This window comes from Trifolium pratense, linkage group LG7 (assembly GCF_020283565.1).
Source record: "Trifolium pratense cultivar HEN17-A07 linkage group LG7, ARS_RC_1.1, whole genome shotgun sequence".
NCBI lineage: Eukaryota > Viridiplantae > Streptophyta > Magnoliopsida > Fabales > Fabaceae > Trifolium > Trifolium pratense.
This window is the reverse complement of record NC_060065.1, coordinates 28,506,191-28,568,902: the sequence shown is the minus strand read 5'-3', so window position 1 is coordinate 28,568,902 and position 62,712 is coordinate 28,506,191. Positions and strand designations below refer to the sequence as shown.

Genomic DNA, 62,712 nt, shown 5'->3' with positions numbered 1-62,712 from the left:
TATTTAACTTTGTACTAGGATACAATTCTTAAACTTTTTGAAACCCAAAAAATATTCAGCTTTTATTTTTTAAGAGACTGATTAATATTTGTTTATATTTAAACCATTGTATTTGTTGATATTTAAACCATCATATTTTAAGAGACCGATTAGGTTTATGTTGTGATTACAAAAGGGAAAACATATAAAATTCAAATAACAAATATATTTGCAACGAAAATTTTACTTCTCAGATCAACTTCTTGAAAAAAAAAAAGAAATTATAGGGAAAAAAGATATAAGATAATGCATTATCTTATATTCAAAAACTTAAATTTTTTTTTTTGTTTTATACGAATAACGGGCTACATGTGTCCCATATGGGCTAGCCCGTATTTTAAACTGAATATTATGATCGGGCTAAAAGCCATAAAAAAGAATCGGGCTAATATTTTAAGGTTCAAACTCTATATATATTCGGGTTTGGCAAGACAACCAAACAAGTTAGTCTATTTTAACAGCTCTACATTAAAAAACAAAAATTGTGTATTTTTTTAATAAGAAATTGTGTATTTTCTTTATTATAGTTGCAAAACAAATTATAGTCAATAATTATTAAAAAATATTGTGTATTTTCTTTACTACGTGTCTCTTAAATATGATTAGTCAATAAGGATGAAAATTTGACCCATCCACAGTGGGCACCCGGAAAAAATACTCGCAACGGGTAGAGTAAAACCCACATTTGGATACAGACATTGATATGAGTAATTACCCATAAAAATGAGCAGGTATGGGTGCGAGTATGTATATCAATTTATTTTATATCCCACCACATACCCACGTATCCACATAATATATATCTATTTATTTTATTTATATTATTATATAATAAAATATGTATATCAATTTTAAAAAATAAAACTCTATTAAACCTTATACATTTTTAATAAAAATGTTTATTTATAAGATAATGCAAACTCAATGTGAATATATCAACAAATATATGAATTTTAGCATGAGGTTGGTAATGATTTTGTTTATAATTTTCATTAGTCGACATTAAAATCTCTTAATTTTTTTTAATTCTCTTAAAATTATGTGATATTTTATAATTGATCGATGAGTTTTTCGTAAAAATGCGGGTAACGGGTATGATATGGATACTTAGGTACCATATGGTATGGGCACGGGCAGGGACAGATCCATAAATCTATAAAACGGGAGGCCGGAATAACTAAATAATAAATATTAAATAAATAATAATTATAATAATATTTAAATATACTCAATAAAAAATACATCACATTGTTTATCTAAATTGTACACGACATTGCTCTATATCATAAAATTCATCTACAACCGAATTTGTATTAAATTTTTTAGCAATTCTTCTCTCGGTGTAAGTAATCACATAATTAGTTTGAAATTCATTTTCTATCTTGTTTCTCAACCTATTTTTCACAATCTTCATATCAGAAAATAATCTCTCACTTGTAGCAAATAATCAGAACTAACTTAATTAAATTTGGACTTTAGTAATGTATAATATATATTATCAAAATATTTTAAAGTAAATTGTTACAATTACTATGTTGTGGGTACATGTTTTGCACCAAAAGGTAGTTACTAATCTTTAAACACATCTCTCAAATATCAATTTATGTGTATATATGTATCTAGAACAAGTGTATCAAAAAAAAAATACGACAAGAGGGGGGGGTCTCAGCCCCTACTTGCCCCCCCTTATGTCCGTCCCTGGACACGGGTACAAAAGTTGTTACCCAAACGGGTATGAGAATGGAGACATGTATTTTTTCAACGTGCGGGTATGAGAATATGTATCATAGTACTCTTACCATACCTTACCCATTATCATCTCTAATAGTCAAAATATTTATCATAAAATAATTATACAAAAATATTTTCAATAATACATCATAATTTTAGTCTAAGTTTTAATCTCCCAAAATTCTTATCATTGATATTATAAAAATTTAATTTTAAATTTAATCCACCCGTGCGAAGCACGGGTAAAACCCTAGTGTAGTACAAGGGCATTAGTTACATGAAAGAACCCGCTTTTAGGTATTGTTAGTTTTTTTTTTTTTTTATAATCTTAGGTATTGTTAGTTAGTTTAGTCCGCATAATAACATCACTCATACTTATTCAACTCAGGCATATTTTGGTTCAATGGTAAATTTTTTTGCAACCATCATTATTATGGTATATATGAAATGTTGTTCTTCTTTTTATGTATCAGCAGGGCCGGTTTTGGGGCAGGGCAAACAGAGTCCGAGTCCAGGGCCTCCAAATTTTGGATTTGGATTATCTCCTTCACTCTCCTCTCCATCTCTCTCAATCCTCTCTATCTGTCTCTTAATCTCACTCTCTCTCATTATTATTTTAAATTTTTTTATTGAAGAGAGAGATTGAAATTAAGAGACAAATAGAGAGGATTGAGAGAGATGGAGATGAGAGTGAAGGAGAGGATCCAATCACCCAAATTTTGGGGGCCTCAATATTTTTTTCCGGCCCATTGTGTAAAACACTAGTCAAGTAGAGTTGTTGCGAATTTGAAACAAGAAATGAATCTTGCTCTAGTTGTTGGCACGCCTGATTTAAAGTCTCAGTATCTCAAGGTTGTGAGTTCAACCCCCAATCTCTAGTACTTTTGTTTTATTTTATTTTAACCCATTTATAATCAACACTTCATAAGCTATTTCAAAATTGTTTCCTTTTTTTAAAATGGTGAGTATTTCTATAAATAAAATCACTACTTTAGTAAAACCAAAATCACTACTTATAAATAAAATGACTACTTTAGTAAAATCACTACCTAAAATCGGCCGAAAAATCTAGAATCGTCCCTGAACCTAAAAACCTCGGCCGAAAATCTAAAATCAACCCAAAATCCTGAAATCGGTTATAAACCCCAAAATCGGCCGAAAAACCTAAAATTGACCGAAAACCAAAAAATCTACTATAAACCCATTTTTCGGCCGATATTAGGATTTATAGCCAATTTTTGGGTTTTTCGGTCGATTTTAGGGTTTATAGTCAATTTTTGGGTTTTTGGCCGATTTTAGGTTTTTCGGACGATTTTTTGGGTTTAGGGTCGATTTTTGGTTTTTCGACTGATTTTTTGGATTTCGGCCGATTTTAGAGTTTATAGTCGATTTTTAGTTTTTCAGACGATTTTGTGTTTACGTTTGATTTTAGGGTTTTTGGCCGATTTTAGGTGTGTTTGGCCGATTTTTTCGATTTTTCGGCCCATTTTATGGTTTTTGGTCGATTTTCGGTTTCCGGGCGATTTTATGGTTTATAGTCGATTTTAGTTTTTTCTGCCAATTTTATGGTTTTTGGCTGATTTTAGGTTTTTCGGCCGATTTTATGGTTTATAGTCGATTTTAGGTTTATCAGTCGATTTTAGGTTTTTCGGCCGATTTTTTCGGTTTTTTGGCCGATTTAATGGTTGATAGTCGATTTTAGGTTTTTTAGCCGATTTTATGGTTTTGGCCAATTTTAGGTTTTCCGGCCGATCTTTTCGGTTTTTCGGCCAATTTTTTGGGTTTAGGCCGATTTTATTAAAATAAATAAAATTAAATGAAAGAAATTCAATTACATTACCCAAACAAAAAATTTTACAATTGATGAAATTTCAACACTTTATCCAATCACTGGAATTCGAAAATCAAGGGAATTCGATTGAATCAATTGAATTGCCTAGTATTTAAAATCTCTTGAATTTCTAGAATCCCTCGTTCAAATACACTCTTAAGTTCTAAAGAGGTAATTTTAATCCTCTATTTGATTAAAGAAACATTTTAAACTTCTATTTGATTTAATATATTAAAGGTTTGATTTTTATTTCACAAATTTCAAAACTAAAATTACCAAAATCTCATCTGAAATTAATATTGACTCATAGTTATTAGATTTATCAATCGAAGAATAAATATTAAACCTAAGAGCACTTAGATAAGAGCGCAAGGGAAGTGGTAGAGTTAGAAGCAAAATTTCATATTCAGCATATATAAATAGCCTAATAAAAAAATCTCAATTGTGCCCTAAACTAATTTCTAAAATTGTCAGTTTTGAACAAAAAATCTCGGTTTTTGCTCTATCTATTAACTAAAAATCTCAATTTTGTCTTACACCAACCCCTAAAAATACAAAAAATAAATAAATAAATAAATAAATAAATTTGCCAGAGCTCGAGCAACTGCCAAGGGTTGCTGGTCCTTGGCTCTGCCCATGGGCACGGGTCTCTTCTATCTTAACCATTATCCTAGGTTTGATTCTTGACTTGGACATACAACAATGTATAAACTCTTAGGGAGAATTTGTGACTCATTTAAGTTTCGTTTTTGTAGTTGCGCAGAAGATACCCGATTTATAAAAATAAAAATAAATATTAAACGAAATTGATTACATTAATTTAATAAATAAAAAAATGTATATCCTAAAACATATTTAACATCAAACTTAAATCAAAATTTAATAATTTTACTAAAATATACTTTTATCAATTTTAAAAGGCTTTGTCACTAAATTCGTCATAAACGTCCTATCATATTTTGTTTACAATGTAGTTAATTATGAAGAGTGAATTTAAAATCTTATACATTTTCCCAAACTCATCATCATTAAATTAGATTGACCCTGAATGCACTATAGCCAAAACATGCAAATTCACAAGACTTGTATTGTAAATACTATTTAATTTATTTATTTTTACAGGAATTTAAAACTCATCACCATTAGATCATATTATTGACCCTCATCGAATGTGCTATAGCCAAAACGTGCAAATTCACAAGATTTGTATTGTAAATACTATTTAATTTAATTTATTTTTACGAGAAATAACTATTTATTTAATGAATTAATAGCCAAGATCCGCACCACCCGGAACTCACTAGTCACATTGTACTACTTTGGCAGCAATAAATTTAGTACTTCTCGAAAAAAAAAAACATTAAACACAGTGCATTCACATTGTTTTTTTTTTTTTTTACTAAAAATAAAGGATATTCATTCATTCAAACTGATAGAGTACATTGATGTAATACAAATTCAAATTTGCTAAAAACAAAAAGGATGAATCATAGTGCATTCACATTGTTGTTTCCTAATAATAACGTCATCGAACGACACAATCACTACGACATCACGCAATACATCTTCACACTCAGCCATTGGGTGCCAACATCCAAGATCCATCTGAATTAGTATTTATTTACTTTTTATAGTAATTAAGATTAAGATGCATGAATTATTATTTTTTGAATAAAATTATGTAGAATAATTTTTTTGTTCTAGAAAGTAACAAGTTGGAGGAAGATACATGGAAAGAGAATAATAGGGACCACATGCTATGCAGTTGGTGACAGCTACAGTCGTGCGGTCATGTGTTTATGACCATTTAATTTTGATCGGACGGTCTATAATAAAGACATATTTTAATTCAAAGTTTAGTCTTTAAATTTCAGATCTAGATTTTATTAGATTGAAAAAGGCCAAATTAAGAGGGAGAGAAATAGGATATAGTAGTGAAAGTGTAATAGAAATATGGAGGAGGATCATGGAAAGGCAATGGAAGAGGTTATGAGAGGGTGTGAGTATGCTAATAATTTATGATCAATACTAATAATTTGACAACAATATTTATTGAACATCTTGTGAACAACATCCTCAATTCCTTTAACAATGTCCTCTTCCTCTTGGACAAACATAGCAAAATACAAAAGAATTTTTCCTCCATTGCTCCAATAATTAGATCTGTTGATTTGGAAAAAAGTTGCAAGGTGATGAGTACTTCTACCACCAGAGGATCATGTTACAAAAGAAGAAGGTATGTAATTAAATTAGGTCAAGACTATAGTGTATAATTGAGATAAGTCTGTTTTTTTTTATCATAATTAGATTAGATTAATAAGTCTAACTGTTAAATTAAATGAGATATATATATAATTTAACACATATATAGAACATACTAGTACAACATAGTGAAGCTTATTGATCAAATAATAAAAATATATTTATGCATTGTACATATTAAACAAAACCACGTTACTATATCATCTCGTATTGCACTATTTCTTTTTTAAGGATACATATATTTGTACAACTCATTTTCTTTTCTTTTTTAAATAGAGTCATCATATATATATATATATATATAGTATTCATTACTATGTCGACCACCATAATTTGGTTGGATATTCACGAAAAAACTAACTTGATCTATCTATTCATTATAATACCATCCGTAATTTTTGTTGGAGATTCTTATAATAAGAGACTAGAAACAGTCTTCGATAATTACTTTTTGAATGGATGGATTGATGATTAGAATTAAATTATGCATGCAGAAACACTACACAAACATGGGAGGAGGTGACAAAAATTCCAACAGATGATGATGGACATCGATGGAGAAAGTATGGCCAGAAAAATATCAACAATTCTCAATACTCAAGGTGAGTGTTAATTATTAGTATTTAAAATTATTTAAAATATGATTACTTCCATAATTTATTTTCAAATAATTGTAAAACAATCCTAAAAATTTCCCTTTTCCCATTCAATTTGATACATGCAGGAACTACTATGTCTATAGGTGTACTCACAAGTATGATCAAAGATGCCTAGCAACCAAACAAGTGCATAGAATTCAACAAAAACCTCCCTTATATAAGACCACATATTATGGCCACCACACTTGTGGAAAATACATGTCTAACCCTCACATCATACTTGATCCTAATATTCACACTAATTCCTCCATATTGCTTAGCTTTAACAACACATTCCCTAATCCAACAAAACAAGAATGTCCATTTTTATCAACATCACCATCTCTTTCCTCATCACCTAATTCATTGGAGTATAAGGATGATTTTCCCTCATCTTCCTTAGATGATAATTTGCTTTCTCCTAAATTCACTCTAGATAATTCAATTTCTACAAGGCATGTTAGTACTATATCATCAACACTTGATGAATTTGATCACAAGGATATGATGTATGGGTTCTCAAATGATTTTGTTGAGTTTGATATTGATGATTTCTTTCACCCTTTTAATGGGTTTTCATGATCAATATCCTATGTTTTATATATTTTAAGTATTCATAGAGTATGAATTTGTAATTTCCATTGTAAAGTGGCTATAAGTCATGTAATTTTAATTGATAATAATTTCCTCGGCCCAATTTTTTTAATTAAAAAGTTAAATTAGGTCAAGACTATAGTGTATAATTGAGATAAGTCTGTTTTTTTATCATAATTAGATTAGATTAATGAGTCTAACCGTTAAATTAAATGATATATATATATATTATAAAAATGCTCAAAGAACTTAGGTTGAATGCTTATGAAAATGCTCAAATTTATAAAGATAGGACTAAGAAATTGCATGATAGGCGCATACTTAGGAGAGAATTCAAAGGAGAGCTTGTGCTCCTCTTTAACTCTAGATTAAGATTATTTCTTGGAAAACTCCGTTCCCGATGGTCAGGACCATTCGAAGTCACTAGAGTTTTCCAAAGTGGCGCAATAGAAATAAAGAGCCAATCCAATGAAACCTTCACAGTCAATGAGCAACGTCTAAAACATTATTACCCAAACGACAGAGATTATTATTCTAGTTTAAAACTAGATGATCTCCCTCTCGAAAATCAAAAGTTAACCTAGTGCTTAATAATGAAGGAATTTCTTGGTTTGTTGTAGTCACATGTTTTGACATGTAGTGAAATACCTTAGTTAAAAAGGTAATGCCTGCAAAATTTGAAGGCATTACCTTTTTTACTAAGGTATTTCACTACATGCCAAAGCATGTGACTACAACAAACCAAGAGATTCCTTCATATATATATATATATATATATATATATATATATATATATTTTTATTTTTTTATAATCAATTAAATGAGATATATAATTTAACACATATAGAACATACAACATAGTGAAGCTTATTGATCAAATAATAAAAATATATTTATGCATTGTACATATTAAACCTATGTTGCATATGTGCGGGTACGGTACCGGTATCCGGTACTAGTACCGGTACGGGGTACGACATTTTTAAAAAAACTAAGGTACGGGTACGTTCGTATAATTCTTTTTAATATAGTTATATAGTTACAATAATAAAATTATATTCTTAAAGCAAATAATTAAACATAAAAAATAGCAAACTTTAAAAGTAGTTATATTGTGATTTACACGTTTAGGAAATTAGGAGTAGTAGTAAGACTATGCGGCTCTACTTTTAAAAATAAATAAAAAGGGAAGGAGACTTAATCGATTCTAATTTTAAACTAAAGTGAATATTTATTAAAAAAATAAACAAATAAAAAAAGAATGGGATTGAAAAGTGTTGAAAAAAAAATGAGAATAGTTTTTGATGAAATATGTACCACTTGTGTACCCTGAGAATACCACGCGCATACCCCGGAAGTACCACGCGTGTACCCGCATGAAAAAACAAAAAAAAAACTCGGTACTTTGAGGGTACGTACCATGGGAGTACCATACGCGTACCGGTACTCTGTCTAAAACGGAGTACCCGTGCAACAACGTTACTATATCATCTCGTATTGCACTATTTCTTTTTTAAGGATACATATATTTGTACAACTCTTTTTTTTTTTTTAAATAGAGTCATCATATATATATATATATATATATATAGAGTCAGGATCCGTTGACACCAACTAGTTTGACACCAAATGTTACACCTCTCAATAACGTTTTAACCGATATAAATTTTATAAAATCCACCGTTGGATTGAAAGTTTACATCATATAGATCATTTGTGTAAAATTTCAGACAAATCCAAAATCATTTGATATGCTATTGAGACACATAAAGATTAACGGCATTTAAAAAAATACAAAAACCGTTAATTTTGATGTATCTCAATAACATATCAAATGATTTTGGATTTATTTGAAATTTTACACAAATGATCTATATGATGTAAACTTTCAATCCAACGGTGGATTTTATAAAATTTATATCGGTTAAAACGTTATTGAGAGGTGTAACATTTGGTGTCAAACTAGTTGGTGTCAACGGATCCTGACTCATATATATATATATATATATATATATATATATATATATATATATATATATATATATATATATAGTATTCATTACTATGTCGACCACCATAATTTGGTTGGATATTCACGAAAAAACTAACTTGATCTATCTATTCATTATAATACCAACCGTAATTTTTGTTGGAGATTCTTATAATAAGAGACTAGAAACAGTCTTCGATAATTACTTTTTGAATGGATTGATGATTAGAATTAAATTATGCATGCAGAAACACTACACAAACATGGGAGGAGGTGACAAAAATTCCAACAGATGATGATGGACATCGATGGAGAAAGTATGGCCAGAAAAAGATCAACAATTCTCAATACTCAAGGTGAGTGTTAATTATTAGTATTTAAAATTATTTAAAATAGGGAAATGATAAATACAGCGAAAGAACTACTTCACGAATTGTCCCGAATTGTTGTGATTGGCTGGTCAAATACATAGATCAACCATGTTTTCCACAAAAATAGGAATTTAAACTATTCTCTCGTTAATAAACCAACACATCAGCATCGTGAAATTTTTGGGAAGAGTCATTCGCTATATATAGCACTGCTGTTTAAAATATGATTACTTCCATAATTTATTTTCAAATAATTGTAAAACAATCCTAAAAATTTCCCTTTTCCCATTCAATTTGATACATGCAGGAACTACTATGTCTATAGGTGTACTCACAAGTATGATCAAAGTTGCCTAGCAACCAAACAAGTGCATAGAATTCAACAAAAACCTCCCTTATATAAGACCACATATTATGGCCACCACACTTGTGGAAAATACATGTCTAACCCTCACATCATACTTGATCCTAATATTCACACTAATTCCTCCATATTGCTTAGCTTTAACAACACATTCCCTAATCCAACAAAACAAGAATGTCCATTTTTATCATCATCATCATCATCATTATTATCAACATCACCATCTCTTTCCTCATCACCTAATTCATTGGAGTATAAGGATGATGTTCCCTCATCTTCCTTAGATGATAATTTGCTTTCTCCTAATCCCACTTTAGATGATTCTATTTCTACAAGGCATGTTAGTACTATTACTATATCATCAACACTTGATGAATTTGATCACAAGGATATGATGTATGGGTTCTCAAATGATTTTGTTGAGTTTGATGATGATTTCTTTCACCCTTTTAATGGGTTTTCATGATCAATATCCTATGTTTTATATATTTTAAGTATTCATAGAGTATGAATTTGTAATTTCCATTGTAAAGTGGCCATAAGTCATGTAATTTTAATTGATAATAATTTCCTCGGCCCAATTTTTTTAATTAAAAAGTTAATTTCTAGTTTTTAATTATGAACTAGTGTTGATATATTACATCTTTTTTCTTAAATTGTGTTGGATTATTAATTGATTTTATGTTTTGAAATTTTATAAATCAAATCTAGCTTCTCAATTTTTATTTTTGAGTTAAGTTGCACTCTCATTACCTTGTCTCATTATGAATTGATCCAATATAAAAAAAGTATTGACATAAAAATGACAAAAATTATATTAAGTCTAAAAATGATAATAATAATAATAACTAGTATATACTTAGTTTCAATAACTCTTTTTTTAAGCAAAAACAATGTAATAGAATAAACATCCTAACTATATTAACACTCTATCTTGCAATCTATTATTTGCAGCACTTCAATAAATATTATTAAAATAATTTTTAAAAATGAACGAAAAAAGTTGTCTACTGGGTAAAAGTTCACTCCTTGATATGAAAATGTAGGGACTTTTTAATTCGAATATATAATGAAATGTTTTTGTTACCAACTGAACTATACTCGCATGAAACAACATTTCTATTTCTAAATTTCTTAGATTTTTCCCTAGCATTTGCCATAAATAAAATAAAATAACCCTATAGCATAGTCTATTGGCAAAACAGGAGGTGCGAATAATAGGACCCATACAGCATTTGAACCATAGCCGCCTCTGGGCAAAGCCCAATGTTAAAGAAATGTTTTTGTCACTTTTTTTTACTTAATGTTTTTGTCACTTGAAAAGCTTGTTAAGAATATAGATCCTTAGTTAATCAACTAGAGTTAGTTGATAGGTTATCAAGTTGGTTAGAAGATTATAAAGTTAGTTAGAGAGTTAGTTACTCCAAGTAGCTCTATAAATAAATCACTCTATTGTACATTTTACTCATTCTTTTATCAATCTATATTCATTCAATATGAATTTCTATGAGTATCTTCCTCATGAATACTCTTATGCACTCTATCTTGCCGACATTTATGATCTTTATCCCTTCGATTCCATGATTCTTAACATGGTATCAGAGCGATACCCGAGGGATGAAGACGAAGATTGCGCTTCCGCTTACGATTCTGAAAGTTGTGAAGAAGATGAATCCGTCGATGTTGAAATTCTCAACACTTCTACTCAAAATTTGGAGTCTTCAACTTCACAAAATTCAATTCTTTTTGGCAGCTTCGCAACTCCAATTATTCGGGTTTCTATTCCTTCAATGACACCAGATTTTGATGGATGCTCCATCAAGATTGGGGAGATACGTTGTTTTCTTGGTGATTCTTGCTGCGATGCCGATCTCTTGATCACCGTTTCGGAAGAAGACAAGCATTCGAAGGATTTCGAAACTGAGTTGGTACTTTCTGCGGTCAGCCAGAAATTGCAGAATCAATCCGGTGTACAAGCGTTCTCTTCTCCGATCAAGGTCGAGCGTCAACACGACGGAAACGTCCGATTCTTGCAAGATCACGATCCGAACGGCAAGAAAGGTGAACTACTTTCTGATTTGCTACTGCCTTCGTCGAAGAGCATCACTTTTTTTTTCCCCATCGTGGTTTATGCATCACTGTTTTTGATCCTGGTGGAACTATGGCAATGATTTACAGTTCTGTTACGCTATCTTTTCTATCAAAGTTCATTTCGATATATTTCACTGTTTGTGTTTTCGTCTTCGATCCCGGCGGCAATCACCATGATTTCTGTTCGCCGTTGATTTTGCAGTATAAGGGAATTTTAGATAGAGCTGACACAATATTATTGCTATTTGAGTTGATTCATGGTGAGATTGTTGTTCTTGGAATTAAGATCAAGATTCAACTGAGATTGACAGAGCATGGGAAGAAGATGACGGAGAATTATAGCTTCGAGAATCCAGAAGCATTATTCTCTTTTGAATCAATTTTTTGTGGTGCTTTACTCAACAATTATGGTGCCATAGGTTGTCAAACACTGCTACTGTGTTATTTCAAGTTTTGGATAAATGCATCATAGATCAGCAACAAGTTAATTAGTGCTTCCCCTACTGAATTTTACTAAATGAATATTGATCTCATAGAGGCTCAATTCAATGGATTTTGTGTTGATTTCCTAGAAGCTTATACTGCTGATGTTCTTGTCATTTTATGTTTGGGCTTTGTATTCCAAAATCCAAACTCATACCAAGAATTCTCTTACTATGAGTTTGAGGGAGGCTATTACAATATAGAAGTTTTTGTTCTGCAACATTGTTCAAGCTTGTTTGATGGTTAGTTGCTTATGGCTTCAGGTACATCAAATCCTCTTGGTATATGTTAGTTTGTGCTTCAAGTTACCTGTCCATTCTTGCTGATCAACTTGGGTTTCATTCCATTTAGTCAGTGAGTGAATACATATTTGTTGGAGAAATTGTTTTGGGATTTGGTTGCATAGAAAATTACACTATGGAATGTTGAAAGTATGCTGTAACTGTTGCTGGTTTGATTTGGCTGTGGATCTTAGCTTTATCCAATTTCTCAGTTTCATATTAGTGGTTTGTTGCCATGTTTGATGCCTATCTGCTTAAGGCACAATACTATTTGGTCTTCTGATATTCATTCTAGTCGATCCATTTCTCCTACATACTGATGATTGATTGTTGGTATTTGATACATACTACACCATACAAAGTTTTGAGCTAGTGTTATAGCATGGCCAAAGGACTGGTTTGAATATTCTTTGAATATGGTTGTATCAGGTTATTGGAGTTATAGGACTGCTCCTTTTGAGTTGCTTAGCATCTGTCAGCATTGATGGTAATGAAAGAGATTCTTACAAAAGCCTTATGTGGATTTTGCTAAAGGAGTAGCTTTTTGGACTTGAAGTTGCTTGACCTGGTTGGTTCATCATGATGTTTGCAGCAATGCAATTTTAGATTGCAATTTTCACACAAACTTTGAGAATAATTGTAATTCAAACTCAAATTGGTAAATTTTCCAATGTTGAGTTTGAGGGAGGCTGTTAAGAATATAGATCCTTAGTTAATCAACTAGAGTTAGTTGATAGGTTACCAAGTTGGTTAGAAGATTATAAAGTTAGTTAGAGAGTTAGTTACTCCAAGTAGCTCTATAAATAAATCACTCTATTGTACATTTTACTCATTCTTTTATCAATCTATATTCATTCAATATGAATTTCTATGAGTATCTTCCTCATGAATACTCTTATGCACTCTATCTTGCCGACATTTATGATCTTTATCCCTTCGATTCCATTATCAACTAACTCTAGTTGATTAACTAAGGATCTATATTCTTAACAAAGCTTATATATTAATTAATATTATAAAAATTATAAAAACTTGTCCAAAACTTCTGTTTGGCTTCTTTACATAAGCAGATAAATAAATGAATAAATCTGATAACTTTGATGGAACTTGTGTGTTCAACATATTCAAAAAAAAAATTCAACAAGAAATTAAAACCATTCAAAAAAAACTTTTAAGTTAGGTATTAAATACACATATGTACGTTTATATTCTCTATTGAAAGAAAAAAAAAAAGAATAATTTATTATATTATCTATTATGTGTAAGAGTGGAGTGTTTTTTTTATAAGCAAATGATGAAATTAATAAGGAGTACAATGAGTACTCAAATCCTTACCATTCACAATAAGAAGTTCCTTAAATGCTACTAAGACACATTAAGGGATTATTACACCAATTAAAGAAAGCAAAATTACAAATACGACCGGCTCTCCCTAAAAACCAATACCAAGAGATAACTTTAATACTTTCAAACAGACCTTGAAAATCTGCTACTTCACCTCTAAAAATGTTATTGTTCCTCATTCGCCAAATACTCCATGTTGTTGCTAACCAAATCAAATGACGAATTTTTATTCCCTTTTGGATTTTACCATAACTCCAAATTTAAGAAAATGAAGATAACCTTCATATTTATTAAGAGAGTATCCATACAAGAATTTCTGGTTATATATTAGTCAATTCCACAATTACAAACATTAATTACAAAAGAATTATTTACCAAGGAATATGCCATGTTAAGAATAATCAAGAATACTTTAGAGTATAGTTACAATAATATTAAATATTGACAGTCCTTAATAATAATTCATCATCTTAAGAGTCCAAAAGAAAATCAAATAATCAAATTTTAAAAAATTTGATTTATTACTGTCAAAAAGTCAATAAAAAAATCACAGTGCAAAAGAATAGTAGTACTAGTACTAGTTTTCAAAAGTATAGTATAATCTAAAGATTCAAACATTGATTACACAGGTAACAAGATGGATTAAATATATAATCTAAACATTGATTACACAAATTACCAAATCTTTTGAATTCCACAGTTTTACATTCTAAACTACTTGTTTCATTCAGACAATGAAACAATAACATTGATAAGAACAAAAGTGATAAAAGAAAAAGCATCATAATAACAATACAATAAAAATAAAAGCATCATAATCTATTTTCTGCTAAACAAGCTTCTGAGTTTCCCTCTTTCCAATCTCTCAAGCAACTTTTTAGCACCTGGAATCTCCATCTCAATAAGCTTTTTCAAATACCCTATTGCTCCATATGAAATCATCAACTTCTTGGATTTCTTAGATGAAGAAAGTGATGCAAGACAACAAACTGCATATTTCTTTGCAGTATTTTGTTGACTTGGATCAAGCAATTGAACCAAATTCGGCACACTTTTATCGTCTTTCTTAACTTCTCTTCGATTCTCAGACAAAATCATCAAGCTTGCAATTGCTTGTGCTGCAAGTTCTTTAGCAGTATTTGCTTTAGCCTCAAGCATGTTGATCAATAGAGGTATGCAACCAACTTCACCTAACATTTTCTTCATCTCAATTGTGCTGCAAATTTTGCATATAACCGACACTGCGCCTTGTTTCGCACCTAACGATCCTGACTTCAACACATGAACTAAGCAAGGAAGTATTCCGACAGAAACCAATGTTTCCTCGGGAACCGATCCGACGAGATTCCTCAATGCACCAACTGCAGATTCTTGAGGAAGTGGACCATCAAGATAAGATAAAAGACTCTGCACACCGCCTTCTGATATAACCGATTTTCTTAGACTCTCATTGCTTGCAGTGAGATTCTGCAAACATTCAGCAGCATACTCTTTAGTACCTAACAAAATTCCATTGCTGAGTAGATTGATCATAACCTTAACAACACCTTCTTCAGCCAAAACATTTCTCACTTCCGGAACAGCCGAGATATTCTTCAAAGTACAAGCTGCTGCAGATTGTGAAACAGAATCACCAAACTGACAAAGCTCGATTAACGGAGGAACCCCTCCATGTCCAACAATAGCACGAGTTGTTTCCTCCGACATCGTCAGCCTCTGAAGAGAAACAATAGCCTTTTCTTTACCAAAAGTACTACCTGATTCGACTAGTCTTATAAGAGGTGGCAAAACACCTTCAGAAACTAACCAGTTTTCGAAGCTACCACCTGATTCAACAAGAGAACATATGATACTAACTGTTTTCTCCCTAATCCTTGTTGATGTTGCTGTAAGCAATTGAACCAAAGCAGCAACATTGCTCCTACAAAAAACAGCCAAAACATTCTTCTCATCTTCTCTCATAATATCATGTAATCTATCCAAAGCTTTGTGTTTCGATTCCAAATGACCGATTTGAAGACGTGCAAGTAGTTCCTTTATATTGCCATGTGTTTCAATATCTTCTTCTGCTAAAAAACCAGAAACATTGAATTGCAAAGTAGCTTCACCAAGTACACCGGTTTTCGTTAACAAACTACAATCCTTTAAATTCAAATCAAGCTTTCCAATTAATGCATCAAGATCACTTTGCATTCTTAGTTTACCTTCATACTTTTCCTTCAAACATAACTCAGCTAATTCAATAGCTTCTCTTAGTGTCTTTGATACCGCTTGCAATTGTTCTTTGCAAAGAGCATTCTTTGAAAAACAAGGGTGGCTCGATAAATCGGATAACTTTGATGGAACTTGTTCCAATTTTGAAATGATCATTTTCCATCTAACAAGAAACCCTTTTACCTCTTTTGCTTTTGTAAGAGCAAGAGGAACAAGTTCTTGTGAGTTCAACAACCATTCTTCTGTTGAACATGTGTCAACTGTAATAGCAACTCTACCTTCTTCCACCATGGTAATCAACAAAGCTGTAGAATAGAAGAAAACTAAGCTCAAAGAAATGACCAAACCAAGATACCAATTTGTAGAAAAGGCAATGATATTGTTTGTATAGAAAATTGAAAAGGTTGTGGAGCAGTAGTTATCATAAAATCAGTAAATTATAAATTAAGACTCTATTTGAAAATTCTTATACATAAAAAGATAATAAAAGAGTGGGCCAATATATATAACTTTTCAGTAGTGTTTTAAAAACCAGACCGGCGGTTTAGCGGTTTAGCAGTTCAACTGGTTGAATTGAGAAATACTTTGTATGCCGGTTAGAGTTTACCTTCGGTCGATTCTTATTCTATTAAAACTAAATCGAATTAGGTTGAACTGCTTTGATTGGTTCAACCGGTTTACTTTTTTCCCAAAAGAAACTCACTCGATTGAACTGAAGTTCAATCAATCAAAAAGTCGTACCGATTCAATCTCAAGTCCGGTTTTTAAATCATTGTATTTTAGAATATCATGATCACACAAGAAGCTTGTTTACTCACACATCATGACTTGACCATAAAATGTGATGTACATGTACCTAAAATGAGGCTACCCTACAAGTATTTCTCTTACTTTAGAAAGTAATCATTTAATACCCTTTGGAAAATTCCAAAAACATAGTATTAAATTTTGACATGAAAGATAAAGTATAGTTTATGAGAATGGCTGTTGATGAAAATGAAGGAATTGGCGTGTAACTACTAACAATAAAAATACATTTCAATTAAGAAGCCGTCGGTGGATATTATTTTTATACAAACAAATCTTAATCATTAGGCTTAAAAAGCTCCACCCCTCACAATTGGTAAAAGATATAATAAGTGTTACTTTTTAGGGCATTTTAGTCATTGAAACAACTTTAGAAGGGTTGGTGGAAAGAATAACATAGTTAATGTAAAGTTTTGATATGATATCTATCTACTAAAGAGTTGCTAAAAAGTAGAGTTCTTAGATGTGTTTTTCCATCTTTGTCCTCATAAAAATAGGAGTAACAAATTAACAATATGAGAAAAAGATAAGCTTTACTTTGAAGAGAAGACACAACTCACTATCTACAACAAGTTGTATGCAATACAAGTATATATCCAATCAATAATCAATTATTACTATTAACATTATTTTGCTTAAATAAATAAATAAAAATGGTGCTGAAGTGAAAAATGGTTAAAAAAATTCATGAGAAATTGAGAAAAGAAAGAAAAAATAATAATTTAAATAGAATATACCTCAAACAAACTTTGACTTGCTGAATATTCAAAGAATTGATCCTATCAAATGCTATTACCAATTTGTCTTCCCTGTAAATCAAAAAAAGACATAGAAATTAGATTATTAGAAACTCCACAAACATATATAGCTTAAAAATAGAAGAAAAATTCACAAAAATAAATAAAATAAATAAAAACTAGAAAAAGAAAACAGAAAAGAGAAGAAAATGAAGAAAAAAACAGAATTTTCCTTTCCTGAAAAAAGAGATTAAATCAAAGCAAAGAAGCAAAAAAAAGAAAGAAAAAAAAATACTAACCTTTTAAGAATGAGTAACTAACAAAACAAGCTTATATAGCTTAATCTTGAAACTTTAAACTCAATCACAGTCACAGAATCACAGAACCAAAGATACACAATAGTCTATAGAGAGAGCACTTCACCAAACTTTGAAAAACTTTGCTTTGAAAACTCAGCTTATAACATTCACTTTTTGAAATGCAAATGCTTCCAAACTCATCAATCAAAAGATACAGCTGGAATTTACATTGAAATCGTAATCTTTAATTTATGAGAATCAGTAACTTCTTCTATATCATAATTGAGAATCGGAACTTAAAAAGCTCTTAAAAATAACATTTAATCACAACCCATAATTCAAAATTTGAACTTTTTCAGTTTCTCTAAGAAATGGAAGTGAATGTTTGATTTGGGTTAGATGGGTTAAATGTTGAGATGATTCGGTGATTGGACGGTTGAGATTGTTCTGTGACAGAAACGTTACCGTTGGGATTAGTTAAAATTTGAAAATGCTAAGGATTTTTTGTTTTTTTTTTATTTATCTTACGTTACCAAGATGCAGGAAAGTGACACGTGTAATGTGGGGTCGGGTAATACTTTTCAAAATGGTTGAAGTGATACACGTGTGAAGTAGACAGGTTAATGATGAAGATCTTAGAACTGTGTTCATTGTTTACATTCAGTTCACTGTTTTGAATTTGTTACATTTGACCTGGTTTTTGCGGTGTAATTACGAAGATGCCATCGATGTTTGTCTTGTAATTTGAGTTGAGGGAGCGTATGTGATTGTCTTTTTCTTTTAGAACAGCACAAGTGGGGTTGTAATTTTGTTTTGAGTGAATCAAGTGGGTTGTATTGTGTACTGTACTACTACTAATAGTAAATTAGTAAGTTGATTAATTATAGAATAGAGTAATTATAAATTGTAATAAAGTTGATTAATTTATGAAAATTTATTTCAATACAATTTTTTTTTTTTGGTCTATGAAGTGATAATCTATCGAAATTAAATCACATATAATTGTGAGATTCTGAGTTCGAACCCGTGTCATGACGTTCGGCCTAACAATTTTGATAAAAAAAGGCAAATGATCAAGAAAGGCAAGCAATTCTCTATAATTGGAGAGATAATAGAGTAGAGAGAACTAAAATTACCAATAGGACTTGGTGGTCGAGTGTCAAGGGTTATGTCGAAAGCTTGGTTTCGTATCAATGAAAGTAAGTTCCTATTGGATGATTTACTTATTTGAATGTGTTAATTCATGTATGTTGTGTGAATATTTTCTTCTGATTATTTTGATTCGATTGTATTGTTGAATTTCTATTGGCTATTGTTAATAGTTTCGAGTTTGACACTCTCTAAACTGAAGATGATTTTTTTATATCCTTAGATCTATAGGAAACAAAAAAAAAAAAAAAAAAGGATTGTCTTATTTCTTCAAACTCGTATTAATTTAATTTACTTCAAAATTTGTTATTGATAGTCTACTTTCAGGTTTGGAGGTGGGTTATCTATGCATAACTTAAGCAAAGCATAAAGACACCATTGCAAATTAATATGCATATATAATTGGATATTCTTCTTGTTCAGAAGATTATGGAGAAAATTAAAGTTTTGTCTTGGCGCTGGTATCTTTGGGACCCTTTCAGATGAATGTTGAGGTGATAGTAAGGAGATATCTGGGAAGCATTTGAGGCTATTGGCAAAATTGCTTATCTTAGTTTTTTCTCTTTTAATATATTGGATATATGTTGGACACTGATACTTTTGAAGTATATGAGTATCATTGACTGTTTTAATTAGAATGAGACTTTGTATTGTAATTAGACTATGCTATTTGCTGCTTTTGTTTTTATTTTTCTTAGATAAACTGTGTTTTGTTATGGTTCCTAGTTGAATTGAGATACAACGTACTTAGTGAAATTTTGCCTTCTTTTTCTTGCATTTTCTATTATTAAGGCCTAATAGGAAGTTTTAGTTTAAACCCACTTTTGTTAATTTGATGGTATTTGCTTGGGACCTAGGAATGTGATTTTCCTTAAGGTCTTAGGTTCGATTCATTCTATACACAGAGAAAATACAATTGAAAGATGGCTCAAATGCATATCAATGCTTCTATTTTTTTTTTTGTGTAAACCTGGTATCATTACGCGCAACTGCAGAGACTAATTCATCGAGCCTTGTGGGATCAAAATGGGTGGCAAACTCTCTCTAAGAGTTTTAACTCTCTCTAAGGGATCGAACCCAGAACCTTGGTTAAGCTAGAAGATTGTGTCATTTTTAGCTTTTTGGTAGTAGTGAATAAATGAAGGTTAAAAAAAGTATAATATTTTGTTTTATATCTATTGAGAATAAATGAGATGCGTTTGCCGGGAGTCGAACCCGGGTCTATTGCTTGGAAGGCAATTATCCTAACCGTTGGACTACAAACGCTTGATGCCTTGTTTTAGAATTTATTGGTAATGAAACAAGTTGCTCAATTTAGATGAATATACATATTTTGAATTAAATTAATTTAGACTTTTTATAAATAAAGTCAAACTATTCTCTATAACTTGAGAGATAATACAGTAGAGAGAACTAAAATTACCGATAAGACTTTGTGGTCGAGTGTTAAGGTTTATGTCGAAAGCTTGGTTTCATATCATTGAAAGTAAGTTCGTATTGGATGATTTACTTATTTTAATGTGTTAATTCATGTATGGTTGTGTGAATATTTTCTTCTGATGATTTGGATTTGATTGTATTGTTGAATTTCTATTGGCTATTGTTAATAGTTTTGAGTTTGACACTCTCTAAGCTGAATGTACTCTTTTTGCTTTTATATTTATTATAAGCTAGAAGCTGATGAAGTTTTTATATCCTTAGATTAGATCTATATATGAGAAAAGGGAAAGCAAAAACAGAATTTTCTTATTTCTTCAAACTCGTATTAATTTAATTTACTTCAAAATTTGTTATTGATAATAGTCTACTACATAAGTTGTGTGTTGAGGTAATAGCAGATTAGCAGGGTGTTTTCAAGGAAGCAAAATATTGAAAATGTAAGTATTGGGATGACAATTGTGTCTTTATTAGTTGCTACAAAGTATCAGAGATATATCTAAAGAGTTTCGGTGAAAATATTTCCAAAACGAAATAAATAAAAATATTGGATACTTTATGGGTAAATATCATGAAGTATCAGACACGTATCAGTATTGGATATGTGTTGGACACGGATAGTCTTGAAGTATCTGAGCTTCATAGACTGTTTTAAGTAGATTGAGAGTTTGTATTGTAATTAGACTATGCTATATGCTGCTTTGATTTTTTATTTTTCATTCTTTTCTGATATTGTATCTGCAGATATAGTACTAGTATATATGCTCCACGTAAACTATTGTGGTATGGTAACGGTGATGATTGTTTGCCTCATTTGAATGAGTTGATGCTTCATTTAGGATAATTTGTTCTGCAAATTTCAATATCAAGCTTCATATATTTGTGAAATTCATGAAATCCACATTGCTTGGGAAACGGATTTCTTGCTGTTACAGCAGAACGTTGTAACAGCTAAGAGCCGTCCGATTAGAATTGTGTGGCTGTAATCATTTCCGGTAATTTGTACTCCCTCCGGACATAAATATAAGAAGAAAAAACTATTTACGCGGTGTTTAAGAAATTTAGTTAAGTGTAGTTAATTTTCTTGATTTAATGCAAAACATAGTTAAGTTTACTATATTACCCATTTTGAAAAGTGTAAAAGTGAAATAAATGTCTAAAATAAAATAGAATTAAATAAGAATATATTAGGAACAGTAGTATTAATCAATTTAAAAGTAGTTAACTTTTACGGATTTGAGATTCCCTGCAGTTAAAAACCACAAAGTTTGACGCTGTTTTCAAACTCGGCTGTCCATTATTAATCGGACGGTTCAGATCAATAAAGTTAAAAAGTGATTCAAAATGATCTGAACCACACATTTGAGATCAGACGGCTGTAATTTAAAACTGCTTGAAAACAGTGGCTAACTTTACAGCATGAAATCTGATCCCAACTTTTACTTATAATAGTGACCAAAATTTGAAGTGTTTTTTGCTTATATTTATGTCAGGAAGGAGTACATGAGTTAATCTGATCTGTTCGATCTGTTAATGAACAGCTGAGATGCGCTGTAGCAAATCCTGGTCTCATTGCTTGGTTGCCATTACCCTGCAGAGTTATAACATCGACAAGAAAAAAAATTGTTGTAAACCACTGACACCTATTATAACAAATTATTTTCTTAAAAAACATGAATTATTTTAAGGAGAAAACTTAGCTCAAGTACCATACATTTTTTTGGTCCTATTCTCCACTTAAAATTTGACACATCAACAATTTTTTTCATATCAGCTTTTAACAAATTATTCTTCACTTAAATAAGATGTTGTGTCAAATATCAAGTGGGGAGCATAACCAAAAGAATGTATGATACTTGACAAGTAAAATCTAATTGTACGCTTGGTTTGAGAGGGGAGAAGAAAACGTCACAAATTCATTTCATAATTTTCAAAGACTTGAATTTAGGCAAGCAAGATACTGAGATTTTCAAATCAAGTGACCAAGTGAGTGTGAAGGTCATGATCTATGTTGCCTAGGTACGGGTACGGTACCAGTATCCGGTACCGGTACGCGGTACGACATTTTTAGAAAATTTAAAGTATGAGTACATTAATATAAAATATTAGAAAAATTATTTTTAAGTGAATTATTATCATCATGCTTTGAAGATTTAATTTTTTGTCTACCGTCTCAACTATTTTCATAAAAAATAAGAGATAATTAAAATATAATAAAAAATTATAATATTTTAAGAGATTTTTCAACAGCTAATATATTTTTTTCTGTATTCATCATCATAAATCAACCAAATAAAAATGGGTACGAAATCGGTGCGTACCATACGAGTACCATGGAGTATCCGGTACTGATACGTACCCGGTACAAGTACTTCACCATTTTAGGAGTACTCATGCTACATAGGTCATGACATGATTTGAAATTCATGGAAAGCTTCGAGGTAACTGAAATTTGCACTGCCATGGATCTAACTTTAGATCAAGGTCCTAAATTATATTTTGCATTTATCATAATAAAAGTCACATTTAAAAGGAAAATGGATAAAAGTCCTAAAAGTAACAATTTTAAAAAACAGAAAATAAAACTATTCAAATCAACTTATTTCAAAGAATTTTTAGATTAGAATTTAAAAAAAAAAATCAATAACAAAAAGATAAAACTCTGGGAGTTTGACGGTAGCATTAGTCTTAAAAAAATATAATCTTGACAAAAAAAAAAACTCATAAAATTATATACCGGTAATCTAGTTAAAGATTTAAACATGTTACCCTACAACTATAATTGAGTTCAACTTGCTCAACAAAAGTCCTGTTAAAGAACCTTATAACAAAATAGCATGCCTTGTCACCAAATAAACATGTCAGACTCACTATTTTGGAACATCTGAAAGTCGGATTCAAAATTTGAAATTTGAGACCAGTCGGACTCCAACCTAAAAATAATACTAGATCCAAACAGCAAATAAGACAACTCGTTGATCCATCTCATTCTCATAGGATGCTACTTGCAACTGATTGTTCAATAATTAACCAAGTTTAACTTTAAATAATTACACTATTGAGCAAAATCCAAGATTCAGAAAATGACAAAGCAAAAAAGTAATATATAGAAAGTAAAAACAAAATATGCAGGATGTGTGATGTGTCTACAAGATTAAAGAAGGTTTGTGGCTCCTATCAATATATGAACATGCAACTAGGATGAGGATTACCCTTGGTTCAAATTAAGGTTAAATTAATCAATTTTCAAAAGAAAACCCATAAAACTTGATGAGTAACATAACTGTATCTAATAGTATATAACTATGTCTTTGCAGATTGCACATTAGATCCTAACCATACATAAGAGTAAATACAATTAATAAGTTTGGGTTTTCTTGCTGCCAAACTATGGACTGACATAAGTTGGAATGAAATGAGATTTTGGTCTAGCAACAATACATTACAATTCTATTCAGCTGCCTCAGGATCGTGACCGTGACCGCGACCTATCACGAGGTGGGGGAGATCGGCTACATGAAAAGTAATATAATCAATATATATATATATACCAAACAAAAACTTCAAAGCAAATAACCAATTTAATTGTATCATACCTATCATATCTCCCATTTGGGCTCTCAGCTCGTTCATACTTGGGGCTTCCTCTTGGTTCAGGTCTGGAAGCTGGACTTGATCTACGAGGTGGTGGAGATCGGCTACATGAACAGTGAAAGTATTGTAAAAATATAATGTGATGTATACAGCACTACCCAAAAAAACAAAATTACTTGGATCATACCTATCATATCTACCATTCACTGGGCTTTCAGCTCGTTCATACTTGGGGCTTCCTCTTGGTTCTGGTCTGGAAGCTGGATTTGAACCACGGCCATAATCCGGGCTACCCCTACCTCTGCGGTAAGGACTTGGGGACCTGCCACGACCATACCTACCCTCAGGGGAACCACGACCTCTTCTATCAGGACTGTACCCATCCTTTTTGACATCGTCATCTCTTATAGCATACTCAACTGTTATAACACGGTCCATAAACTTGCTGCACATCAATTCAAGTATAAAGCAAATGAGCCATTAACATATATAGCCCCTTATCCTCATTCATCTTCATTAAGGTAGTGGAATGTACTAAGTTGCTAATGGATAAAACTTCTAAAGGGAAAAATAATTACTATTCAATAATTAATTACAACCTCAGGTTAGTTGCTTCCAATGCTTTGGTGGCTTCCTCCTGGGTTTCAAACTGGATAAAAGCAAAATTCCTTCTGATCCTTAAATTTGATATTTTCCCATAGGGATCAAAGTGTCTCTCTAAATCCCTTGTCCTGGTGTGAACAGGATCAAAATTAATAATAAACAAAGTCTTTGATGGTCTTGTATTAGTTGAAGATTTCTTTGAATCACCACCAGACCTTCTGTTGTCGCGTTCTTGCTACAAATCATAATATAATAACACTATGAATACGTTGAAATACACAGGATGACTTAAATAATTGCAAAATCCTTCATTAAGAAAATAACACAAGCAGAAGCTGCAATAAAAAGTTCATTTGAATGCATGTGCATGTGTCACACAAATAAGAACAACGCACCAGAACTATATTGATTCTAATGAAAAATCTAACAAAATGTGGTGTAAAGTTTCCCAAAAGATTGATCAAAATGATCCCAAAGTGTCAAGCTTTAAAGTAAGTACATGATGCAACAATACAATTAATATTGTTTAGCGATCCCTGATGCAGTTTACTATTACAACGTACCTTAGTCCACTCAACACGAATTCGGCGCCCCTTTCTACCAAATTCAGTTTGATCAAGTCGTCTGATTGCATACTCAGCATCACGTTCGTCTTCCATGTAGATAAAAGCAAAACCTGTAAAACGAGAATGTTAAAAATAAAACCACACAGAAATGTTTCAGTTTCACATTTGAAGACTCCTTTCATGAAGATGGTGTGGGGAGGAACGCCGCATCAGCATATCAGATATGAGATAAATTCAACATAAAACAGAAATAAACTGTCAGGAAGTACCACAACACCTGCCACATTTGCGAAATCATCATGGTTCATATGTTGAAACATGTCGGAAATTGAACACTGAGCAAAAGTCATGAGGAATGAAAAAGTATGAATGCTGAGGGAATGCAGAATGGCAAGGCTAGGGCAGATCAGATTATTTCTTCTGGAAAAATACAAGAAGGAGAAGCTGGGGCACATTCTATAAAAGAAATGCAGAGAAGCACATCCGTCCAAGAAGAGCATGGACATTCCAACTTTCCAAGTAATCCTGTCACAAAGAAATTGTTGAGTATGGGGGTTCATATTTTATTGACAGTTTTTCTGCTTTTTAAAGGAAAACAAAATGTACATCCACTCAAAAGTAACTGGTCAAAGAACATCATCTTGACCCTTTTAAGAATCATATGAAAATGGAAATCACAGTTGAAGATGAAAACACGCTCCAATTGAAATTCAAGATGAAAACAGAAAGTTCAAAAAGCTAAGGCCAAAAGAAAATGAAAATATCAGCCCTTGTACAGTTGTACTTGGTATCCTATGCATTAGTATAAATGCAAGGCAAACAATTTGTTTCATTTCTTTATATTTTAAAATATTTTTGTGGGCATGTCCAAATTGATATCGAAAAAGAGTAAACGATTTCTTTGAAAAACAGTTGCTTTCAATGGTTGTACATAACATTTTCCTTTCTCCAAACAGTACTATAACCCCACTGCAACTCAACACAAGAGGAGACTTTCATCTTGACTTCAAATTCGTCAAACACCACCATCCATCATGCAACTCCTTTCACCAACCTGGGACCCAGCTTTTACAAAACATAACTTACCACGGTAATTTCCTATCCGGACAAACAATCTAACAAACCACCAAGTAATAACATGTCTAGCAAAAAAATCCAGCAAATTCAGCACAACAAAGCAAACTGCTCACAATTATCAGCCAAAAAAATAATGCTTGGCCACCCAATTTACCAAACTTACAATTGAAAAGACATGCCCTAGTAAAAGAATACCTAGTATGTCACTAAATGAGCTACAAAATCAGTAAGACACTGTTTGTACAAACAGCTTAATTATAACTATAAGCATTCATCATATAAATGCTTATGTATCAGTTATTTTTATAATAAAAGATAAAAACTAACAAAGTCAACGTATTTTCATTAGTAAACCACTAAATCAGTCCCCGATTTTGTAAGGCACGCTTAAATAGTTCTCTGACTCTGTTAATTTTTTTCTTTGGTATTAGCCCTCTGGTTTCCAGGGGAAAGGGGGCCCCATAATCGAGAGTTCGACCGCGAGGTTAGGAAAGTCTGGCCAAGAATTGTTCCCACCAGGAATCGAACTCGGGTTCTCCCGAACGATCCGTCCTAGGGGAGCTCGTTAACCACTTGAGCCCAATGTCTTGGTTTAAATTTTTTTCATATTAGTTAGTCCTTCAAAGAATATGTTAAGGAGTAAGGACCAAATTGATAGTAAGTTGTAAAATATAAGGATTTAACTGATAGTAAGTGGTTAAATATATGGACCAATTTGACAGTTTAATAAAATCAAAGACCTTTTGAAATATTCATAAAGTCAAAAACCTATGAGAGTGTCTTACTACAAAGTCAGGGACTTATTTTGTTGTTTACTATTTTCATATAAGCTATAAGCTACTTTCATAAACTAATAAACTATCCTGAAAACAACTTAAGCCGTGTAAGTTGTTTCTATAAGCTCTCTCAAACAAGTGCTCATGCCATTACATAAGCTAAAATAAACCAATACAAATTAGTCCTAAATCACTAATTGAGCTACAGAAACATCACATTAAAGCTAAAACTTAAACTAAACAATAATTTAACAAACTCAAAAGTAAACTTATAGCTCAAAAAATTCATATGATGGAGAATTTCATACCGGACTTCAAGTCCACTCTATCAATCTTCCCGTATTTTCTGAAAAGCCTCTCAACATCAGATTGTCTTGCGTCGAAATCCAGATTTCCGCAAAAGATAGGCTTCATTTTGCAACCAACAACCTGTAATACAATGTAAGAAAAAAGGGATAATTGAGATTTGGAAATTGTGAAATTGAATGGAAAAGAGAACGAAATTAGACGAATAGTCGGAGAAATGAGAAGGAGATGTACCGGATTTGATGCTCCGGAGATGGATCGGTACCTTTTCGGAGGGAGATAGGGTTTGCGAGTGAAACCCTAGATTTGAGATTTGGGAATTTACTACAAATCGCAAGGGAGAGAGAAAGTAGTGATACAGACAAACACTTCAGTCATAAGCATTGTATAGTCCGAACCAAAACGCAGCGTTTGGTGGATGCCCTTCTCTAACCTTAATTTTCTATTGCCTTAATGGTCCCCTATTTTAGAATTTAGTAAAATTAGATGGCTGGCCGTGTGTTGGACGGGTTCGGCGGAGCATGATTTATATATCAATTATGGTTGTTATGAGGTAAGGAAGTTAGTCATAAGCATATGAAAATTTCTTAGGGGGAGTATTATTTATATATTAATCATGGATGATATGAGCCGAGGAAGCTAGTCATAAGCATACAGAAATTACTTCGGGGGAGCATCATTTATATATCAATCATGGATGTAAAGGATATGGTGCAATATATGAATATATCATGTAGTGTAATAAAGTGTACAAATTATGATAGGTTAGCACAAAAAAAGTACGAACCATTGTTGATAATTATGGCGCAAAAACTAAAAATTTAGATAAGCGGCATGTAGAAATTACAAACCTTTGTATCAGGAACGCATAAAAATTACGAATCTATGTGAATGCTCAAATATCGAAGTATCATGAAACTTATATGACGCAGAGATTAAGAAACTCTCTGTTAGAAGATGACCTAAAGCGCAAAAATTAAGAAATTCTATTAGAAGGATACAAAAATTATGAACCATTGTGGATACTTGTGTCCAATAAAAATTATAAATCTCTCTATCGATATATAGAGGTTGACATATGATGCAGAAATCAAGAATCTCTCTATTAAAAGAAATTCTATAAGTGGCGCGCAGAGATCATAAATGTCTATATTGTAAGCACAAAAATATTACGAACCATTGTGGATACTTGTGGCGCGAAAACTAAAAAATCATATTCGCGACGCGCAGAAATTACAAACCTTTGTATCAAGAACGCATAAAAATTACGAATTTATGTGAATGCTAAAATATCGTAGTATCATGAAACTCTATATGACGCAGAGATTAAGAAACACTCTATTAGAGGCTGACCTAAAGCACAAAAATTAAGAAACTCTAGCAGCGCGCATAAATTATAAGTTGGTCAAATTTTTTCATGAGTAGTACGTTGAGATGATGAAATTTAAAATCATTCATATAATCATTGATAATAGGATCAAGAAGTACATTGCATAATCGTTACATCCGAAAGAGCAAACAAACTTAAAAACCAATCATAATAAGTACAATACAAAAGTGAACCACCATATTGTTGGATGACTCAGTCACATCAAATTTTCTAGTTGAGCCTTCATAGACCCGTGACATGTATAAAATTTAATAAAAATGTTTATACTTCAACCTCTACTTATAGAAATGTTACATCCAAAAGAGCAGACAAACTTAAAAATCAAATCATAATAAGTACAATACAAAAGTGAACCACCATATTGTTGGATGACCCAGTTACATCAAATTTTGTAGTTGAGCCTTCAAAGACTCGTGACATGTATAAAATTTAATAGAAATATTTATACTTCAACCTCTCTCTACTTATAGAAAGGTTTATAATTTTTTCACGATACTTCGACCTTCGAGTATTGATAGAGAGATTCATAATTTACGCGCTACTTATAAAGAGGTTTACAATTTTTTACGTAAAAATTATCAACCTCTAAGTACGTATAAAAAGAGTTATAATTTTTATGTATACTTCAACCTCCAAATATGGATAGATAGATTTATAATTTTTACACGCTACTCATAGAGAGGACATAATTTATGTGTGCTACTTATAGAGAGTTTTTTTTTTTCCGCGCTAGGTCAACATCAAAATATTGATAGAGAAGTTTATAATGTTTACGCGCCACTTATAAGAAGGTTTATAATTTTTGCGTGATACTTAGACCTCCGAGCATTGATAGAGAGATTCGTAATTTTTACGTGCTATTTATAAAGAACTTTATAATTTTTTTTCGCGCCACTCATAAAGAGGTTTATAATCTCTGTGCGCCACTTGTAGAGTTTTTTAAGTTTTGCGCGCCAAGTCAACCTCTAAATATCGATAGAGAGGTTTATAATTTGTGCCTGCCACTTGTAGATTTTTTTTTATTTTTGCGTGGCAAGTCAACCTCTAAATATCGATAGCGAGGTTTATAATTTGTGCGCGCCACTTATAGAGTTAAAATCTCTAAGTAAAAATTATCAACCTCTAAGTACGTATAGAGAGAGTTATAATTTTTGTGTATACTTCAACCTCCAAATATTGATAGAGAGATTCATAATTTTTACGCTATACTCATAGAGAGGATATAATTTATGTGTGCTACTTATAGAGAGTTTTTTTTTTAAAAATTAATTTTTTCGCCCTAGGTCAACATCAAAATATTGATAGAGAAGCTTATAAATTTTACGCGCCATTTATAAGAAGGTTTAGAATTTTTGCGTGATACTTCGACCTCCAAGCATTGATAGAGAGATTCATAATTTTTATGTGCTACTTATAAAGAACTTTATAATTTTTTGTGCGCTAAGTCAACCTCTAAATATCCATAGGTGATTGTTAAAAATGGTAAGAAAAAATGGGCCATCGATAGTTTTCATCTCTTCGTAAAAATTTAATCCTCATTGCAATCATTATGATGCACATGAAGTCTTCCTTGCATGCACTGTATTGTTTTTGCTATTAATTGGTGGGTATGATATTTAGGTGTAGAAAAGAAAATGTTAGATGCTAATTAAAATGTTGCATGCAATTTTATTGGGTAGATGAATTTTTTTCTTTCTATTTAGTATTCCACATTACACGTGTGATCATGGTTGCTTGATATGATGAAGCTTATTGTATTTCAAAATTGTTCATGGTGATACATCAATCTTTTTTCTCTATTTGAAGTTGCAAGTTTGATTTTCCTTCATGCATGATGATCTTTAGTTTGGTAAGTTGATAAAAATACAAACTTGCTACCAAAATAAAACATTTGCACTATAAGCTTCAAACTCATAGGTTTGCATCTTGAAAAGTATGCATGGCTATGGATCATTGTGGAAGAGGAGATGGTTCAAAACCATGAGAGATTAGAAAGGTTAATGAGGTGGGGAGATGAAGAAAGTTAGAGAGAAGTAGTGGAGGTGGTGGTTTTGGGAAGAAGATGAAGATTTAAGGTGATGTTGGTTGTGAAAGGGAGAGAAAAAATTGATGTGTGTGTGTCTTGCTAGTTTTGTCACCTCGGATATGATTTATACCCGGGAAGGACATGTTGAATCCTGGGGGATTTGCACTCATGAGGCGGATAAATTCTTAAGGACAATGTGATCAGCACGCCTCAAATATTGTATCACGGTTTGATATTTCGCAGGTCGTTCATGGTTTGTGATATCGTGGTTGGATACTTCACGGTTGCCGACATCCATTACCGCAATCAGAAGATAAATTCTTATGAAGTCAATTTTAATTTATTCTCTGTAATATTTGTTGAATTACTTAAATTAATATATGGTTGAATATTGTGAATAGGTCCAATTTTTCCAATACTAAATAATTTAGTGCATATTGTGGATTGAATTTAATTTACAAACTTAAATCATGAACTTCATTTTATAAACTGAAATTTCAATTTAAAAATCAAGAGGTGCCCATATTGATGGTGTCTCAAACGAAATTATTTCTAGCAAACCTTAAAAGGTTCCACATTGTTTAGCAACCGAGGTCAATGATCGTTTATAAACAATATTTACACTTATTAAATCAAGGAGACTCTTTTTACAATGGACAACATTGTAATGACTCACACAATGCTGTGGAATTGAGGTTGGAACATTTCAAGAGGAAGAAACATGTGGGAATAATTGTCTAACTTCACGGAGTCTGATTCTTGGCGGATTAATTCTTGGCCAGACTTGGCAAAAGAATTCTGAATTACCGAGGTTTCTTTCCCTACAAACCAGAGGATTGATACCATTTTTTTTTTTATCTAACCTCTATGCCAATACTTAAGAACATATAGTTCGAATGTTCATATAAATTACAAATTAGACAACTACTCAACCACATGAAACTTAGAACACATAAATTTATGGACTCTAACTCGAAAAACATGCATCTTAACAAAATTTTGACATTAAGGTTAACCCTAGATAGCTTTGTATGAATCTTGAATTACAAATTAGACAGATTTTTTTTTTTTGACACTATACAAATAAGACAATAATTAGAGACGGTTACAAAATAATTATAGCAAAACCTATTTGTAGGCTATCTCAATAAGTCTTGCTTGGCTTCTTTCCATCTTGGTGCTCCTACTCGAAACAACACTCAATCCAAACCCAAAAAATCACAATATTCAACTTCCTTGGCATATTGTTATCATGTTACTATACCAAAGGGATGCTACAAACAGTCAAACACAATCACAATTTGTACAATACATATATAGGTACCAAAGGGATGCTCTTTCTTTAACTATAAAGAGTATTACTAGTACGTACCAATATATTTTCATTCCAAAGATGATAATTTAAGGAAAATGCTAAACAGTGACCCCGGGACACTAGTTAAGGATATAAATATGGAAATTGCATCTCGTAAATTGTGCATTCAATGCTTTAATATGTAAAAAGTTATTCTCTCTCATCATTAACTTTTTTATTTGTTTTTTTTTTAGTATGCTTAATTAGTGCCCCATGGGCACTGTTTAGCATGACCCTTAATTTAATTACATTACACAAATATATATACCTTGGCACATCCATCTACACCGTATATGCTAGTACTACTACTCTGCACTTACTCAAATTAACTTGGACTTCTATAATTGTTACATCAAATTAAGACAGTACTTTAAAAAAAAAAAAAGTTGAAAGAGAGTTCATTTTGTAGACAAACTTTCATATATATCATTAATTTCATACCCTTTGGCATGATTAAATTAAAACACTTGTCATATAAAACCAAAAGTTTTTGTTCTATATGTACATAAACAAGCTATAATAAGAACATAGTCTTCAACTCTTCATCATATAACATAGAGCTTATGCTCTTAATTAACTTTTTTCAAAAGATGCTCATAACAATTTTTTGAAAGGCATCAATCAAAAGCCAACATATTTGGATTGCACAGTGACACCGTAATTTTTTGAAATTCCAAAGTACAGTTTTTGTCAGAACTGCAATGATCCATCGTGATTTTGTCTGACTTGTCGTTAATCCAAACATGAACACGTTCGTTCAAATTTTACTTCTTGCTACCATAATAAGGCGAGGCATAACCATTACAAGGGGAACCACAACTATTATAAGGAGAAGCATAACCACTATAAGGTGAACCACAATCATAAGGAGAACTAGAGAAAGTTGGTGGCACAAGAACAGATGAAGATACCTTAAACCTTTTACTACTTGAACCTTCACAAATATCAGAAGTATCATCATCAATCCACCCCATAAGTTGATCCAAAAAACCTTGATCACCAACACTAACATTAACATTATTGTTCTCAACTATATCAGATCCATCAGAATCTAATCCATGATTCTGAAATGATCCAAACCATTCAGAACTACAATCAGAAACACTAGAAGGTTCAATAGAAGGAACAATGATACTAGGCTGCACCACTTTTTCAATGCTTTTCATATCTAAAGCAGAGATTTGATTATAATTGTTCCTACGGTTGAATATGCTAGCAAAAGTAAAATGATCACTCACTCTACTCTTTGAAAATTTGTTATTGCTATGATCACTTGTTCTTGCCATAATACTTTGAAGATTCTTGCTTAATTTTGCTTTCAATGAAGCAAAAGTTAAACTGTTATTTTTTCCTTCATTTGATATTGATGATGTTATTATTCCTTGATCATCACTACATGGTGTAGTATTGTCTATTGATGTTGCCACGGAGAAGTTGGTTCGAGCATTCTCTCCGCGTAAAGCTCGAGCCGCTTCATCATAAGCTCGAGCTGCTTCTTCTGGTGTATCATAGGTTCCAAGCCATAATCTTACATGTTGAGATGAATCTTTGATCTCAGCCACCCATCTACCTGATGGTCTTTGTCTAACACCAATGAATCTTCTCATGTTTGGTTTTTTTGATTTGGTTATGTTGTTTGTAACAGAAGCATATTTAGTAGCTTCAGCTCCAGCCATATATATTTTTTTTTGGTTTGATTAACTAAAAGATTTTTGGATTTGTGTGTTGTTATGGAAGTGGAGAGGTTTATATTATTGGATTGTTAAATGGTGGTGATATGTAGGAGTATTTATATGTGTAAAGTTTTGGATTTGAGGAATGATTTGTAGGTATATACCTTTATATATTAATTGTTTATTTGTGCATGTCTTCAAGTGTCTAGTTTTTTTTATTAGTTTGATATGTACTTGCAAGTTGCTCTCCCTGCAACTAGGATGAGGGTTTATTTGGTTGGTGAAAATTTTACCAAGTTGGTAATTTGTAGAAAGTTCTACCAACTTAGTACAATGTTAAGGACTTAAGGCTATTGAGTAGTGACTTAGAGGTTAAGTGTTCAAATACTAAAAATAGGCTTTTTGTCTATAAGGGTAAGTTGCATGCATCTATTTTTAATGAAGCACGGGTATTCATCAGGTTAGGCGTGCTTCAATTCGGTGTCGCACACATGTCGGTGTTCATGTCATATTCATGTGAGTGCTTCATATAGAATTTTGTTCTCTCCAAAATTCATCTGATGAGAGTTCGTCTACTAAGTCGCCATTGATTATATTGCCAATTCAAAATGTAAGTTGTTCGATCCCTATCCAACAATTCCAACATGCAAAATCTGCAACTGTTTGAATTGTGACGAATGAGAATCCAAAAAATAGTCTTCCTCGACGATTCACCTGATTGAGTCACAAAACAATGTGAAACATGTAGTTAGTAGTCACCGATTTTATAGTTGAATATTTAGATCAAACAATTCGTATTTTGACTTTACTATATAAACAAACTTGATCACAGAATGAACAATTCTATGTAGCATTGACACTTCTAATCAAATGCACGTTCTAGTATTCAACATGTGTCAGTTTCCAACACGATACATAAATATTATATTATATTCTCAAAATTTTATTGGTGCCGACGTCTCACTGAAAATGTCATATCTAGTGTAAGTGTCTCTATCGTACTTCATATATACGAACTACAGTAACATAATTGTTACTAGATCTCTCACCCTATTTGGTAAATATTTATACTTATCCCATGTTAGGCTAAAATTCACCAGGTATCAAAATCTACTAAATTTTTGTGATTTTACGGCGTGTTGTTTGTTTTAATAAGTGAATAAAAAAGTCAACACACTTAATTTCCTGTTTAGGATTAGTAAGATAAGATTAATTATATTTGCTAAAGTCCAAATTGAACCGTGTTAATCAGTACTAGCCACTAAATCATCCAAACTTGTAATTATTTACAACGCATGCCTGCAATCTGCGCCAAAAACAGATATATCCGCCAACTTCAAGTAATATTGTTGCCTTCGTGTAATTTTTGTATTTGTAATTTTGCATAACTATATTCAGTTAACTTCATTTTAATTTTTGTATTTGTAATTTTGCATAACTATATTCAGTTAGCTTACTTTAACATTTGAAATTTGCATAACTATATAGATTTTTTTTGTGCTTTGGTTGGGTTAGGACTCGTGACTCGTGACTCGTGAGAGGTCTAGAAATAATTTCAATGGACTTTAGAGAAACAAATAAATGAGTTGAACGATACGTTTTAATTCAAAATCTTAAGGCATTTGATAGATTCAATTATACGATGTTCAACGTTTATTTTTTTCTTAAGAGTGAAATTGCTACTCACACTTGATATTTTTGAGAAATAACACATAACTAGCTGTAGAAAAAGAAGAAATAAATGGAGGAATCCACAAATCTTAAAATGGTCAAATTTACATTTAATCCTAGTTTGTATTACCAGAGGAGGAAAAACTATAATCTAAAATCAAACAAGTAAAATGGATGATTAGTTGTACCCAAAAAAAAAAAAGTCAATAATGAATTGGTCTAAGTTAGGGTCTTGGGTTTCTTAAGCAAATGGTTAAACGTTTGATTATTGAATGCTCCCGTATGAAAAAATTCAGTTAAGAGAAGAAAATCCATTTTTTGTGTCCCACAGGTTATTCGAGCGATATTAATCATTTCTATTTGCGGTGGAAACTTTGTACCTATATAACATGATATCCCAAAAAATGAATGATTAAAATCACATGATCCTAATATTTAGGAGACGCGACAATTTACATACTAGCTAATTAAAAAAGATTCTGCACAAAGAAAAGTTCATTTTATCCTTGTGAACACAGTTCAGTTGATTTACACATTGTTTGCAATATACATGAAATCAGTGTGTTTGAACTCTAATGCACCAATTTATTTACTTTAAAAGGTATAAAATTCTAATTATTGGGCTATTATATGGAAAAATAAATGTTCACTTTTGTTAACTTCAATCTTTCCAATTACATGCCCTTCAAGATTAAACTCAAGTTAATATTCTATTAGTCAATTTGTCTCTTCCCCTTGTCCAAGTTACTGATCATATTAACAGATCTTCTACGGCTTCAATAAAAACAAAATTACTGATTTTTTTTTTTTTTGATATTGTGCAAAGACGAAATTACTGATCATATTAATGTGCAAAGAAATTGAATGTACGTAACAAAGTCTATACATATACATAGTTATATTAATTGACTATACTTTCCTATATTTGCAGAATAATACAATTTTAGATCTCCCGACATTGATTTTAGATCAAACAGTCTAAAAATTACTTAAACTATTAATTTTATATAGTTAAACAATCTCATCCGTTAATTTAGAACAGACAGTAAAAAATTGTAACTGCAGCAGAAAATAAATTTCCATGTTGATTAGCTAGAGAGCTTGGGAGTAACTAATTAAGCCGTAACCAAGGATGAATGTTTCAAGTACAAAACAAATAATTAATACATTAAGAAGCAAACAAATTAAGGGCACAAACAAAGAACGGGTTCGTAACGTTAAATCATAACCATAATATAAATTAGAATATCAATTGATAAAGTTTATAAGTAGCTTCTAGTGACGTATTGGAATTTAGCAGTTGTTGATAGGAATGATTTAAGGGCTCCACTTTTTTGTACCCTTGTCCTTTCTTTTGTTTCCATTTACCCTTAAATGCTTTCACCTTATTTTTATATCACATAATTTAAGATTATTAATTTGTTGCTAATTGAGTTTAGCGGGTGAAATTAAGATGGCTATTTTGTCATATTGTTCAAGACGTGGTCCATTTGAATTATGACTAATCACCTAAATGTGGCCTTATGAAGTTAATTAAGATGCCACTAATTTCGTTCTTGTCAACTTGGGAGTATGAGATTTGTCCTCTAATATTGTGAAGTTTTGGATAATTATGTATTTTGAATGTCCTTGCAAGTTTTAGTTTGTGTAATTATTGCCACTTACCAATAATGATATTGATTAAGGAGAATTCTTGCAAAGTTGTTGGACGTGTTAAGTGTGTGATATTTTTTGAGTAAACTATCTTTAATCCAATCAAGTAGAACTACACAAACAACAAAGTTAATTATTGCTCAAGATTAAACTTTAATAATGCATGCATGAATTAAATTTCAACTAGGTAGAAAATATTCAAGATCACTAACTAAGATACTTAATATGTCTCCAGTTAGCGAATTAAGAAATACAATGAATTTTACGAAAGAAATTTGATCGATCTAAGATGACCGAGAATATATAAGTTGAACAATGTTTGTCAAAACGAGAGATACATGCAAATATTATAAAGCTCAAGTCAGTATAAGAGCATGAGCGAGAGGTTTTGAGAATAAAATATAGAGTTCCTTAGTTAGTTGTGAGGAGATGTTTATATATGTGTGTCAAATATGAGTTGTTGGGTATTGATGGGAAAACTTTTATATGAACGATGTTCATCCATGTTGAGATCAAGTAGCCATTGAAATATATTACAAAAACTTGATTTTTCGTTGTGAACCGGAGATGATTTAAGGTTGTTTGAATTCTCTTTATATTGAGTCGCCAGAAAATTGTGTCTTAAAGTAACAAAAATTGAGTTTTAAGTCCGTCCAAAATAGAGTTTAAAAGAAGGTCTAAAACTCAAATCCTAATAACTTTTATCGACTTTTATCTAAAAACTGTAAATTACATAGAAACTAACATAACCACTCACTTATTGACATTTACAATGCATATAAAAAAGTGTATTCAATTGTATAATTTGCCTAATTTGTTGTAAAAAAAAAAAGTATAATTAGGAATAGTTGAAAAAGTAATTAAAAATTTTGATGGGGCATGGGGCTATTTGTTTTATGGCTAGTGTCACATGCTCCCCAAAAGGCTAACTCATTCAAGAACTCCAATGTTTTGTCCAATTTTAAGTGTAAGGTAGCAAAATTAATGTTCATCGATGATATCAACAACAAATGTGTGTGCTTATCATATGCTAGAATAGAATTGTACTCTCCTCCGTATGAAGTTGACTTCATCTTAATTTCTAAATTCAGAGCTAACTATACTTAAGCTCAAGTCATCAAGAATTAAGTTGGCAACTTCTGTATGTCATAGCATCATTTTCAGAATCTGTTGAGTTGGTTTGAAAATTTCATTATTTGTATTTTTTGTTCTAAAATGAGTTAATAAGATTTTAGTGAGAGTAACTCATTCTTATAAAATTAGTTGATTAAAAAATTCTTATAAAATCAGTATTACAAAAATTTCAGTTATTAACTCACCCAATTGACAAAAGAGAGAATCGAACATGAGACTTTAAGGAGGAGCACACTTCAGGTCCCAAGTCAATACCACAAGACCAACTCAAGTGGATTTACATATTGTAAAATTTTATCTCAATCGATGTGAGACTCTTAACAAAAGTAATTATTAATATCTTTTACAAAATTTACAAAATTAAGCGCAAGTAGTCCTTTAAATAATTACTTTAATGTATCAGATTTGTCTCTTGCGTTTTTTTTTCCAAGTAAATCTTAACTTTCACTACTTAAGCAGTGAATGGCCAAAAATTTAAATAGCGAACATTGTGAAAGTGCTCGCTACTTATGTAGCGAATGGTACCGCTATATTTTTTTTTTTTGATAATCAATGGTACCGCTATATGAAACACGTCCCAACACCTTCCCTTTCATTCTATCATTTTCTAAAATGTCAAACTTCTAAAAAGCAAAATCCAAAATCCCAAAACGCAAAATTCATGTCAAATCCACCGTTTTCTTCGCATTTATCAGTGTTACGTATTGCTGTTTGTCGGAACAAACGGACGCATTAGGTTCACTAACATAAAATTTAAAACGACGATGGTGTGAGAATCATGTTCTCTATTTTCTCTCAACACAATATGAGGGGACCAATCGAATTAGACACGACCTTGGTGAGACCGCGCTGTGCAGAGTTGAACCCGAGGCGGCGAGGCTGATAAAGTGGTTGATTTAGCTCTTCCATAGTCTTATTTCAGTTATTTGTGTTTAATATTGATGTTTATGCTTATGTTATTCTTCTTCATTCCAATATGCTATGTTGTTGTTATTGAAGAGTTCATGTTTGATGGTAATATTCTTGTGTTAGCTTCATTCACATGATAGGCAGCAAACTGAAGTTTGCTAGATAAATAAAGCACAATATATACTTTTTTTTTCCAATTTTTCTCATTTTACTTATTTAAATAGAAGAATGAGTAAAAATAAAAACACAGGGGCATGCAGGAAACACAAGGGCGTGAAAAGAATTCCCTTATAACAATTCTCTCATTCGTTGGAGCCAAATAATTGTTTGGACGTTGCATCCCTAGTTTGTTGGTATAAAATTTTAGTAAATTTTTTCTTCCACTCCTACATTTAACCATCCACTCCTACAAATCGTACAATATTCTCATTTTACTCTTTTTTTACTATATCATTTTTTACACACTTTTTTCACCATTTATTTCAACTTTTCCGGAAGTCTTGTTCACCCCTCCACTAATGTATTCCCGTAATTTTTTTTCTTTCCGGTTTGATAAATTGTTCTTGAGATATTTTTGCCCTGACTTATCCGAGCATGCCTCACCCCTTTAGAAGAGTCCTTCTCAGCTATTGGACTATAGTTCGTTTACTCACCTCCATTGTGTGGATCGAGTTAGAATGATTATAAATAAGGTTCAAAATATCATGCTAGTCCACCCATAATTCAAATCACAATCAGGGTGATTCAAATCAATTATCTCAAATGGCTTAAACATGATTTTGATGCATTTTAACAAGTTTTAAACTTATGCATGTCTCAACAAAGATTTTCTCACAATTTTTTGATCTTTTTGTCATTTAACTTCATTAAAAAACATCTTCCTCCAACTTTTTCTTTCCATCATGTGAGGGAAACTTATTTTTCTGTACACCACCATGTTTTTCCTATCCTTATTATTTGAAGGAAAATGCTAACCGGTGCCCCCGGACACTGGTTAAGGTAACTAAATATAGTATTATTATCTTGAAACTTGTGAAGTCAACATCTTAAAAGTTTAAATTTTTGTTTTTTCAATGCAAATTTTTTCTTTTCTTTCCCTTTTTAGTTTCTTAACTAGTGCCCCGGGGCACTAGTTAGCATACCCTTATTTGAAAACCAAACAATAGAAAATTGAATGATCCTCAACATTTCTTTCTAGTTTCCATGAAACCAAACACAGTGTTAGTTGAAAACAACAAAACAACGCAAAAAAAACAGATTAACGTCTTTTCTTTCCTTTCATTCCATTTTCCATTCTTTTCTCCAATGGCGGAACCAGCGATTCACCAACATTCACAAACCCAACCATTGAAACAAATCGCAATCGATTACACACCAGAAGCTTGTTCTCACTGTCCCATTTCCAACACCATAACCCTAACCTACGACCACCGCGGCGGCGCACGGTGGCGATCAACAACCCGTTACCTCCACGGAACTTTCACCGCCAAAATCCAAATCCCAAAAGGAAACACAAGCGGTCTCAATTTCAACCTCTACCTTTCCTCCCTCGAAGGTGATAAATCACAAGACGAAATCGATTTCGAGTTTCTCGGCAATGACACCACAATCATTCAAACAAACTATTACTGTAATGGTATTGGAAACAAAGAAGAGATTCATCAACTTGGTTTTGATGCTTCTGATGGGTTTCATGAATATGGAATCAAATGGGGTTTAGGGTTTATTGAGTGGTTGATTGATGGGAAAGTTGTGAGGAAAGAAGAGAAGAAAGAGGGTGATGATGGGTTTCCTGAAAAGGCTATGTTTTTGTATGCTTCTGTTTGGGATGCTAGTTGTATTGCTGATGGGAAATGGACTGGGAAATATCATGGAACTGATGCTCCTTATGTTTGTCTCTATAAGGATATTCATGTACCTTCGAATACGGCTGTCGAATGATGTATTCATGTCACTAAGCCTATGTTTGGTATCACGGTGGATACATCAAGAATCACGGTGATTCAATGTGATTTTGCAGAAGCTACTTGGGGTAGCTTTTGCAAAATCATTGTGGATTGCTGTGATTCTGACATACTCATCCTGATACCAAATATACACTTGTGCTCTTCTGTTTTTAGGTGGTAGCTGGTAAGTGGTCCACCTTAGATTAGTGCTTGAAAATTGCTCGAAATACTGAAAGAGTTTGACGCTGCCCTTCTGAAGTAGAAGTTCACGATACTCTTCGTTCTTAAACTGAGGGGTTAGTTTGATTGATAAAGGTTTTACAAAAGCTAGAGAAAACGAATATAAGTTGAGTCTTAAGACATATATTAATTTTGTTTTGTTTTTGGCAAGCTGAAACTATTTGTCACTATCTCATAAAATTATATTTAAGAAGACTGTCATCGGTCATCATAGAAGTTTTGAGTGATTTTCAAGTACTGATCAATGATGGACCACCTTTATCACCAACGGCCGCCGTAGTATAGTACTTTTTTTTTTCCTAGTGTTGTTCAATTTGAGGATTGACTTTCTTCTTTTGTATTTGTTTGCCACATTAGGTATGAATTTTTTCATGTTGTAGCATTGATATGTAAGAGCATTTATCATGGACAGTTTTGAAGCAATTGATTTAGGGTTGTTTAGCTTATATAAAGTGGTTCTCACTATGCCGCATTGCTGCATCATGTTTAAGAATTCATGCATATTTTGTTTGATGTAAGTTTTTAGCAACTCTCAAGTAATTCTCACTTTTATACTTTTGGTACAATGGTTGATTGATTGTAGGACAATTTTTTTTTATTCATATATAACCTTTCTTATTATATAAGAGATAAGAGATATTACTTAGTTTTAAGGAACTCAACTTGCCACTAGTTCTCATGTCTTGGGAAGATGGATTTTTTGGCCTCCAACCTGTGAAACTACTGTACAGTTGTGAAATGTTGATTGTACTAGGTTAGGTAATCCTATCCAGGCAGGGTTTGGATCGTTTCTTTGAAGTTTTGAGATGGCGTTTGATACTATTGTAATCTGAGAATTGAGCTATTTCAAGTGACAAAGCGATGATCACATGTTGTCTGGTTCATTAGTCTGCTCCGTGTTATGATTATTTTTGGCAGTAAGTTGTATCCTTCAGTGTGCTAAGTCAAGAATTTCTGCAATATGAAAAAGTTATGATTTAGCTTTAGATTCTTCAGAGGATGTTAATATCTATTTTGGTGGTATTCCTGAAATTTTGTTCTCTTCAAATTTGATTGATTTCCTTATTTTTGAGATATTTTAAATGAGTCCGCTTTTCTGTCTAAACTGAATTTAGCAGTTTATGACTTTATTCTGCTCAAATTCAAGCAGAATGAGAGGCTCATTTGTTTGCTTGTTGTGAAAGTAAGCTCAACACCAATATTCTCAAACATTGGTCTGCTTGGCATTAATAAAACTATATTATTACTCACATTGTGTATTGCAAGTATAAATCTGAAACAGACAATTCCAATCCAGTATCTTATTCTTATGTTTTATGTTTTATACTTAACTTATTTATATTGATTTTTTATGCTTTAATATATATTGAGGGTTTACCTGCTTTCTTGGTAATGTCTTCATTGTTTTTCTTGGATAGCAGAGTTGTATTGACTTGTAGGCCTTATAATGGTTTTACATTTGTCAATAGCTATAAGCTAGTGAATATAAGTAACCAAAAATTAGGTTTTATCTTGCTTGCTCCTATTTGAGTTTAAGAGGCAAGATTCCATTACTCTCTGTCTCTCTTACTGTTTAAAATACACAAGAAGTGATTATAAAATTCTGGAATTGTTAAGTTTCTTGCTTTTTAGTTTCTCTATAGTAGATTTAAGAAAGAATGAAAATCCAAATTGTATTTAAATTGTGAAAAATGATTGTTACACTATAGGAAGTTACATAACATAGTAACTGAATGAACTCACTTGGGTTGGTCTGGTGGTATTGGCTTGGGACCTGAGAGTGTGCTCCTCCTTAAAGTCTCAGGTTCGATTCTCTTTGATGCCAATTTAGGTGGATTAATTTAGCTTCTTAAAAAAAAAAAACATAGTAACCGAATGATAGATAAAAATACACAATCTCTCACACCCTTCCAGTCTTGAAAGATCAACAATCATTCAATCAACCGATTCACTGACACGTGTGTTGCATTTGAAAGATCAAACTGATTCACGAGCTCGGATCCTTTCCAGTAAACTTTTCACTGGATGAGGTCCAGTGTCCATCTATACCATTCATTTATTTATTTATTTAAGTTTAAAGCTACAGTAAAAGAAAATGGATGGTTGGGATTTCGCTGCCACATAATGTGATTGGAGAGGATCCTCTCTCACTGATTCACTATTAGGTTTTTACAAGTATGATAGCTCTACATAATTTATAAACCTTAGCGGCCTCGAGCTTTAATTTTCATATTGCTCCTGTCTTCATACTTTAATTCACCAGATGATTGTTAATTAAAAAACTTAACCATAATATTGGGTGAGGGCTAAATGAATAGAAGGATTGAAGTGTAAATAAAATATAAATCCACCATTAATTTTATTTGGCGATTGGATTAAACTCAAGATCAAAATCTAGAGCTAAGTATGTTAGATTCTACAAAGAAAACTATTCTGCAGCCTGTAGGTGCACGGTCTTATCACGCAGAGTCGGATTCAACTTCGGCATGTATTTTTGTACTCAGCATCCTGCCTCTATATATGAATTTATAAGAGATTTTGGATCCAACTATGGTGCGGTCGCTGCCAACAATGGATGGAGATTTGAAATGGTGAGTCCATATATTTAGATGGTTGATATTTCGCCTCTCATTTTGTGGTGATACTATTCAATGCTAATGCTATACCTTGTGCAGGGAGGGATGTTTGATTTGATACTTGAAAGATGAAGTAGACATACTCTAAAAAGTGACTGCAATCAATTTAATCCGATGCTGCAAGGTGTTGGCTAACATATTGATTGATCATTGGATTGCCTAAAAGCTCTCACTCATGTTAAAGATTTATTCGAATGAGGTAGGTATATGGGCCTGTTTGTTTTGGTTTTTTTTCAAAATGATTTTTGTCGTATTGTTCAAGTTCTTAAAAAACTAAATAAGGGTGTTGACAGTATCGGAATATCTATGTTAATTTCTTTCCTTGTATTAGCCATCAAAAGTAAGCATTTTTTTTTATATCTTAGCAAATTAAGAAAAGTGAAGTTTAAAATAAAAGGGCAAAGTCACAAACCCTACGCAGCTACGCCTTCAGTTGTTCAGCCGTTTCTCTTAAACTCGGGTAAGGGAATTGAATACCCTAATGTAGTCATCATATTTATTGGATCTTATTATTGTTGTTTGTGATTTCTCCAATTTTTTGTGTTCATTTATTTTCCTTTGAATATAGTTCACATACCTTGTGTTTTCGAAATATCGATGTTTAAGCAGTTCCCTAGATCAGATAATTAATCTTATTTGATTAATTCGGAATGAAATATAACTGTGTTAAATGTGTCAGATTGTCTGTGTGTTTAGCATTGATGATAATAATTTTTAACAAGGTTTTAATTGTGTTGTGGTCGTGGTGCTATTGGTCGCGTCAAGGTCTTAATTGTGGTTATGGTTGTGTTGCGCCTATTGTAGGCTGATTCAAAAATTCGACTTATGCTCAGTTCGGAGGCTACAATAGTACTTAGACTCCTTTCATGTATCGGTTACATATTCAATACCAATTCTCTCAGATACCTTACCTATACATATCCGTGAAGTATCGAAGTTTGCTGCATAATTATAGTATTCTATTGAAGTTAGATTTTAATTCCAAAGTTGTAATGAACAATATCCAACAGGAATTGTGTTCTAGTTTATAAATTAATGTAAAAGGAATACGTTGTTAGTTTGGATTTTTTTATTTTAAATTACAATTATATATTGATGAAATTTTATGATTCTGTAATTTTGATTTCAGTGTATGTGTCTAACATGCACCTTATTACATTTTTCAAGGATATGCATATAGTCGTATTGGAAATGTATTGTATCTGATACTCGTATCATATCATATATGCTCCGACTCTCACTCAACAATTTTTGAAAGCAGGTTCACTTCTTTGTATTATACTCTCTTTTATCATGGAGTCTGACGAGCCCCAGTCGGCGGAACTGAGTAAGTACACTGGTCCAGTAGCTGGTGTCAAGCTGTTAATTGTGGATGCTGACTTAGCACGCCGAGCATTTATATCAAAATTTCTTCTTTCACTTGGATATGAGAGTAAGTGGCACTTATTCTTGAAGTTAAATTTATTTTTACTATTTGTTCAGATTTCGTTGCAACCTTAAGAGTCAAATTTCTTCTGTTCTGTCAGTTAACTGTGTTTCTTGTTTAAAGTATGCCTGTGTCTTTCTCTCTTGAGATCATCGTATAATGTACTCTTTGCTTCTTGAGGCTAAACTATTGAGATTTTGTTTCCAATGTTCCATTTTTTCTACTTAATTTTAAGAACCTTTTTGACTCTTGCGATGTATAATGTAATTTTTTTGGATTTATTTATTCTTAAAACCTTTATCTTGACATTCTTTCATTACTAGTTTTGACTGCTACACTAGCTTCTGACGCATTATCCATTATTGGGGAGAAGTGGAATGAGATTAACATTGTGCTTGTGGATGTTCAGTTGCCAGATATGGAAATATATGATCTCATACAAAAAATGAAAGAAAACACTAATATCCCATTCCCATCTTTCAGTAAGTTCTAAGATCATCTTTGGCTTTTTATTTATTTAAGCCTCATATGCAAGCCATGAGGTCAATCGTAAACTGACAGTAAGTATTCGTTGCATTTGTAGTTAGGAATGCTTATGATAAGAGCCTCATATCAAAAGCTTTAGGTACTGGAGCTATGTTATGTTTAAGAACTGCGGGTGATCTACAGCAGCTTATGGATGTGGAAGGACTTCCAAAAGAGACTGTTTCAAACTATTTACTGTTGGAACAAAATTGATTTAAAAATGTTAGCCCCTAAATCCATAAAGGTTTTGATGATAACAAAGTATTAATAAACAATTGGAAGGACTAAAAATTTATTTTAAGTGCGCAGATATAAGCATCAGATAAGCTCTGAGTGAAGCTCAGAGGATGTGAATTCAGAAGTTCACAAGCGCTCAGAAGATGTTGGACTTCAGAAGTTACAACCTTCAGATGATGAAGTCTTCAGAACTTCTTGAGTGACTAAAGTTTCATCAACCTCTGAAGATCTTTTTGAAAGCTGTAAAGATTCCCTTTGCAAGTCAACTCTTCTACCAATGAAGAAAAGGACCTTTCAAGCCTGATCAGTTCAGCTACTCTCGTTTTGTCTGTCCTCACTTGAGAACGTGGGTCTTCAGACTTGTTAGCTGAATAAGGAAAGTCTACTCTGCAGTAGTCAAAGTATCTGAAACTCTTACTCAGTTTAGATACAAACAAACTGCATCAAGACAGACTGCTTGAAGACAAAAGATTATCAACTCCAACGGTTCTTTTTGCAACGACTCTTTTCTGGTGGTATATATACTAGAAGGATCAGCTGCATTAAATATACACAATTATTAAGGATTGAACGTGCGCTGAACAAACTCTGAATTCTGTGTATACAAGCTCTGAACCTCTTATCAAGTGTTTTTGCACTTTAGTCAAATACTTTGTACTCTTTGTATTTGTTCTCTTTAGGTTCTTCTAAGAGCATCTGTATATTTTCATATACTCTACTATTACTTGAGGAAACTTAAGCTTGTGTGCTTAAGTGTGAAGTCTTAAGCTTGTGTGCTTGAGCATTGTTGTGAAGTCTCTTGCTTGTGTGCTTGAGCAGGTGTAATCTTGTGTGATTATAGTGAAATCCCTTGGAAGTGCAAGGGGACTGGACTACTCTCGTTTTGTGAGAGGAACCAGTATAAATTGCTTGTGTGATCTCTCTCTCTCTATCTTGTTATTATTTGTGTTATTTATCCGCTGCTAACTTAGTTGAGTTAAGAACTTGAAAAAGTTTTAAACTTAACTAAAACACAATTCAACCCTCCCTTCTTGTGTTTTCACACCTTCAATTGGTATCTAGAGCTCTGGTCTGTTACTTTCACTTAACAGTGAGACAGTAAAGATCTTGTGAGAACACTATGTCTGGAGGAGACGATAGTAGTACTAGAACAACCGGTGAAGCCGGTGAGGCCAGTGGTGCTGGTGGTGGTCCTAGAAATGCTTTTGGTTTTGACTACTTAAGTAATGAATCACATGAACATAGTGGCAATAGAAAAGCCCCTATATTCAATGGTGATGCATCTTTATTTGAGTGGTGGAAGGAAAGACTGTATAACAATATTACTGCTATTGATCATGAGTTGTGGGATTTGGTTGAGCTGGGAGTAACTTTTGAAAACTTAAATGAACATGGAAGATTGTCCATTGAGCATAGAAAGTTACTCACACCAGCTAACTTAAAAACCTACACTAAGCATCATAGAGTAAAGGACATTGTTGTTGGTGCTATTAGACATGAGGATTATGTCAGAATAGAGAACAAGTCTACTGCTAAATTTATCTTTGACTCTATGTGTGCTACCTATGATGGTAATGAAAAGGTTCAAGAGGCTAAGGCTAGTCTCTTGATAAGGCAATATGAACTATTCACTATGCAACAAGATGAAAACATTGAGACTATGTTTACAAGGTTTCAAATCCTTGTATCTGGTCTTAAAGCTCTTAAGAGAAGTTATTCCACCTATGACCATGTTCAGAAGATTCTGAGAAGTCTTCCTATTGCTTGGAGACCTAAGGTCACTGCAATAGAGGAAGCTCAAAATCTCAAGACTCTGAGTCTTGAGGCTCTGATAAGCAATCTCAGAAGCCATGAGATGGTTCTGAATGCTGATTCAGAAGCTAAGAAGAAGTCCAAGTCTGTGGCTTTACAGTCAACTAGGACTCCTTCTAAAGCTCTTAAGACTCAGCTTCTTGACATTGAAGAGGAATCTTCTGCAGATGGTCAAGAGGAGGAAATGGGTGAAGATGAGTTTGCTTTATTCACCAAGTTTCAGCAATGGAACAGATTTAACAAAAGAAATTTCAGAGGTAACAGCTCCAGAAATTTTGTCAGCAAAAAGGATGATCAGAAGAACTGCTTCAACTGTAAGAAGCCAGGACACTTTATTGCTGATTGTCCAGAAATGTCTGCTAAAGACAAAAGCAAAAGATACAGCTCAAAGAAGCAACAATTTAAGAGCAAATTGAAAAAGAGTCTGATGGCTACTTTTGAAGAGCTATCATCTGAGGAAGAAGTTGAGGAAGAAGAAGAGGCAAATCTAGCCCTGATGGCTTCAGCTGACTCAGATGCAGACTCAGAGGATGAATCAGATTCAGAAGTAACAGATGAGGTATTTTCTGACTGTTCTAAATCTCAACTTATAACTGCACTTAACAAGGTCATTGAGAAACATCTCAGAGTATTAAGTAAACAAAAAGTTTTTCAAGAAAAACTTAACACTCTGACTGAACAAGCAGAACATTTTCAAGGTCTATATCAAGAAACTCTGAATAGAGTAAATGACTTTGAAAAGGGTTGTGCTGTTTGTCACAAACCTATTGATGAGCAGGAAATAACTCTTTAACAGTTTGTGCATCTCAACCTTGGGAAGAGCAAAGCTGCTAATAGAATTTATAATGTTTTGAGACATAGAGGAGAAGGACTTGGCTATGAATATGGTAGAACATATTCAAAGCTGAAGACCTTTGCCAAAAAGGTTGGAAAATCTTGGGTTTATTATGTTGTTCCACCAAGTGAAGAGGGAAAGAATCCTGGTATTGTTGAAAATGACAAAGATGATCTGAGTGATTTAGAAGCTGACAGCTCAGAGGAACCCAGTTCCTCAGGATCTGGAGAGAGAAGTTCAGAAGATAGAAGTTGTTCAGAACCTGAGAACATCAGTTCAGAAGTTCTGAACGCTTCAACATCTGAGACTTCAAATTCTGGATCCAAAGGAACTTCAGTACCTGAAGCCAGTCAATCTAAAAGATCAGAAGTTTTTAAAAGAAAAAATTCTAAATCTCAGATGAAGTACAGGACTCAGATTATTTATGATTCTAGAGTCAGTAGATATAATCAATCAGAACATGGGATTGGTGATAAATACAAACCCTGGAATCATAAACAATCCAAATCCTGGAATAATAACAGATTTCAAAAGAAAAGGTTTCAAAAAGGTTATTATTCCAAACCAAGATCTTTCTCTAACACTAGACAACATAGTAAGCATTTATGGACTAACAAGCGTGGACCCAGAAGATGGGTACCAAAAGCTGAAATAATGTATCATTCAGATTTACCAACTAGGAAAGGATATGTCCTACCTAGAGTATGGAAACAAGTCCTATGCAAAGGAAGAAGGGCTTATGTCCTAGACAAATGGCTGACAAATTCTCAAGTTAACAATCAGAACTTGATAAATGAAGAGGAAGAATACTGGGATGACTTTATCATTAACCTTGATGAAGAGTTCTATCGCAATGATTAAAGTTGTTTCTCATACAGCCTGCCACTCAAAGAAGTATCATGAATCACTCATGGTATCTGGATAGTGGATGTTCAAGGTATATGACTGGTGACAAACAACTATTTTCTAAGCTGACTTTGAAAGAAGGAGGATCTGTTGGCTTTGGAGGTAATCAAAAAGGAAAGATAATAGGTACAGGTACAGTAGGTAATTCCTCCCTATCTATTAATGATGTTTGGTTAGTAGATGGACTCAAACATAACTTATTGAGCATAAGTCAATTTTGCGACAATGGTTATGTAGTTGTCTTTAATAAGGAATCATGTACTGTATCTAAACAATCTGATAACTCCATTATATTCAAAGGTCTGAGAAAGAACAATGTTTATAAAATTAATCTCTCTGATTTGAATGAACAAAAAGTGATGTGTCTTTTGACTTTGAGTGAGGAAAAATGGATCTGGCATAAGAGGTTAGGCCATGCTAACTGGAGGTTAATCTCTAAGCTTAGTAAGCTTGACCTTGTCAGAGGATTACCAAAAATCAAATATCACTCAAACACACTTTGTGGTTCTTGTCAAAAAGGAAAAATTACAAAATCATCTTTTAAACCTAAAAACATTGTTTCTACCTCAAGACCATTGGAACTTCTTCACATTGATCTTTTTGGGCCAGTTCACACTGCCTCTATCAATGAAAAGAAGTATGGATTAGTAATTGTTGATGATTACAGTAGATGGACTTGGGTAAAATTCTTAAGAACAAAAGATGAAGTTTATGATGAGTTTAGCATCTTCTGCAAACAAATTCAAAATGAAAAAGGCTACACTATTTTAAAAGTTAGAAGTGATCATGGTGGAGAATTTGAAAATGAACCTTTTGAAAACTTTTGTGAAAAATATGGCATCTTGCATGAATTCTCTTCTCCTAGAACTCCTCAACAAAATGGGGTTGTAGAAAGGAAGAATAGAACTCTGCAAGAAATGGCCAGAACCATGATGCATGAAACAAATGTAGCAAAGTTTTTATGGGCAGAAGCTGTAAACACAGCATGTTATGTTCAAAATAGAATCTATATCAGATCTAAATTGAACAAAACGGCTTATGAATTGTTCAAAGGAAGAAAGCCTGACATTTCTTATTTTCATCAGTTTGGATGTACATGTTATATCTTAAACAACAAAGTCCATCTAAAGAAATTTGATGCTAGAGGTTATAAGGGTATTTTTATAGGATACTCTGAACGCTCAAAAGCATACAGACTGTATATTTCTGAAACACATACTGTGGAAGAAACTATGCATGTCAAATTTGATGACAAAGAGCCTGACCAAGTGTCAGAGCTTGTGGAAGGTTTGTCTAGATTTCAGGTATCAGAGGATCAATATTCAGATATTCCAAACTACTCAGAACATCCATTCTCTGAAGAACCTCTGAAAATAACAGTTCCTACAGACTCTGAACAACAAAGAACTGAAGCAACTGCTGAACCTGATGTTGATGAGTCTGAAGATGATGAGCCCCCAAGAAATACTTTCAAATACAAATCATCACATCCAGAGGAACTGATATTAGGCAACAAGGATAGTCCAAGGAAGACAAGATCTCAACTGAGAAATGAGGAATCTTTAGTTGGTCTTATCTCAATGATGGAACCTTCAAAGATTGATGAAGCTCTGAAAGATGATGCTTGGATTGTAGCAATGCAAGAAGAGCTGAATCAATTTCAAAGGAATGATGTATGGACTCTAGTGCCTAAACCTTCACACAAGAACATTATTGGAACAAAATGGGTATTCAGAAACAAGCTGAATGAACAAGGTGAAGTGGTAAGAAACAAGGCTAGATTGGTTGCACAAGGTTATAGTCAACAAGAGGGGATTGACTATACTGAAACCTTTGCACCAGTTGCTAGACTTGAAGCAATCAGGTTACTTCTATCTTATGCTGTTAATCATGGAATAACTTTGTATCAAATGGATGTTAAGAGTGCCTTCTTAAATGGTTTTATTTCTGAAGAAGTGTATGTTAAGCAACCTCCTGGTTTTGAAGATGTCTCAAACCCAGAACATGTTTTTAAATTGAAGAAATCACTGTATGGTCTGAAACAAGCTCCAAGAGCTTGGTATGATAGACTCAGTAATTTCCTTCTTGAAAAGGGTTTTGAGAAAGGGAAGGTTGACTGCACACTCTTTAGAAAAACAACCAAAGAAGACATTTTAATCATTCAAATTTATGTTGATGATATTATCTTTGGTTCAACTAATGCTTCCTTGTGCAAGAATTTTTCTAAGATAATGCAGGATGAATTTGAAATGAGCATGATGGGAGAATTGAAATTCTTTCTTGGAATTCAAATCAATCAGAAGAAGGAAGGAACTTATGTTCATCAATCAAAATACACCAAAGAACTTCTGAAGAAATTCAACCTAGATGACTGCAAGATAATGAATACTCCTATGCATTCAACTACCAACATGAGCAAGTCAGATGATGAAGGAAAAGTAGATCAAAAGGTCTACAGAGGTATGATTGGTTCCTTACTCTATCTGACAGCCTCTAGACCAGATATTTTATTCAGTGTATGCTTATGTGCAAGATTCCAGTCAGATCCTAGAGAATCTCATCTTACTGCTGTAAAGAGAATCTTTAGATATCTGAAAGGAACAACTAATCTTGGACTTCTCTATAAGAAATCCAATGATTATGTGCTAAATGGATTCTGTGATGCTGACTATGCTGGAGATAAAATTGAAAGAAAATCCACAAGTGGCAATTGTCAATTTGTTGGTGAAAACCTTATCTCCTGGGCTAGTAAAAGACAAACTACTATAGCTTTGTCTACAGCAGAAGCAGAATACATTTCAGCAGCTAAGTGTTGCACACAACTACTCTGGTTAAAATATCAGTTAGAAGATTATCAGGTAAGCAGTAACAATATTCCTTTATATTGTGATAATACTGCAGCCATTCATTTATCTAAAAATCATATCCTACACTCTAGAGCCAAACATATTGAAATCAAACACCATTTTATCAGAGATTATGTTCAGAGAGGCATTATAGATATTAAGTTTGTTGATACTGAAAATCAATGGGCTGACATATTTACTAAAGCCTTACCTGTTGAAAGATTTGATTTTATAAAGAAACATCTGAACATGTTTTCAATCTCTGAATGAAATTTTTTTTTCTTGGCAATTAAAGTGTAAGAGGTTATGTATATCAGAACTTATGACTCAGAACATCTGAAACACAAGCTCTGAAGTACTTAACTCTGATAGAGAATTTTAAATATCTCAGAGGCTCTGATCTATTTAAGTGGGAAACGTTTAGTATTCACTGCTGAACAGTTGTCCATTAAAATAGCAGTTACCGAGTAAATTTCTGCACGTGGTCTACGTGTGTCAGGTAGTGGGTGGTTAATGATGATTTTTGGTATTCAACTTTCTGTCAATTAGCGTAACTTCCCAAATTTGCTATTTTCGTGTTAACTGTGTGCATTTAAATAAAACTTACACAATACACTTGCACACTTCTCACTCTCACAACCCACACTTTCATTTTCTCTCTAAACCTCCAACAAAAATCTTCTTTCTCTCTCATTAGTTCCTACCCTTACCCTAACTCCATCATGGCCGGTTCTTCATCGTCTTCAACAACAAAGATTCCACCGTTCATGTTTAGAAATCTTCAAATCGTTGGGAACGAAATGGAGTTTCCAGAATCTGAGCTCATCTTTCTTTCTGAAAAGATGATCGACTTTGACAGTTTGAAGGCAAATGGGTTCGATGTGAAACATTACTTCTCCGCTCAAGGATGGGATAAGTACTTCATCATGCTAAATGGTCCTATTTACCCAGATCTTTTGAAGAAATTCTGGATGAAAGCTAAGGTTTTTGATAAGGCTGAAGCTAAACAGGAAGAACGTGCGGCTATTGAGAGGAATCCTAGTTTAAAAGGTAAATCTAGGAAAGAAATGGGTTTATTGGAATTCACTGGAAAACAGATTAGGTCAAATATCTGTGGTATGAACTTAGCTTTCTCTCCTATTCATTTCAATGCGTTGCTTGGTCTGGATAACTCTGGGATAGAGTTGGATGTCTTTGAGAAGGACACAAGGTACAGAGATGATCTTCTGGCTCTGATGTGTACAGATTTGAAACTGAAGGGTAAAGTCAAGGGTTTGACTGACGTCTGCAGAGTGCTATTCAAGATCATACTAGCTGCTATCAGTCCAAGAGTTGGTGGTACTGATACAATTTCCTGGACTCATCGTCATCTGATCTACTTTCTTCTGAAAGAAATGAAAGTGAATCTGGGAGAATACTTCTTTGAGAGGATCTGTGAGGCAATCTTCTTAAGCAAATCTCAGAGGAAGACAGCTATAGCTTATCCAAGATTACTCTCAGACCTTCTCTATCAAGGTCATGTTGTTCAAAATCTGAAGAAGTTCCATCCAGAACTTGTTGAAAAGAAGTTCACTCCTGAGATTCTGAATGCTAGCTTTCTCACCAAGATGCGTCTCATCTCATCAAAAGTGGTTCCACCTTCACAAGAGTTTACAGCCAGTCTTGAAGATCGTCTGTTTGTGGATGGATATCCAGTAATCTCTGAAATGGATGCTGAGCACATCATTCAAGACTATCTGGAAGTTCTTAGAAAAGAAGGATATACTGTTGATAGGAGTATGGTTCCAAAAGCTCCTGCAAACTTGTATAATCCTAAGAGGAAACCTAAGAGGAAAGCTGAACAAGAAAAACCAGATCTTCTGGCTCAAAAGAAGGTTAAAGTAGAAGAAGCTGTTGCTGAGCAGAGAACTAAAAGGAAATATGAAGCTACTTCTAAGAAAGCTGCTGCAACATCATCAAAGGAGCCTATCATTGTTGATGATGAAGAGGAAAGTGAAGAAAGTGACTCCTCTGAAACTCAGTCTGAATCAGAAACTGAGTCTGATGAAGAAACTCTGAGTACTAGGCTGCGTCAGAAACATGTTCCTGATCCTAAAGGTAAGACTCCTAAGTACAATTTTAATGAAGCTGAAATTGGAATAGGTTATACAAAACCACTTAGGACTATACTTCCTGTACCCACAATTATTCCAACCTCTGATAACCCTCTTTCTGAACTAGAAAAACATCTGAGCCCTGACCCCCTCAATAATCAACCTCTTACTCATGAAACCCACAAATCTACCTCACCTCCTAAACCAAAATCACCTCTACCTCAACCTCAACCACAAAAAGTATCATCTGACATTCCACCATCTGAACCTCAACCAGATATTCCAACTGCTGAACAAACCTCTCCCACCAAACAACCCTCTCCACATAAATCTTCTGAACCATCACCTGAACACATTTACCCTGAATCAACCTCTGACATCTCATCATCTGAATCAACTCCTGAACCCAATCCTAATCCAAGTACTAAGCATACTTCTCCTGCACGCACTCATACTTGTGCTCCTAACCCTTCAGAAGCAGAAGTTGTTATCATTGACAACCCTGCTAATGACCCAACAAAACCCTCTACCATTCCCAACATCTCACCCTCATCCTCTGACCCTTTTGGTAACCTTTCCAATCAGCTATATGATGATCTACTTAGGTTATCCCATATTCAGGACAAGTTTCTGGTGTGTCCCTCTGATGTGGATATGGAGGTGTCACTAATCAAGGCTAGAATCTGCAAAGCTCTGGATGTAATGGGTGATGAGATCAAGACTGTGATTGGACAACGGGATTTGGATTTAGTGTATCTTCTGAAGGACAGCTTAGCAAGAGCTAATTTGAAACGACTGACTGGGTTTAATCATGAAGAGCATGAGCGTGCTAAGCTTGCTGCTATTGCTGCTACTGCAAGGCATATGTCTGTTTTTAAGGAATTCTGGATTGATTCCAAGCTCTTTCAGAGTCTTGAAGCTCACAGGGTTGAGAATGAACGTCTAGCTGAAGCTGCTGCAAGACTTGCTGAAGAAATCCCTGAGCTGAACCAAGAGGTTACTCCTGCTGATGATGTTCTGATGATCGATTATCCAGAGGAAGGTGAACCCTCTGATAAAGGCAAGGCACCTTTGGTTGAAGAACAAGCACCCTTGGTTGAAGATCAAGCTCCTGTGGTTGTTAATCAGTTGCAGATCTTTCAAGAAGCTCTGAGGGAACAACAAGAAGGTTTGGAAAGGCAAAGGACAGCTCACCTCAATTTGGAATCCAAAGTGGATGGTCTTGTTTCCAACGTGAGGTCTCTGAATGACAAATTTGACCAGCTCTTAGCCTTTCTCAAGAAACCTTAGGATTCTTTGCACTTTATGTTTGTTTTTGTTTTTATCTTCTGAACTTGATATTCATATTTTTCTTTATTTTGTCTGAACAATTTCTTATTTTGGATTTTCACTTAGTTATGTGGTTTGCTATATTTTTTGTTTGTGCTAACTTTCTTTGATAAATAAGAACATAAGAACACAAGCTGCTTTTAAACGAAATTTTTTTATTAATGATCTAACAATGTTGAGTACATTGGTAAAAAGAAAAAGAACAAGACAACCTAATCCTAATCAGATGGATAATACTCAGAAGAAATCTCAGACTTCTCCTCAGCATCCTCTGATGAAATTTCTATGGGATCTGGGTTTTGCTCTTCTTCTTCTTTTTGTTCTTCTTCTGGAACATAGCCAGCCAAGAACTCAACATAGTCAGCATCATCTTCATTCTCTTCAGCTTCAGAATCTGATGAGATGATTATAATCTCAGCTTCTTGTGGTTTCTTGTCGTCTTCTTTATCTTTCTCATCTTTTTCGTGTTTTTCTTCTTCTTTCTTTCTCCGAAACTCTGCGATGCGTGAACTAAACCTTCTCATTCTTCTTGATCTTTCTTGATATACTCGTTTATTCTTGTTTTTATGTGAAGAATGCATGTTAACTCGTTCGCCTTTTATAAACCTTTGAGCGCGTTGTTTTTTGTTTTTGAAATAAATTCACCTTTGTAATAACCAGTCTTCTTTTTTCACTGTCTTGGTTATATAAATTTTTTTTTTACTTTTTGATAATGACAAAAGGGGGAGTAGTTACGCATTAATTGATAAGTGATAAGTTTTAAAGCTGAAACCACACTTTTATCTCGCTTTTATCCGTTAAGTTAAAAGTTGTTACTTTTAAGTTGTTTTACGTATTTCAATGTGGAGACTAAGTTAGTTGAAACTGAAATAAATTTCATAAGTAAGGATAAGTTAAGAGTGCAATTTTAACTTAGCCTTATGAGACTTAGGGGGAGAGCTTGCAAACCTCTCACTCTGAAGAAAGATATGAAAATTTGTTTTATTTCAAATTATCTTAATCTTATACTAAATTAAAATATCATGGATATAACTTAAAGCTTTGGCTTTAAGAAGTATCAATCTTAGGGGGAGCTTGCAAACCTCACAAACCTAAGAGAAACATGATAAGTTAATTTAACAACAATTGTCAATTAATACCAATGTTTTAAGAACCGGACCGGAGATCGACCCGGTGTGGTCACTGGTTCATGGTTCAATCGGTTAGACCGGTTAAACCGTTATTGAACCGTTTATATGAACCGTTCATATAATTTTCGTATCTGGTAGCTAATAAACAAATTATCAGTAACAGAATAACAAATACTTAGACATAAATTGACAAATTAACAAAATTTAGTTTTAAAGTGCATGATGTTCATACCAAGACCAAGTACTTAATAATACTTATACAAAGTCCAAATTCATAATACTTATACCAAATACATAATTCATACCAAATACTAAAACATAAATTCATAATCTAAATTCAAACATCAAAATATCAAATTAAGTCTCCCCTCTTCAAGTCTCCCATATTCATGTTCAAACTCAAAGTTCATGCATCGAATGATCAATCATTAAATTGATGGAAACCATCATCATCAACACCATTATAACTATTCACATCTTCTTGTGGAAATGAATCCAAATTAAGTCCCCCCTCTTGAAGTCCAATGGTGGGTGCCAATTCACCTAAAAATAAAGTAAACAATTAAGTATAGCATTTTCATAAACTAAATACCACAATACAAGTATACAACTCAATGCACATAAGTAATAATCTCACTCTCACCTTCCTCATTGTCAATACCAATTATGGGAATTGATTCCTCATTGTAAAGCATACTTTCTATCTCATTGGAATCAAGAATGGGGGTAGAATTTGTATCTTCGTCCATGATCCAAAATTCAATGTCGTCTATTCTCTCATAGTCTATAGGATCATAGGCTCCCATCTTGTTGAAGGCTCTAACAAAAGACAAAGATTATTCAATGTAAAAAGGATAATAAATAATGAAATGTAGAATATTGAAGGTAAAAATTAAAAATAATTGCATACCTATTTTTTAAACGCAAGTTGTAATGCACAAACACAAGATCATTCAACCTTTGATGCTCCAATCTATTCCTCTTTTTTGTATGTATTCTTTCAAAGACACTCCAATTCCTTTCACAACCCGATGATGAAGCAGTTTGACTAAGTATCTTAATTGCCCATTTTTGCACATTTGGCACACTATGTCCAAAAGTATTCCACCACATATCTATCAAAATCATAACAAAATTGAAATCATGATCAATATGTAGTTAAAGGTAAAGATGCACAATTTAAAAAACATTATATCAATTATACTTACCGGGACGCATATGCTTAATAGAATCAAGAGCCAATTGTTTGCCAAGTCCCAAGCAGGGTCTGACTTTTGTCGACATGATTGCATAGAGTCATCAGCTTGTGTTGGAGGAGCTGCTTGTGAAGATTGAGCAACAGAAGTTGATGCTGATGTCGACATAATTTTCTGAAATAGAAAATAAACTTTAAATTGGTAAACAAAGCAACAAATTACTAAAATTGGTTCATAATAATTATTCTACTTCACAGGTGATAAACAAACTAACAAAATAGAAACTTTAAAAACCTAAAACAAACAAAGGACAAATTAGAAACTACTGTAATATAAGAAAAAAAAAACTTAGTTCTTGTTGCAATTAACGTAAAATAAGAAAAAAAAACCCTTTTCAAAATTGAAACAAGATTCTGAAAAATATTATTCTTGTTGCAATCTATCAATGTGTTGAAACAATATTTCCTAAAGCAAATAATATAAAGATGAAACCCATAAAAATTGAACAAAACCTTAGTTCTTCATTCCACAAATTAAGAAACAAATTAAGAAACCTAAACATAACAATAGGATAAATTTGTTTCATTCCACCATCTAATATAAGAAACAATTAACGATGAAGAAGAAGAAGAAAAAAAGTGCACGTTACCAGTGGAGGGTTTTCACGAAGAAGAAGAAGAAAATACTCAAAATAGGTGTTGGTTTTCCTTCAGCCGTTTTCACGCTCTCTGGAAAGTGAAAGAGAAAAATTAGGGTTACACATAGGAAAAAAAAAACACGTTTAAATACACAGTTTTTTTTTTTTTTTTTTTTTAATTTTTAAAAGATTCCGAACCGGCCGGTTTTTTCAAACCGCTCCCGGTTCACCGGTTCGAACGGTTCCGGGCGGTTCGCACCGGTTTCAAGCGGTTTTTTCCCGGTTTTGCAGACTACCGGTTCTCAGCAGCAGCCCGGACCGGTCCTGTGTCCGGTTCCCGGTTGAACCGGTTGAACCGGCCGGTCCGGTCCGGTTCTTAAAACATTGATTAATACTTATGTTTGTCATCATCAAAAAGGGGGAGATTGTTGGAACAAAATTGATTTAAAAATGTTAGCCCCTAAATCCATAAAGGTTTTGATGATAACAAAGTATTAATAAACAATTGGAAGGACTAAAAATTTATTTTAAGTGCGCAGATATAAGCATCAGATAAGCTCTTAGTGAAGCTCAGAGGATGTGAATTCAGAAGTTCACAAGCGCTCAGAAGATGTTGGACTTCAGAACTTACAACCTTCAGATGATGAAGTCTTCAGAACTTCTTGAGTGACTAAAGTTTCATCAACCTCTGAAGATCTTTTTGAAAGCTGTAAAGATTCCCTTTGCAAGTCAACTCTTCTACCAATGAAGAAAAGGACCTTTCAAGCCTGATCAGTTCAGCTACTCTCGTTTTGTCTGTCCTCACTTGAGAACGTGGGTCTTCAGACTTGTTAGCTGAATAAGGAAAGTCTACTCTGCAGTAGTCAAAGTATCTGAAACTCTTACTCAGTTTAGATACAAACAAACTGCATCAAGACAGACTGCTTGAAGACAAAAGATTATCAACTCCAACGGTTCTTTTTGCAACGACTCTTTTCTGGTGGTATATATACTAGAAGGATCAGCTGCATTAAATATACACAATTATTAAGGATTGAACGTGCGCTGAACAAACTCTGAATTCTGTGTATACAAGCTCTGAACCTCTTATCAAGTGTTTTTGCACTTTAGTCAAATACTCTGTACTCTTTGTATTTGTTCTCTTTAGGTTCTTCTAAGAGCATCTGTATATTTTCATATACTCTACTATTACTTGAGGAAACTTAAGCTTGTGTGCTTAAGTGTGAAGTCTTAAGCTTGTGTGCTTGAGCATTGTTGTGAAGTCTCTTGCTTGTGTGCTTGAGCAGGTGTAATCTTGTGTGATTATAGTGAAATCTCTTGGAAGTGCAAGGGGACTGGACTACTCTCGTTTTGTGAGAGGAACCAGTATAAATTGCTTGTGTGATCTCTCTCTCTCTATCTTGTTATTATTTGTGTTATTTATCCGCTGCTAACTTAGTTGAGTTAAGAACTTGAAAAAGTTTTAAACTTAACTAAAACACAATTCAACCCCCCCTTCTTGTGTTTTCACACCTTCAATTTACAGGTCTGTTCCTCGTAATGATGCATATGTATTACACGTGCAACTCTTTTTTGTACTTTTTTAATAACTGATATGTTTGGAAAATGTGCAAGCACACTGCTTAATGTAAAATGTAAACTCAAAATAGGCAGACTCGGGCCAACTGGTGTGCAAGGCTCCCTCCATCGGGGACTTGCTTCAGTTTGGATTTTGTTTTCAAAATTGTTGAATTCATTTATGTTTTAGCAGGCAGCAGCGTTAGTCATCCGCTACAGATATTGTGTCTGCATTATCATGCAGTATTCTAATCACGGCCTAATAGTATATTTGCCTGTTTCAGAAATATCGTCAATCTATGAATCTACGTGCAAGTCCAGTGGCACAGCATTTGAATGGGTATGTGTCTATTACTAAGAAAAGTCGAGGAAAACACCCTCTATCCTTAAAGAAAAAAGGTGCGACCAACAATCCAGCTTTCAATCGGAAGGATCTCAATAAACCTTTACGTGCACCTGTTCTTGGTACTTCAGCACGATTTCTTACCCTGGAAAGCTCAAGTTCGCAGGAGTCACCTTTCAGCCAAAATCAACTGTCACCGCCATGGAAACAGGAAGTTGTCGAGCACTCCACATCCGGCCTTGGTAGGTTTTTAAATTGTGTTAATGGTGACGCATCTGAAAAAATCAGGCAGGTTATAAATACTGCTGATGGAAAAGTTTCTAATGCCGGACAACAATTGAATTTTTCAACACTGATGGCCTTTAACATGTCCAATCAATTTTGGCCAGCACTTCCTATTGCTCTACTACCACCCGAGGAAAATGAAAAGATTGATGAGATTTTTTATACAAAAGAAAGTCAGATTTTTACTGATGAGGATTTGAATATGTGGTTGTCGACAATTCCAGGTATGAATATGCCAGTAATATATTTATGTGTGTGCACGGGCCGCAAGCACAAGTGCGTGTACATTTTCTTCTTGTTCCTATTATTATTATTTACGGCTATTCTCCTTTTTGTTGTTATTTTTACTATTATAGTTAAAAAGTTCTAATGAGGCCACTTTGATTTGGCAGACAATGTGAATCGTGATGCTATTGCTTGAAGCTATTATGTTAATCTGACAATTGAGCTATTTCAAGTGACAAAGCAACTGAATGTGGCTTTGTTCGTTAATTTGCTTCGCGTAATGCAAAAATTATGGCAGTATGTTGCATCCTTCATTGTGCTAAGTCAAAGATTCTTGCAACATAAGATATACTAGGTTTTAGCTTTAGACTCTAGAGCATGTTAGTATCTTGTTTGGTGCTATTTCTAAATTTTTGTCTCATAAAATTTGATTGATTTCCTTATTTTGGGATTTTTGAAATGATTTGAAAAATGGAATGTAGGCTGTAGCAATATATTTTGTTCTATTCAAATTTAAGCTGAGTGAGAGGCTCATTTTGTTGCTTGTTGTGAAAGCAAAAGATCAAAATCAAGATTAACTAACATTAATCAGATTGGTATTAGCAAAACTATATTACTACACATAATGTGATAAGACAAAACTTATATACTATACCATACATTTTGTCGGTACTGTTCTCCAATCGAACTTGACACATTGTTAAGAAATAACACCGTCAAAGTTCAATACTTTTCTGCCAACACTTCGACGTGCTACTGTAAATCAGGTCTCTTCAACGGGCTATGTTTAGTTCCTTCGCCTTTTCCATTTGTTGTCGACTCTATCTCATCATCGCCTTCTTTCCAAAAGATTCTCTGATTTAGTTTTCTTTACTTTATCACAATACAGTGATTATATGAAAGGAAGAGCTTGAGAGCACCACTTATCGTTCCGAAAATCTACCATTTTTTCTGATCCCTATCTCCAAGTTAAATTCTTCACAAAATCCAACCCTCGCCCTAGAGGCCACCCTCGACCTAGAGGCCACCATAATAGTAAACAAAAATTTGAAGAAACAAAAAGGAGAACTAAACAAAATGGAAGTTAACAATGGTAGGCAAGAAAATAGAGAGA

General features: G+C 33.1%; 8 protein-coding genes and 1 non-coding gene across 19 annotated transcripts; 4 read left to right on the top strand and 5 right to left on the bottom strand.

The window, feature by feature from the left end:
- The first annotated feature begins 6,720 nt into the window (after positions 1 to 6,720).
- LOC123896187 lies at positions 6,721 to 7,083 on the top strand. The gene has a single exon (XM_045946608.1). The coding sequence runs from the start codon at positions 6,721 to 6,723 to the stop codon at positions 7,081 to 7,083; it is 363 nt and encodes a 120-aa protein (XP_045802564.1).
- Positions 7,084 to 7,331: 248 nt separating this feature from the next.
- On the top strand, positions 7,332 to 10,356 carry LOC123896186 (probable WRKY transcription factor 70). Its single transcript, XM_045946607.1, has 3 exons — positions 7,332 to 7,590; positions 9,315 to 9,441; positions 9,764 to 10,356. The coding sequence occupies exons 1-3, from the start codon at positions 7,332 to 7,334 to the stop codon at positions 10,284 to 10,286; spliced, it is 909 nt and encodes a 302-aa protein (XP_045802563.1). The 3' UTR covers positions 10,287 to 10,356.
- A 4,284-nt stretch (positions 10,357 to 14,640) lies between these two features.
- Positions 14,641 to 18,571, bottom strand: LOC123898789 (protein CELLULOSE SYNTHASE INTERACTIVE 3-like). Its single transcript, XM_045949801.1, has 3 exons — positions 18,077 to 18,571; positions 17,778 to 17,849; positions 14,641 to 16,538 (listed from the first exon to the last, which is right to left on the bottom strand). Exon 3 carries the CDS (start codon positions 16,522 to 16,524, stop codon positions 14,839 to 14,841), a length of 1,686 nt encoding a protein of 561 aa, XP_045805757.1. The 5' UTR covers positions 16,525 to 16,538; positions 17,778 to 17,849; positions 18,077 to 18,571; the 3' UTR covers positions 14,641 to 14,838.
- A 1,848-nt stretch (positions 18,572 to 20,419) lies between these two features.
- TRNAG-UCC lies at positions 20,420 to 20,491 on the bottom strand. The gene has a single exon. It is a non-coding gene; the product is annotated as a tRNA-Gly (tRNA).
- A 3,438-nt stretch (positions 20,492 to 23,929) lies between these two features.
- On the bottom strand, positions 23,930 to 28,031 carry LOC123897682 (serine/arginine-rich splicing factor RS41-like). 8 transcript variants are annotated; one of them, XM_045948411.1, is made up of 7 exons: positions 27,850 to 28,031; positions 27,587 to 27,707; positions 25,423 to 25,535; positions 24,856 to 25,094; positions 24,444 to 24,701; positions 24,259 to 24,360; positions 23,930 to 24,174 (listed from the first exon to the last, which is right to left on the bottom strand). In XM_045948411.1, exons 2-7 carry the CDS (start codon positions 27,690 to 27,692, stop codon positions 24,126 to 24,128), a joined length of 867 nt encoding a protein of 288 aa, XP_045804367.1. In that variant the 5' UTR covers positions 27,693 to 27,707; positions 27,850 to 28,031; the 3' UTR covers positions 23,930 to 24,125. The 8 variants fall into 8 exon arrangements, with proteins under 8 accessions (XP_045804367.1, XP_045804369.1, XP_045804366.1 ...); XM_045948413.1 differs by having other exon boundaries at positions 25,703 to 27,707; positions 27,819 to 28,030; XM_045948410.1 differs by having other exon boundaries at positions 27,819 to 28,003.
- A 4,635-nt stretch (positions 28,032 to 32,666) lies between these two features.
- LOC123898994 (ethylene-responsive transcription factor ERN1-like) lies at positions 32,667 to 34,101 on the bottom strand. Its single transcript, XM_045950050.1, has one exon. It carries the CDS (start codon positions 34,028 to 34,030, stop codon positions 33,119 to 33,121), a length of 912 nt encoding a protein of 303 aa, XP_045806006.1. The 5' UTR covers positions 34,031 to 34,101; the 3' UTR covers positions 32,667 to 33,118.
- Positions 34,102 to 40,699: 6,598 nt separating this feature from the next.
- On the top strand, positions 40,700 to 41,335 carry LOC123896185 (probable xyloglucan endotransglucosylase/hydrolase protein 28). The gene has a single exon (XM_045946606.1). The coding sequence runs from the start codon at positions 40,700 to 40,702 to the stop codon at positions 41,333 to 41,335; it is 636 nt and encodes a 211-aa protein (XP_045802562.1).
- Positions 41,336 to 43,436: 2,101 nt separating this feature from the next.
- LOC123898320 lies at positions 43,437 to 62,123 on the top strand. Of its 3 annotated transcripts, none has more exons than XM_045949245.1 (7): positions 43,437 to 44,171; positions 44,256 to 44,415; positions 44,582 to 44,676; positions 45,478 to 45,648; positions 45,966 to 46,124; positions 46,226 to 46,362; positions 61,027 to 62,123. In XM_045949245.1, the coding sequence occupies exons 2-7, from the start codon at positions 44,411 to 44,413 to the stop codon at positions 61,741 to 61,743; spliced, it is 1,284 nt and encodes a 427-aa protein (XP_045805201.1). In that variant the 5' UTR covers positions 43,437 to 44,171; positions 44,256 to 44,410; the 3' UTR covers positions 61,744 to 62,123. The 3 variants fall into 3 exon arrangements, with proteins under 3 accessions (XP_045805201.1, XP_045805200.1, XP_045805199.1); XM_045949244.1 differs by having other exon boundaries at positions 44,256 to 44,676; positions 61,027 to 61,597; positions 61,766 to 62,123; XM_045949243.1 differs by having other exon boundaries at positions 44,256 to 44,676.
- LOC123898321 lies at positions 57,437 to 59,315 on the bottom strand. 2 transcript variants are annotated; one of them, XM_045949247.1, is made up of 4 exons: positions 59,201 to 59,315; positions 58,266 to 58,470; positions 57,999 to 58,174; positions 57,437 to 57,898 (listed from the first exon to the last, which is right to left on the bottom strand). In XM_045949247.1, the coding sequence occupies exons 2-4, from the start codon at positions 58,466 to 58,468 to the stop codon at positions 57,777 to 57,779; spliced, it is 501 nt and encodes a 166-aa protein (XP_045805203.1). In that variant the 5' UTR covers positions 58,469 to 58,470; positions 59,201 to 59,315; the 3' UTR covers positions 57,437 to 57,776. The 2 variants fall into 2 exon arrangements, with proteins under 2 accessions (XP_045805203.1, XP_045805202.1); XM_045949246.1 differs by lacking the exon at positions 59,201 to 59,315 and adding an exon at positions 58,564 to 58,602.
- Positions 62,124 to 62,712: the final 589 nt, after the last annotated feature.

Coding starts and splice junctions, on each gene's coding strand:
- LOC123898320 (XM_045949243.1), top strand. CDS start 44,424: ATGGGCCTGTTTGTTTTGGTTTTTTTTCAAAATGATTTTTGTCGTATT. Junction 44,677..45,477: donor GCCGTTTCTCTTAAACTCGG/GTAAGGGAATTG, acceptor TTTTGAAAGCAG/GTTCACTTCTTTGTATTATA. Junction 46,363..61,026: donor AGACTGTTTCAAACTATTTA/CTGTTGGAACAA, acceptor ATTTGCCTGTTT/CAGAAATATCGTCAATCTAT.
- LOC123898321 (XM_045949246.1), bottom strand. Junction 58,175..58,265: donor AACTTGCGTTTAAAAAATAG/GTATGCAATTAT, acceptor GTCTTTTGTTAG/AGCCTTCAACAAGATGGGAG. Junction 57,899..57,998: donor TGGTATTGACAATGAGGAAG/GTGAGAGTGAGA, acceptor CTTTATTTTTAG/GTGAATTGGCACCCACCATT.
- LOC123896187 (XM_045946608.1), top strand. CDS start 6,721: ATGTCTAACCCTCACATCATACTTGATCCTAATATTCACACTAATTCC.
- LOC123897682 (XM_045948406.1), bottom strand. CDS start 25,931: ATGTCCATGCTCTTCTTGGACGGATGTGCTTCTCTGCATTTCTTTTAT. Junction 25,536..25,702: donor TGATTTCGCAAATGTGGCAG/GTGTTGTGGTAC, acceptor CTCGTTTTACAG/GTTTTGCTTTTATCTACATG. Junction 24,702..24,855: donor TTGGAAGCAACTAACCTGAG/GTTGTAATTAAT, acceptor ATTGATGTGCAG/CAAGTTTATGGACCGTGTTA.
- LOC123898994 (XM_045950050.1), bottom strand. CDS start 34,030: ATGGCTGGAGCTGAAGCTACTAAATATGCTTCTGTTACAAACAACATA.
- LOC123896186 (XM_045946607.1), top strand. CDS start 7,332: ATGCTCAAAGAACTTAGGTTGAATGCTTATGAAAATGCTCAAATTTAT. Junction 7,591..9,314: donor CTTCACAGTCAATGAGCAAC/GTCTAAAACATT, acceptor ATTGATGATTAG/AATTAAATTATGCATGCAGA. Junction 9,442..9,763: donor AACAATTCTCAATACTCAAG/GTGAGTGTTAAT, acceptor TGATACATGCAG/GAACTACTATGTCTATAGGT.
- LOC123896185 (XM_045946606.1), top strand. CDS start 40,700: ATGGCGGAACCAGCGATTCACCAACATTCACAAACCCAACCATTGAAA.
- LOC123898789 (XM_045949801.1), bottom strand. CDS start 16,524: ATGGTGGAAGAAGGTAGAGTTGCTATTACAGTTGACACATGTTCAACA.